The sequence below is a fragment of the Neltuma alba genome, unplaced genomic scaffold (assembly GCF_004799145.2).
Source record: "Neltuma alba isolate B1F8T4 unplaced genomic scaffold, ASM479914v2 tig00010659_pilon, whole genome shotgun sequence".
Classification (NCBI taxonomy): domain Eukaryota; kingdom Viridiplantae; phylum Streptophyta; class Magnoliopsida; order Fabales; family Fabaceae; genus Neltuma; species Neltuma alba.
Window position 1 is genome coordinate 164,145 of NW_021635504.1, and position 64,849 is coordinate 228,993.

The 64,849-nt window shown below is 34.6% G+C and overlaps 4 protein-coding genes and 2 pseudogenes across 5 annotated transcripts; 2 read left to right on the plus strand and 4 right to left on the minus strand.

Moving 5' to 3' along the window:
* Positions 1-5,031: 5,031 nt before the first annotated feature.
* On the minus strand, positions 5,032-13,607 carry LOC114757960 (probable glycosyltransferase At5g03795; annotated as a pseudogene).
* On the plus strand, positions 6,332-10,325 carry LOC114757959 (uncharacterized). The gene is made up of 2 exons (XM_028946943.1): positions 6,332-6,345; positions 8,784-10,325. Exon 2 carries the CDS (start codon positions 9,028-9,030, stop codon positions 10,279-10,281), a length of 1,254 nt encoding a protein of 417 aa, XP_028802776.1. The 5' UTR covers positions 6,332-6,345; positions 8,784-9,027; the 3' UTR covers positions 10,282-10,325.
* Positions 13,608-14,706: 1,099 nt separating the features above from the next.
* LOC114757977 (uncharacterized tRNA/rRNA methyltransferase slr1673) lies at positions 14,707-19,062 on the minus strand. Its single transcript, XM_028946959.1, has 4 exons — positions 18,688-19,062; positions 16,912-17,209; positions 16,323-16,373; positions 14,707-15,435 (listed from the first exon to the last, which is right to left on the minus strand). Exons 1-4 carry the CDS (start codon positions 19,002-19,004, stop codon positions 15,043-15,045), a joined length of 1,059 nt encoding a protein of 352 aa, XP_028802792.1. The 5' UTR covers positions 19,005-19,062; the 3' UTR covers positions 14,707-15,042.
* Positions 19,063-28,458: 9,396 nt separating this feature from the next.
* LOC114757972 (kinesin-like protein KIN-14R) lies at positions 28,459-34,942 on the plus strand. 2 transcript variants are annotated; one of them, XM_028946953.1, is made up of 19 exons: positions 28,459-28,607; positions 29,194-29,495; positions 29,606-29,777; positions 29,981-30,051; positions 30,133-30,316; positions 30,601-30,710; positions 30,810-30,909; positions 31,030-31,116; positions 31,216-31,392; positions 31,532-31,805; positions 31,962-32,123; positions 32,286-32,501; positions 32,588-32,625; positions 32,757-32,920; positions 33,021-33,272; positions 33,574-33,639; positions 33,790-33,864; positions 33,957-34,022; positions 34,335-34,942. In XM_028946953.1, the coding sequence occupies exons 1-19, from the start codon at positions 28,475-28,477 to the stop codon at positions 34,791-34,793; spliced, it is 3,108 nt and encodes a 1,035-aa protein (XP_028802786.1). In that variant the 5' UTR covers positions 28,459-28,474; the 3' UTR covers positions 34,794-34,942. The 2 variants fall into 2 exon arrangements, with proteins under 2 accessions (XP_028802786.1, XP_028802787.1); XM_028946954.1 differs by having other exon boundaries at positions 29,197-29,495.
* Positions 34,943-47,449: 12,507 nt separating this feature from the next.
* LOC114757969 (dof zinc finger protein DOF5.7-like) lies at positions 47,450-48,572 on the minus strand. Its single transcript, XM_028946951.1, has one exon. The coding sequence runs from the start codon at positions 48,570-48,572 to the stop codon at positions 47,679-47,681; it is 894 nt and encodes a 297-aa protein (XP_028802784.1). The 3' UTR covers positions 47,450-47,678.
* A 7,965-nt stretch (positions 48,573-56,537) lies between these two features.
* Positions 56,538-57,978, minus strand: LOC114757970 (probable mannitol dehydrogenase; annotated as a pseudogene).
* Positions 57,979-64,849: the final 6,871 nt, after the last annotated feature.

Sequence of the window (64,849 nt, forward strand, 5' to 3'; positions counted from 1 at the left end):
ATACCCCCCCTTCATCTTTTTAAATGCAGCCCCATCTTTCTTGCTAGGGGCTAGCTACTCGAGCTCCAATACTAACGAAAACCCTCCCAATTAGGTGACTTATCACCAAAACTATAGCCAACCTGCTAGTAGCTGGTTGTCGGAGCCCCAACATCAGAAATTGTGATTTGTTTAGGCAATGCTAGTTTATGAAGTGTAGCAAATAGCTAATAAAATGTTATAAATAACTTCAACCATTTAATTATAAAATTCGCTGAAATGTACTGTCATAAACTATTTACAATACTTAATTAATAAATGACAACATGTTTTTTCAAATTTCCCAGTTGGATGTTTCAAGATATTTGCAATACTTTATCACTTAGTTAGCTATTTACTACAGTAAATGAGCCAATTTTTCCTTCAGGAATTTAAGTTACTGCCGTTGAAGCTCTGACAACTAGTTATCGGTAAGGTCCTTGATGTTGGAGCTCCAACTGCCAGCAACGGTGATGAGGTAGCATTAAGAAAAAGTGAGGCATCTTTAACTAAAATTGTTTGGCACGGAGAAAAATTAGAAGAACTCAACCCTTCTAGAGGCTTGCCACGAGGAGATCCTATTTCTTTCTATCTTTTTGTGCTAGGCACGAAAAAACTCACACACTTAGGGTTTGTTTGGGTATCCCAAAACCGTGGTTTCAGAAGCATTGTTCCGCAAAACGAGATAATCTCCTCCACATATTTACTTCGTAATCCGTAAAAGCACTTCTGAAACCATGGTTTGGTTTCTATCCAAACACACCCTTAGTACTAGACTCCTAGATAGAGTGTTGGAGAAAAAATGGAGAAGGATGAAAGCAAGTCAAAGTGGCCCTATAATTTCTCATATGATATTCGCGAATGATCTGGTTTTATTTGCTGAAACTAACCTCGATCAAATTGATTTGATTCTCCATTGTTTACAGGATCTTGGTGAAGTTTCAGGACGTCAATTGTAAGCCATGACAAGTCTAGCATGTACTTCTCCCCAAATGTAGATGTGCCATTAAGAAGAGCAATCTATCGCAATAGCAACTTTAAAATATATAGCAGAGGATATTGGAAAGTATCTTGGCGCCGAAATCTCCTTCCGAAGGAGTAGAAAAGAAAATATAAATACATCACAGCAAGAGTTAAGAAGAGACTTAATGGATGGAAGGCGTCGAGCCTCTCGCTCGCCAAATGCATGACCTTAGTAAAGTTTCCCTTTTTCCTATGCAACATGATAGACTACCCCAAGAAATCATAGACGAAATAGAGAAGGAGCAAAGAAGTTTCATTTGGGGAGAGCAAAATGGACAGAGGAAATGGCATGCGCTATCTTGGAAACAGATGTGCAAGTCTAAAGAGGAGATTGGAGTTGGTATTAAGTCGCTAGAACTGATGAATGATAACTTTCTCTTAAAACTCCTTTGGAGGTACCCATCGCAACCTAACGAACTTTGGGCGCAGGTGCTATGTGGAAAATATGGACGACAATGTGAACTGATGACAGAGGATTTACTACATGTGATGCGTGATTGCACTCTTACTAGACTGATATCGAAGAATCTCGTACCCCCGAGAAAAGAAGATTCTTCTACCACGCAGAATGGCAATGGTGGCTTGAATCCAACCTCAGGGGATTCGATCGAACAAAGGAATACATGCTGCATTAAGTCGAGATTCAAGAAGGCGAAGGACCACCTGGAACACACCCCCGGCCGAAGTCCAGCAACCACTACTGCGGGGATTGGTGTTTTGCGGAAAATTCTAGTTAAAAAGACAATGTCTGTTTTTATTCTTTTTAAATAAAATGACAATTTTATTTAAAGTAATAAAAAATTTACACAGCTATGTAGAAGGCCCTCCAATTTAAGCCGGAAGGCCCATGAGGGGAACATAAACATAATTATTACAAAGTGCAGACACTTAAAACAACAACAGGAATCAGTTTAAACAGAGTAGATTATATTTAAAACTATTGGAAAAAGTTAGAATTATAAAATTAATCAAACTTTGCCATACAGGTTTTTATTTTTCCTGTGCAGTTATGGAAGTGTATCAGGGGTCTGCATACATATTCCTCCAAAGATAAAGCACTTCTAATGATGGAGGTAATCTTTGTCCAATTTGTAATAACGAAGCTGGTCTGAAACCATAGAACACCTGATTTTGCACTACTAACTAGTGTTATCATGATAGACACGAGCCAAGTACTACTTGAGGCTTGTATCACTACGACAGAAGAATATCTGACTGTCTTTCTCAGATATGCACGGCTGAATCCTACAACTTCGTCTTGATAGGTTTTTATAGAATATTTTAGGAAAAACAACATCTATTCGTTACGAATAACTAATTTAACTAATTTTTTTAATTTACTCAAATTAGTCAGTAACATAATGCAGCAAAAAGAGAGGCTCGCCACTGGCCGACTTACAGTTTCCTGCCCACGACGAGTGAACAACAGGGATATTTTTGGCAATGATTTTTTTGGACCATAAGATTTTTTTTGGACCATAAGATTGTTTAACATATTAAGATTAAAGGTTTAAGCTGGTGCTTGACTCATGGTTTATTTTATAGCTTTTTTTTAATACACTCCGATTTTATAATTTCTCGGGTTAAAATTTAAGCGACTAAGTAAAGAAAATTATAATATTTATATGGATGTTTACCAGTTCAACTTCCTGTGCTGTGGGTAATCTATTTGTTTTCTAAAACATAATTCCACCAGTGTGAAACAATGCTTTGGAAAACAATTAATTAATTATTATTATTAGACAAAAAATTAAAGTCACGTCCGATTACCGTTTGTTGTAGTTGCATTTCCTGATCAAAGGAGGTGCACTGTATAAATCACAATTATTCTTTTTCTCTTCCACATATCTGACTGAGAATTATCAGACCAAGAAAAGAAACTTATTCACCAGTTGAATTTTCTGTTGGGTCAGCCAAGAATTTCCCATTATATTTTTGAACTTCGAAGAGCATTTACTTATAACCTGTATATATAATCGAGTTCATTATTTTGTGGGATTTTCAATTATTAACGCTTTGAACACAACACCATAAACGGGTTTTTACAAGTATATAAAGCAGCCACCAAACGCGAAATTAAGTTGCTGTGCAATTCGATTACGTGAAGAGAGAATTATAATAAGTAATTGTTTCAGTCAAGATTGATTTTTGCAGGTTTTATTACATGAAGAATTCTTGGGGTCAAGGGTCAGCCAAAGCCGAAGCCTTCGATAATTATGTTTTGAAGAATATTTATCACAGCGAGTCAAATACCAAAAAAAAAAAAAAAAAAAAAAAATCATAACCGGGACACACGAAAAAAAAAAATCGAAGCCTACCACTGTTTCAGTATCTTACTAATAGATGTTACTTGGTCTTTAGTATAAAAGCTAATTTGACCTTTAATTTAATTCTAAATATAAGATCTTAATATATTTTGCCTTTCGTATTTATATATTTTTTTCAAAGTAGTCCACGTAGTAGTTGCACATGTTACAGGTTTCATCAAATGGTATTTTTAGCTAATACACATGATTAGTCAGGATATTTTAGGAAAGACAACACCAATTTAAAAATTTTTAATCTCTCTAACTCAATCAATTAAGTCTTATATTGAGGATCAAAAAGAGTATAAATCTTATAATAGAAAGAATATAATTATTACTGTTTTAACATATGATTTTAAGCTTAAATTTGTGTGAGCACAAAATGTATTTCAGAGAGTTATTTCGAGCTGAACGTTCTTCGAATTACTATTAGTGTTGTTACCAAAAGAATCCACAACTTGTTATCTCCTTCACAGTAAGTCCATATTTTTTTTAATTGCTACATGGTATCAAATATATCATCAAGTCATGTCAATTCTGAGATTCATGATGTATATTTTTTTTAACATTCATATAATTTGAACTTACATGAGTCCTTTTTCATCCAACTCAATTATAATTGGTTATTCTATAATTTTCTCATTATTATACATCTAATCAATCATGCCATGGCAACAAATTTACAGTATGTGGGTCTATCATTTTTATTTGAAAACATCAAAGCAAGAGAATCGTTTGCAATTCAAATGTAATTGTGTGTACATAGCGCGCCTAAGTGTAGGCAATCATGCATCGAGTTAGTGCCCATATTTTTACTATAATGATATTGGTGAAACTTAGTAAATAAAATATATTTTATTCGTCCAAAAATTCTGATTTTAAATATTGCGTTAATACTATTTTTAATTCATGAAATTTGAAATTTAATCCCACATCGTTAAAAATATTCATGATTAATGTCAATATTCTAATAGTCCGGTGAGAGGCAAAATTGTTATGATTTCAAACTTTAGAAGCAATCCAAAAACTTTTGAGTACCCAAACGCTCATAAATAAAAAAATTTTAAACAAATTTACATTTTAACTTTTTTTTGTGTGTGTGGATAGATCCCTCTCTTTCTGTAACTCCTATCGAAGCTGAAAAAGACGACATACGTTTTATTACATAAAATAAATAAATACCTCGAGGCTTTAGCTATGATTAAGAGTATTGAAATTCAAACTTTGTTTACTTGTTCGACTTCGTGCTCCACAGCTACCCCCAACGGATCCATTTACTTTTAGGGCTTGTTTGGATTGACTTATAAGTAGCTTTTCAAACGTGATTTACGGAATACGAGGTAAGTATGTGAGGAGAGTTTTGTCTCGACTTACGTGAACTTGCTTAAAAGCCCGTTTTGAACGGAGCTCCAAACAAGCCCTAATCGTTAAGCTCCCCATCAAAATCTAACCTTTGGTCCCCAGACAAGGTATTATTAGATTCAATTTCAAATGGTCATCATTCTAGGGAAATTAAGGCAAGGGATCTTCTTAACATTATTTTCAGATACAGTAAACGTGGTCAACTCAATACAGAATTAATTGTCTTCTTTGGTCACAATACAGAATTAATTAGTTGAACTATAACCACCGTTAATAATTCCACAGACACAGACTAACAACAGAAACTCTTGAAAGGAAAACGTTTTCACAACAAAACTGACTTTTACAGCAGACTCGAAGAGGAAAATAAAGAAAAATATACATAAATTATAGGCCTGAAAGGGGAGCAATCCTAAAATAGTAAGAACAAATGAATCAAAATCTCCCCACTGGTAAAACGTTAAGCAACATACAGTTTTATGTACAACGTTTCCGAGTGTTAAAACTGTTAAGTATACAGAATGAATGAATTTACGGTATCAATATTTGATAGTATGGTGGCGCAACCAAAGGTCATACATTACCATATGGAATGCGTCATAGCTTATGGGAGGCGTGTTCCACTGGAAATGTCTCTGGACCTGAAAGCAAACGTCACCCAGCTCCGTTAATTCCATACATGAAAGAAAATGATTCGATAGGCAACAAAAATCATAGTATTAACTATCAATGTTAAAGATAAAGGGTTTCAGGCGCATTCTCTTGATTTCCACTCTCGTTCTGAATTATATTAATTTAAGCAAGAATAAGGATATGCAGCGAAATAGAAATCTCGAGACTTGAATTTCTTCCTTTGGCGAAAAAAGACCATGATTAATATATAAGTTCTCAATACAGTGGTATGTAAATTCTCACCTTTACGACATTCTTATGAAGTGCAACAAAATCTTCATAGGATATGTTTTTCAGGATTTGCTTAAGATGATAAACATCACTCTCCTTGAGTACGACGGAGAATTTACTCCAATCAAGAATATCATTAAAAGGCAGGTCGTAGTAATTTGACAATATCACTGCAAAAATCAATTCAACATGAGATCAATTACAAGGTATCCTCAGACATCAAATCACATTATAAAAGGCAAAGGCAATACTTGTGCGTGCGTGCGTGTGTATATTCTCTTCAACCTTCTAAGTCATGTCAATCATGCTAACACAGCTGCTTCAGCAGTCATCACAAAAAAGGGCTGAAGTGTATATCTAACATGTTTTGGCACTAATTATATGATTAGACATAAACGATAGAACTAGAATTCAGCATTGTCATCATGCACATAGCAGGGTAAGAAAATGCAAGCTTCCTGGCAATAACTAAGGTGATTGAAGCTGAGAAGTTGAGTGGAAGGCCCTAGAACTGAGCCCTAGACGATTCAGTGGTGCACCTCAATCCCCCCAATCTTCCACAGAACAGCTAGTAACGTCATCCAATTATGAGATCTTCTTTTTCATATTAAATAATGTATAGATTATTTAGTTCTGAAATGACTAGTTTTCAGATGCTCTCTCGTTTCACACGTCAACATATGATTCCTGTCCTGGGAGCTAGTAAATACACTTCAGTCTAGATATAAATAGGGTTTGCTAATGTTTCTTAGCATACAACATATCATTTCAATATGTGTATTTAAATATAAGTGCAAGCAGTTCACAATACCTAACAGCAATTTTTGATGCAACATATCATTTCAATATGTGTATTTAAATATAAGGGCAACCGGTCCACAATATCTAACAGCAATTTTTGATAAGAAGAAGGATGCAAGGTAAGCCTTCCCCGTCTCATCCATAAATATCAGTGATCAGTTTATACTAATTCGCACTGTCAGAAAGTCGTATGGTTTTAGTACTTCATATGCAACTGTAAGATAAAATAAACACAATCAGAAGGGAAAAGGCCTACCAGGAATGCATCCATAATGAATAGAGTCAGTTATCCGAGCACTATTGACCTGTGAACCTCCAGGGCAAATGCAAAACTTGTTCTTGTAAAATCTTTTCTGGTATACCAGAGGCCCAACAGCCCTGCTAATCCTATTGTTTGAAATATCAAGCTCTGTGTCATTTTCCCATACACGTGCAAGGATAACTCTAATTTTGGAGTTTCGGTGACCAGCCCAGAAGCCAAGATTTGTCCTGCAATATTCACAAATATAAAAATAAAATTTGAAATAGAATTATGCATTTGGAAGAATTATCCGCCATCCTAAAGAACAATAGGATTAGCATCCTGCCTAAAAATTATAGGTCACTTTACATGTATCGAGAAATTAGAAAATTGATGACTGATTCTCTCCTGCTTTGAAAATCTCATTTCATGCCACTGACTAAAATGTGCTGAAGATAGAAGCACAGGCAGAGAAGCGTCATGATCAAGAAAAGCTGAAAGGCAGATCCTTCACAATATTAGGACCAAGAATCAAATTTTAGGATTTTAAATGTACGAAAACAAAAATCCTCTGACCATTCAAGAATTTAAATTGAGATTAGATAGAGTAGATAAAAGTGGCTGTTGCCAAGAGGTAATCAGCTTTCGATAACCTGAGAACAAGCTCTTCAGGAGTCATTTCACCTAGCTTTGTCAATATATTAGCTACTTGATCAACAGCAGGTGGCATAATTCACCTGAATAATCCCATTAACCACCTTCTTCCAGATAAATTAAAGTCCTAACTCAATGTGTTTAGTTTTAGTGTCTATGACCAGGTTAGCAGCTAAATCAACTGTCTTGGACTTATCACAACAATTGCATGGTACTCAAACTACTGAAATGTCCAACTCTTTGAGAAGAGAATAAATGGGCCAAGCTGAGTTGCATAAAGTATATGAGGTGTGTGTGAGTGAGAAAGTAGGCTACGGGTGGGGATTATATATAAAGAGGTAACGGGTTCAAGAAATAAGTCAGTGAATGTGCGGGAGAGCCTAGCACTCTCAAAATGCTAGGAACCAGTGTGCTTGTGTATTTCCTGTCATTTTCTCTTATTTTCTATGTAGATATATGGTTAGACTTACACTCTGCTAGATTTTTGTAAATCTTAATATGATTTGGAGGTTTGAGTTCCATCAGTTTAATGTTAGCGTAGTGCAATCCATGGGAGTTTCTAATGAGAAGCCTAAAAGAAGAATTGCAGAGTGAAGACTGAGATGAAGCTGGAAAAGGGCCACGTAGCTAAGACAAACAATAAAAGCAATGAAAAAAGCTATATAAAAAAGAAAGAGGAAGAAATGGCTAAAGTAGAGGCACAAATTGAGGAAGAAAATGTTGGAAACGATATGAAAGCGAAAGAGGAGATAAAAGGTGAAACAAGAAAACAGTGAGGCCAATATCAGATGAGATCTCAACAGACATAACGACAGAAGAGGATGCTGAGGAAGAGCTGCAGCATCCGGAGATTGAAGACCCAGAAGAGAAATTCAAAAAAGTTAACGTAACCAGAATTAGTATTCCTGCCATTTGAGAGGGCCAACTGAAGGAGATGACAAAGTTGGGAACCACTGAATTTCTAGAACCTATGAAGTTATTTCAGATTGATAGTTGAGGAAAGTCAGCATCCCTCACAGTTACATTGCCAAGCAAATTCCCAGACTCATTTAACATTTAATAATGAACAAGTCAAGAAAAGGGATTTGATGGGCAGCTGTGATAAGAGAATTAGGGTAAAACAGAAAACACAAACACTGGTTCCTAGCAATTCCAGAGCACTAGGCTCTCCTACAAATTCACTCATCGATTTCTTGAGTCTTCCTTCTGACCCACTATTATAGATGAATGCTGATAGAGTCCAATATCAGGGGCAGTTTACAAATTAGTTATTTTCAGTTATTTGTAATCTTCAATTTTAGGTGGTTATATTCAGTTATCCTTTGAGACTATTACAGTGGGATTATTTAAATATTAGTTATTGTCAGTTATTGATAATCCTTATCCTAGAATGTAGGAGGTTATTAGGAAGTTACTAGTCAGTTATTCTCAGTTATGTTTTCAGCCTATTTAAATCTATTGTACGATGACATTAGGTGTGAATGAAGTATATTATTCAGGAATTATTCAGGAATTTCCATCTTCTTCTCTCCTAGGATTTCAGATACTGATTCTAGGCTCTCTCTCTCTCTCTCTCTCTCTATAACACACATCTCTCTCCTACCTTCTCATCTCTTCTTTCCCCTCTCTTCCCTTCTATCTCCCCATTCTTATTCTCTCTTTTGCAGAATCTAACATTTTGGTATCAGAGCCCAAACTTTCTGGACCTGTTGGGATATTATGGTGAACACACGCCAATCAAACACTAACAATGTGCCTCTCCTGCCAAATCCTAACCCCTCTCACAGTGTATCTACACCCACCAATTCTTCTGATCTTCCCTCTACAGAACTGCTTTCCCAACAACTATCAGCCATTATGGCCAAATTAAATAATTTAGATACAGAAATGACTACTTTGAAGCAACAGAAGTCATTTCAAGCACCTAAAGGAAACCAAAGCCATAGTGGGAAACAGATTCATGAAGTTGATGATGAAGAACATGACAACCTTTGGTGGAAAAAGAATCCTTCTAAACGCCCACACTCTAAAGTAGAATTTCCTAAGTTTGAAGGAGGTGATCCTAGAGGCTGGGTTATGAAGGCAGAAAAATATTTCAGGTATTATCAAACACCTGAAGACCTTAAAGTTGATGTGGCAGCCATGAACTTAGAAGGTGATGCACTAGATGTTTTTACATGGGTTTCTTCTGGAAGATCTATCAATTATTGGGATGACTTGATTCAAATTTTTCAAGAGCACTTTGGCCCTGCTGAATTTCAGAATCCTGATGTGTACCTTTGTAGCATCAAACAATTGGGTTCCGTGCAAGAATATAGGCAGGAATTTGTTAGAAGGTCTTCAAGAGTGCATGGATGGCCTAAGCATTGCTTATTAGGTGTTTTCATCAATGGTTTAAAGGAAGAACTGCAGTCAGATGTTAAAATTCAGAAACCCCGAACTGTTTACAAGGCTGCAAGCTTGGCTCTTGAATTTGAAGCCAAGTTACAAAATCAGAATGTGAGTCGTTATGGACAGCGATCTGGAGTTACATGTGGCAGTGAGAGCAGTGTCAATTTCAAGGAAGATAAAGACGCCAACATTCCCAGGCTGTGTTCAAACTCTGCTCTTGTGAACGCACCAGTTGTTATGTCAAGTTTCAACACCCAAAAGCAACTATTACCAACTACTACTGGAACTTCCCAAAGAATGACCCACAACGCAACAATTTCAGACCATGATAGGAAGTTTTTTAGAGACAAAAGGCTGTGTTTTAAGTGTGGAGATAAATTTGTCCCTGGGCATAAGTGCCAACCTGCTTCTCTCAAACTCATGGAGATTACCGAGGAAGTGGAAGACCCTCATCTAAGAGCCCCAGATTCGAACCCATCATTAAAAGCTACCCAATTTCCCACATTTTGCCTTGAGGACAAGGCGTATTTCCTAGGGGAGAGTAATGATAGAGTCCAATATCAGGGGCAGTTTACAAATTAGTTATTTTCAGTTATTTGTAATCTTCAATTTTAGGTGGTTATATTCAGTTATCCTTTGAGACTATTACAGTGGGATTATTTAAATATTAGTTATTGTCAGTTATTGATAATCCTTATCCTAGAATGTAGGAGGTTATTAGGAAGTTACTAGTCAGTTATTCTCAGTTATGTTTTCAGCCTATTTAAATCTATTGTACGATGACATTAGGTGTGAATGAAGTATATTATTCAGGAATTATTCAGGAATTTCCATCTTCTTCTCTCCTAGGATTTCAGATACTGATTCTAGGCTCTCTCTCTCTCTCTCTCTCTCTCTCTCTCTATAACACACATCTCTCTCCTACCTTCTCATCTCTTCTTTCCCCTCTCTTCCCTTCTATCTCCCCATTCTTATTCTCTCTTTTGCAGAATCTAACAAATGCTGTACGAAAGAAGGAAGAAGAGAGAAATAGCAGGAGAGAAGAGATATTCAAGAGAAACAGAGGAAGAGTTTAGAAACAGAGAGAGAGATAGAGAGTGATGCAACCTGTCATTAAGGGTCATCAACTTTACAATTGTCTTGTGTCTAGTATTTATAGGTTCATATAACTCATGGTCTCTAACGACTTAGCATACTTATGTGATGCACTACCCCTTGTATACTCCATACATCTAGCCTACTCCCTCTCTCGCATACACTTCATATACTTTGTGACTTAGCTTGGCCCAATTCACAGGCCCATTATATAGGCATTGATTTCTAGACTAAGTTCAGCGAATCTAGACTAAACTAGTGCACCAACTATCATACAACTATTGGCTTGGGCTTAACCCAATACCTCTCATTTCACTTATACATTACATCAACATGTGTTCAAAAAAGAAATGAGTAGATATTGTTAAACCAGATTGAAAGAAAAATGAGTTACTGACATACAACTGTGGATTTAGAAACTTGACAAACATGGTCCGGAAACCAAGTTGAAGTCATGGGCATCTATAAGTTGTGTAAATAATTACGTCATGCCATCCTCAAAGAATAACAAGAATGAGAACAAGATTAACAAATGATAGCAGGAGCAAAAGTCATCTGTACAAGAAAGTAATGATGCCCTAAATTGAATATATGTTCTCAAATTAGGAACTAACATCAGTGAGAATGAAAGTATATACACTAAAAATTTTACCTATTTTCTATATCATTGCCTCCAGCTGGAAGAGCAAACGGCTGCAGTACTTGAGGAAGAGCAACATCTTTGTGTGGAATAAATCCAACATCATAGCTAGGGGAGCATACAGCTCGTATGGAATTCTTTACAAGGAGTGGAAGTCCTTCTGTTGCCCTTACACCAACATCATGACAGGTGACAAAAAAGTGATCTGCACCCAAGGTTCTGTTCCAATAAGGATATTTGGCTATTAAGTCCTCCACGTAATTTTGCACAATTATGGTCATGTTCTCATAAGATGTGCCCTGCATGATACACAAGAACAAACCCCATGAACAAGGAGGCAATTCTCCATCCAGACTTGAAGTACATTGTATGTATTTTTTGTTATGCACTTTCGCATTTCCTTACTTAGCAAAGAAACCATAGCCGTTTGTTAAGAATGTATATGAACAATTCATCAACTTCCCATCATATGACATAATAATTAAGAAAACAAAGCCCAGGAAGGATGCATGAAATAAAGTATGCAATTGCAAGGAAGTATACCCAGGAAATGAGACAATATCCATAAAGGACTAAGGGCCCAAGAAAAAATTTAAATATGATTAGCACAAACCACATCTAAGTTATATAATAAGAGATTGTATGCACACAGGGAAAAGATTTATAGCAAGTACTAAAAGAATTAGTAATTTTTTTGATATTCTATGACAATTTAATCATGGATTTTTAAGAACATAGCTAGTATCCTTCAAGGGAAGTAAGAAAAGAAAAGGAATATCTTTTTTTTTTTTTGGGGGGGGGGGGATTGTAATTGAATGCATGATGGATTCACATATTTCACACACCTCCCCATCTTTATGCCAAACCACTCACATCTCAAACTACATGATTTTCTTCTTAATACAGACTTGTTTGGTATTCCTAAATAAGAATCACTAATAAGGAACATCAGAAAGTAAAGTCTACTGTTTCATTAGATGGGGTCCTGCCTGTCCCTTTTTTTTTTCTGTTTTTTTTTGGGCGTCAAAAGCTATATAGTCATAGTCATATCTATAAAAATTCATATCCAAGTTATAGTCGCATCTAAAATACATTTGTCATTATCAACCCTTTTCTGCATTACATCCAACTGAATGCTACTATCTTCTCGCATCTCAACAGAAAAACTCGACGGCAGACATTTTCTAGCCTAAAAACTGAAGGCTTGGAGCATGGAGTAAAACAAAGAACAATCATGCAAATGCAAATGAATTGGTTAGTATCAACCATTTTCGCAGTTAACCTCACTGAAGGCTCACTACTTCCATATCAGATCTCTAAGGCAAAAGCCAAAGGTAGACATTTCCTAAACTCCAAAGCGCATGCCTAGAGCATATCTCACCTGGGATGCAGCAAAGAATCACAATTTTGCAATTGCAGTGCTAAAAGTTCTAATATACAAGCAGAAGAACTCCATATATACACAGAACCACCATAGCCAGAATCATGAAATCTCATAACAGACAACTCATACCTTGCCTCGCATCTTGTGGCATGAGATCGGAATGAAAAAGAGATGGCCTGATCTGGATCATCAGTACGGAATCGACTCTCTCTTATATTCTGAAAAAAGTATCCTTCGCTCGAATACTTGCCAGTAAGCTTCCTGGGCGTCTGGTAAAACGTGTTGGGATCCCCGTCGGGATATATATACACCTTGAATTTCTTCTCCATTTCCGCGTAATTCAACTTGAACACATGCGGCGAGTGATATATGTCAGAAAATTCCTCGTCCTTCTCCTCCTCCGGAACCGCATTTTTCACTTCAGCATCGATCAGTTTAGCGACGGAAACCTCCGAAATAGAACAAAAGGAAAAGAAAGAATATCAAGAAACAACTTTGACATCGAAGAATAAAACAGAAAGGGGCAAAGCGAGGGAAAGGATACCTGAGGTGCGGGAGCGGAGTATTTGATGGCGAGATAGGTAAAAGAGAGTAATGTTAAAATTGCGAGGAAAAGGAGTGAGCCGCGGATAGAAAAGAGACTCGAAGGTGAGGATTGCTGTTGAGTTTGCTTGCCGAACGTCATCAACATGGGATGTGGATAAAGAATATCGCTGAGATTGTGGTGGTGAAGCGAAGCTGCTGTATCTCAGATGGAGTGAGAAAGTAGAAAAGAACAGATGGGTACCGGTAGCCTCTTTAATTGTTCCGATCTCACTTCTGACATTGCCGCGTTCGCGTAACTTTATTTTAAGCATTCTGTTAGTGTTTTGATTTCCTATTTTGTTGTCGGTTGTTTTTGCGAGTCATCTACAGTCTCTAGCTCTCTTCTTCCTTTCCCTCTTCGAGCTCTCCAAAATGCTAACATTATTATTAGTCATTAAAAAAATATTATTTCCTTTCCTAATTATAAGACTTTATTTATACTAATTCTGATTATAAAATTTTATTTGTATTCTACAGACAAGATTTTATAATTAGAACCAAAGATATTATAGATATTTTTCCTTGATGAATTAATTGAGTCCAGTATGGCTTATAAATGAAGACTTTTGATTTTTTACCACACCAGCGGAAAAGCAAGTGTTAGACCTTTATAATAAACAATTTTAACTTCAAGAGTAGTAGCTATGAGATTTGTCTATTGACAAAATAATACTCCTCCAATTCTATATATAAACTTCAAATAATCAAATTATATTTAACAAACCAACAGCTAAAATTAGTTAAAAATAATAAATAAGTTAACGATATTTTTTTCTCTCAAATTTACCCTTATTTATTTATTAAGAGGCTAAATGAAAGAAGTAATAAATGAAAAATAATAAAAAAGAATATATAGTAGTAATATTAATAAAAGAGGGTGAGTACTAAACATGATCAATTAAGGACAAAAAAAAAATTCAGACAAACTCAAAAATAAAATTTATATTTTGAATCACAATTCTCTCCAAAAGTAAAGCTTACATGGAGTATGACTATTGATTAAAAGAAAGTACATAATTTTTGCCATAAAACAACTTTATAGCGAACTGAAGAGTTAAGGTGAAGAGGTACACATGAAATATTTCCCCATGCGTATTTGGCATTAAAGAATTTACTCAGGTACAGAAGTACCCATGGATCTTCTAAAACAGCAAAACTTTCATCTTCATGTGCTCTAGTTTAGAAGATTCATATATGCTTCTACACCTAGGTAAATGCGCATTAGGATACATTTCACGGATGCTTTTGCACCTTACGCCAAAACTAATTCCCATCAACTCATGTGGCACTTGAAAAAAGAGAGTAATGGGATCTAAAATCCCCTCTTGAAATACAAGGAGGAAAAATAAACAAAATTGAGACCCATTGCGTCAGAAATATTATCCACCATTTCATCTCAATCTCTTTTCAACTTCAAGTTGCTATGCCTGCCCAGATCTTGATAAGACTCAAATCCAAACTACACATATGAACTTCTGTTTAGTGAAAAAAATGGTCAAGCGGCAAGATGGATTTAACTTTGCTGTAAAAAATTTCCTCTATAGGATCAGAGCAAGAATGAAAATGGACCTTTACATGCTATCGCAAGACGAAATCAAATCATGAACCAAAAAGTGACACACTATAATATGGAACATGATCATCTACACTTTGGCTGCAGCATATACATGAAAATCCCACCAGCAACTGAAACATTGAGAGACTCAAATTCTCCGGCCATTGGAATGCTGACAAGCTCACATGCTTCCATGGACTTCTCTGAAAGCCCACTTCCTTCACTACCCAAAACCAAGCACAGAGGCTTATCCGATACAGAATCGCAGAAGCCTGGAGACATCCGACTAACCGGTTTGGCTACCCCTTCATCCTCTGGATGGCCACCTAACAACTTCATTCGGAATTGCCCTATAAGAGACTCCAGATGAATCCAACTGCCAGAAACTATGGGTAGCTGAAAGGCAGCACCTCGGCTAGCTTTAAGAGCTTTATCATTGAATGGATCACAGCAACCAGGAAGAAGAAAAACGCCGTCCTGTTGAACAATAGCCATGCAAGTCAAGTCCTCTAAGACGTATTAAAAATTATGTAAACTCTGTTGGGTCCAGATGATGCAAGAAAACAATTTTGTTTGACGTATGTTATGAAACAGGAGTTCTTCTAATATATTGTACGTGCACAAGAGAAAGAAGTCTCACGGTGAACTAAAATGAGAATTGGGTGGCACTAGAATTCCTTAGACTGTTAATGCCAAATCACCGATTTTATGATAAAGAAAAATGAGAGTAACATTCTATAACTTGATGCAGAATAGAAAAATTGTCTTATTGTTTATTAGAAGTTTCAAATATTCGAGTCAGTTACAACACTGGTTTCTATGCAATAAGTTTGTCAATTGACTAAATAAGTCGTGGAGAAGTAATTTGGCCAGTGAAGTTAAAGGTAGTCAAAAATTCAAACTAGCAAAAATGGAATATTTTTATGGTCCTTTGGGGAAATAAATGAAAAATTTTATCTTCTGAATTTTCCTGGTTTGCTTCCAAGGAGGCGAATTTTTGTTAATCTTAACCCACTCTGCTTCTATTACATTTTCCTTTTTCCTTCCACACAAAACCATTAAATTTCAGGGCTGCAGGCATCACATGTTTTTTGTAAAATGTAAGCATGGAAGCAAGTCAATAAAAAATTAAAGCCAGCAGATTCTTCACTAACAAAAAGAAATGATGCAACTTAATCAAGTCTATCAAAAACAAGTTCCTATACACTTTAGCTGGCAATCATAAGAATCAGAGACCATTCAAGATGACAGGGTCAAAACAATAAGCATTAAAAAATTACAATTACAAGTTTAATTAAATAAAAAAAAAGGACCTGGGTGGATGGAAGAGGAGAATGATTTGAGGTTTACAATGCAGTCCTTACCCAGCCAAAGGCCACAGCTGATCTGAGTAATGTACCAAGGTTACCAGGATCCTGCAGGGAACAACTCTCTTAGTCATGCACATTTCTTAAAGTTGCAACATCGTTATACTATAGTGGTTGCAAATAAAAAGGTAACAGATGAAACAGCCCAAAATTAGTCCAGCTCAAGCCCCTTCTGGCAACTAGAGTAAATCATATTTTATTCAACTTCTTCATCACCTCATCCGAACTATAACAAGGATAACATAACTACCCCTTTTGCCAAGGAAATTTCAACTACGGAAATAGGAACTTTCATTTCAGCTCTTCAGCAAAACTACGCAAGAATATGCACTAGACTACAAATTGAATGGTATAGAATAACTCGGTATTCTAAGTTGGTCTCATGCAGCTTCCTTAATACTGACTCTAAAAGGCACCTCCACTAACCGCCAACCCAAAAAGTAGCTTTCTAGAAGAAGCACTTATAATAACCAAAAGAAGGGGTGACAACACTAACAGAAGCATAATGAGCTGCATGCTCCCAAAATCAGAAAGAACCAAACACACCATGATCCAATGGTTAAATTAAGCAGGGCATAATTGTCACCTGAATCCTTTCAAGGACTAAAATCCGATGAGGAGATGGAAACCACCTCCGACAATCTGCTGTGTCTTGATTGTCATCTAAACTGAAGAAACTGGTAGGGATATTCATCAGGGCCATGGCATCAAGACTATCAGTTGACTGCAGCCGTGCAAGTTTTTTCATCACTGTAGAACTCACACGCACAACTGAAGTAGGGGATTTATCTAGCCCTGCTGGAATCTCAGTTTTATCAGGCAGAATCAAACAATCCATCTTAATATTGTTATCTTGCGATGACTCTTGAAACCTGTATATTTCTCTGCAAATGACAATTTTATCTTCATCAACAGCCTTCTCATAGATTCAATCCCTGAAATATTTTTATCCATAACATCATATGTGATGGACAGATTTTTGCAATGTGACAGACATTTGTGCTAGGGTAGCCAAACAAATAATGTCAGGATATTGTTTGGTTATATTTGACAAATTAAATTTTCCTCCCAACTTAAGGGTTGCATTGAGTTTGTACACTAGTCACTGTCACTCTTAGCAACGGATATAGATAGATATTTTCTTTGTCTCCGATGACTTTTTGAAGTGCAATTTCCTATATGCTGTTATCATGCCTTCCCTTTGAGAAAGTCAAACGGGCCGACAAATCACAAAGTGGAAGTACATGTTTGAAATGTTATAGAATTGTATTTAAGGCATCCATATTATTGTCTACATAAAAATCAATGAAGGCTCAAGTCTGAAATAAACATCTTCTTGATTTACAGCTATTTAAGATACTTATGACACCAGGTTTGTAACTTTGCTGCCAAAGTTCTGTAATTCCAGCAACCCGTATCTCGGAAAAAAGTGTTTTGACTCTACCATGAGAAGGATTTAGTGATAACAGGGGGGGAAAACTTGAATTGAGAACCAATGCAAGAAGTTCTTTCCAAGAGCCTAATATATATACACACTCTGTGCAAAAGAACAAAGCTGAAAACAACTCTTACACAAGGAAATAATGTTCAATTGAAAGTCCAAGCAGCCTATGAGAATAATTAAATACCACAATGCTTCATACTCATTGAAGATTAGGACTAAGAGTATACTCCATTCAATCCTAAATATAAGTCATACCTCATCGAAACTAAGAAAAGTCAGCTGTCTTATTAAAATAGTCTTAAAATTGAAGTAGATTGTCATATCTAAGTCTAATTAACATTTAACACCGTCTATTTAGAAAAGCATGTATAAATAACCTACATCGGAAATCCACAAGAAGGGTGTTTTTCTAGAAAGGAACATTAAATACCCATGAACTCATGCAAGGTACCTATGTATAGGACCAATAATTTCTCCTATAAAGGATCGGTATAAACTACTTAAGCTAACAAGACAATGCAATTCATTACATAGTATGCTCCAAAAGTCAGACACGCTAGGTTCATAACGGATACCCATTGCCCGGGAGGGCGGGGGGAAGAAATCTGAGGCCGGAAACTTGAAGGTTATGAATCTCAAAATAGAATTTCTAAGGATGAGGAAAAATAATTACTGTCTTGTCAGCGGAAAAAGTTTCAAAAGCGCTAAACATAAGGTTTCCGACAGATTACACCGTCACCAGAAAGTCCAGTAAAATTTAACGGCCCAGTAAAAGAATCGACTTCTAGCATAGAAGTCTTGGCAAGTATCCAATTTTCAACAATAAGAAGCAAAGAAACAACGAGCAAACAGGATAACAGCAGGTTGGCCGACGCGAGTAAGCACTTGGAAATAGACTGCATAAGCAAAACGACAAACCTGATAGGTGTAGAACCCACGACAAGAACCGAACCATGATAACGACGATAAGAAGAGTCGTTGCGGAGCTTGAGACAGTGCTTCACAAAAGGGTTTTTAGCACTGGTAATAAATTTCGATTTTGCATCAGAAATTGCGTGAAGAATGTCATCTTCAGAACCAAAATTGTCATTATAAGCGACGTCGTTGTAATCGGAACTTCCTTCTTTGCGCGTCTGCGGTGGAGCAACTGAAAAGCTCGAGTGAAAAGATGGTTTTCTGAACGCTTGAGGTTGAGGGCAGAAAATGGAAGCCCCCTGAAGATAACTGCATTGCATCTTCGCCCTTCCCTTCCCTACGCTATGATTATGGAACGGCCTGCGGCAAGGCCTCAGTCAGAAGGCTTGCTGTCTCAACTTCAGACAATTAAAGTGACATTTTCCTTTATTTAACAAAAATGTATGGAAACATCTGGTGACTTCTGCTTATGTAGTGTGAGAGAACGTTATTGGCTACTAATACTTACGAGTACAGAAACGAATAGTTATAATTAAAGAAACCACAGGGATACATCTGGAAAAAACCACACCAAGCTCATTAAATTGTATATAGAATACACATCTCGATGCAAGCAGGTTGAATGCGAGTGCGCTTAAATTTAGCCAACATATTATAAGACTTAAATTTAGTACTCGTTTTCTCCGGTAAAAAAAAAAAAAATTTAGTACTCGTTTCGTTTAAAATTATAGGACACTTTTAGCCAACATATTCTTCGACAAATCCGTCAATGTCATTAGAAATATAAATTATTTTTATATTTACCGGTGAAAAGAAATAGACTGAATCGATTGGTTCAACAGAAAAACTTGTAAACTGGCTAGTAGTCCAATTTAGTTTAATAATTGAACTGGTTACAAATTGAACTGGCAGCAAACTGGTCAAACTAAGGGGTAAACTGGTGAAACCGGTAATAAACTGGTTTGAATAATTACATTGTTATTGATATTATTTTTTCTCATTTAGCCCATAATATCTTAGTCATTATGACTTTGATTAAATTTCAATGATGATTTTGGTATCAATAATTATTAATTTTAGTTATTAAGGAATGACAAAGATCAAAATTTTTAATATTGTTATACTTTGTTATTGTTATAATTAAACTATTGTTGTATTTTCTTATATTTTGTTATTAGTGATTATTATTGTTCTTGTATTTTGTTATTTTTAATTAAATTATATTATTTTAATATAACTGGTTTGATTTTTGTTGGGTTTCGGTTTGACCCATTGACCCTTGAACCACTACATTAACCGGTTTAATGTATAGTCTGGTTTTTTGTTCCTTAATATTTACCCTAGAAAATATGAGAAAAATGAATGAGTATTTCCAAAAATATCTTATTAGTTATATTTTGAAAACACAAAAATGCTTGGTATTTTTAAAATCAAATGCAACCCACTTGTGAAAAGCGAGGAGGCATTTGGTAGCGCAAATAGCATGCCCAGATGATTAATCTTGTTAGATTCCAGGAATGTGAAAGCTAATTTCTATTGACGTTAAAAGAAAGAAAGAAAACAAATTTTCGCTCATGTGCAAAAAAAAAAAAAAAAAAAAAGATTGAACAGTGTCTTGGACAAGCAGCAAAAATTCCGCCGCTATGCTGTTTCACTTTGATGCTTTTGTTCGGAACAGTTTTAATTAAACTTATTATATCTGGATTATTTATGTCTCATTTGAATGATTTATATTTGATTTTTTTTATTCAAAATGATTATTTTAATATATATAGAATCTAAAATGAAGATAATTTCTTAACTATTATTTTTTCAAAAAATAGTTTTTCTATTTAAAAATAATTAATTAAATATTTTAAATCTAAATCATTCAAATCTGATATAAATGATTCAGATCTGATGAGTCTAGGATACTCATCAAGATCATGGACACTGAAACTCGTTCCCCTTTCATGACGTTCTTGGATGCTTCGCTCAGAACAAGGGAAAAAATTGACCGAAGAAAGCCAATGCACATGATTACAGGGGGGTTTGGTTAGTTCTAGAAGTGCTTTTCAAAAGCACTTTTTTGCAAATCGAGACAAACTCTTCTATATATTTACTTCGTATACCGTAAAAACACTTCTGAAACTATAGTTTTGTTCTTACCCAAACACTTTTTATATTTAGAAGAGGGATGAGAAAAAGGAAGGAAGGAAGGAGAGGAATATTGAGCTATGTATGATAATTTATATCCCCCGAGATGTTGGTAAAGTCACAGCCGGGGATTGGCTAGAAAATTCATCTATAAGAAAATTCTTTCAGTTCTATGGGATGTTGACGATGTAGGTAACATGACTCCTATCAGAAGTGGATGAGATATTTTCCCTCCTTTGAGATGTTGCAGACGAACCTTCATTCCAGTGTGGTGTTTTAGAGAAGTACAACCTCTCTTTTGTCTGGGGCGTGGCGGCTGACACTCCATGGCTTGTCATGTCCTGATCTTCCATTCCATATCTCTCTTAGACGATGAAGGAAGAACCAGGGACATGGCTGGTCTTCCAAGACCCTTATCAGTTGTTGGAGAAGCAGATGACACGGTTGTGATCTCAGTAGTAGCCATCTGGAATGGAAATTTGCACTCCTTGTGCTGGTGAATCACACTCAGATTCTACAGTCATCATCTGTGGCGCTATTTCTCCAGGTTAGTGTCTATCAGCTGGAGGCACTCTCGCGCGTGCACACATTATGGTGAGTTTCATTAAATCAAGCACTGCTCTGGCCCTCTTTCTATCACAATATGAGAGGGAGATCAGGAGAGTTAAGAACAAAAATAAACTTGCTTAGTTGCTCATATAGAAATTTCTACATCAAATGGCATGCTGCATACTAGACCAGCCTCAGCCTCGTTCTGGAACTTCCTAGCAGCTACACCAGATGTGGTAAATATGGTAGCTTGGCTACCATACCTGTAGAATCAAAGGCTGAAGTCTTTTGAATAGAAACATGTAGGTTCAGGTATATCCCAAAATAATGAACATAAGAAAACATGTAAGAAACAAACTGGTACCACAGTATGTCTTCCATTAGGTAGTAACCTTGCACCATTTTCAACACTGCTCTGAACTAAGTTACATATCTGATCCTTTGCCTGTGTCAAAAATATATCCAAAACTCAAAATTAGCACAAAATAAACACAAGTTATTTCCCAGTGCATGCGCAATTGAGATACAATATCCAATAAAGAAGCATAATTAATGACATGAAAACACAACAGACAATTTGATGGAAAACTTAAGTGTATGTTTAGTTTCATGTTCTGAAGTATTAAATGAAGTAAAGCTAAACACTCTTTTATACTAGGCCTAAAAATAGATTTATTTTTGTTTATTTTATGTTTATCTTCCAAGTTAGATTTTCTCCATTGCAAGCTAAGGCAAGATAATATCACCACCAAAAAAAAAAGTAAGACAAGACACCTAAGGTTATCTGGGTTACTTTCAAAGCTCAGATTTAGATTACTATTATCTCCTAAGATTAGTTCATCTTTTAAAATATTGTGTCTGCAACTTTATAAATAGCCCTAGGGTTTCCCACATATTAGACTTATGGGAATAATATTAACTATTTTGCCGTACTCTCTCAAAGTTCTTCCTTTACTCCCTCCTCTCTCTCAGTCTCTCCCTCCCCTTTTCCATCCCCCTTCATTGTTATACCTCACAACTTCAGCACTTTCCGGAAACACAGATAATATCAGCACCTCCTTGCTAATAACTGGACCAAGATCAGCACGAGGCTCTGTTCCTGCATTCACTTTAAATCCTTTGACACGCTGCACAAGTTCTTCTACCCTAGAAATACATCAAATGAGCACAACAATTCAGTTATACAGGGCCCCATTGCTTTTTAATACCTAAGTTCATTAAATCGAACAGCTAATCAACAAGAAAGTTTCTATTTTGCAAGTGCAAGCATATTATAAACATAATGTACAAACTGGAAGACATAACAGAAAGTGAAAGGATGCGCAGGTGTGCCAAAGAAAAGAGGGATGCAGATGGAAAAGGCATGTAAATAAATAAAGCCAAGCAAAAGAGAATACCATGGCAATGATCCCTCAATAAAAATAGAAGTGCTTAAAGTCATGCACGTCTCTCCCCCCGCACCAAAGGAAGAATCAGTGAGAGCACCTAGAGTAGCATCCATGCTAGCATTTGGCATCACAGCTGCATGATTTTTGCTTCCTGGACTGGACTAAATAATGCAGAGAGTATCCAATTAGGTAGACGCTATTTTTGGATTCAATTTCCATCACTGGAACCATAAACTGCATTTTGCATTTTACCAGAACCAAAATTAAGAGGACATAGGAGACAGTTATTCACCTGGACACGTTTCCCTCTAGAAGCAGGCCTCGCATATATGGGCATTCCAGCCTTAAAATGAAGTAAACCATTGAAGATTAAGACAACATAAAAGTAACACATCAGAGCGACAGCAAATAATTCTACTAAATACAGTGAAAACAACAGGAAAAGGCGAGTGTGAACAAGGGTAAGATATCGGTGCAAACATACTCTCTCCCTTTTAGTGAAAGAAAGGAGGGGCAATTGTAAATTAGATATAAAATGGAAAAAATTTACCGCTTGGATATAACTTTGAATTCAACCCTTTCCCAATAATGGGATATAAAATGGAAAAAATCTTGTCCCCTCAAGATGTAATTTTCTCCAATTGAGGGGGCCACGTGGCTCTGCCCTGCACAATGGGCTGCACTGCCTATAATTTTATGAACATGGCATGCATGCTAAAGAAAAGTAACTTGTAGACAATACTCCAAGAAAAATAAAGCAAAAAGTGTAGATGATGGCTAAAGCCAGAACTGTTAAGGAGTAAAACAGCTGACGTTGGTTACTTTCCCAGTGCTCCCCAAATTTGCAGTATTATAACAATTTCCTTTTACTTGTTTGGTAATGTGATCTATGTTTCATACATAGGGAAATTGAATCAGAAGTGATATATGGTCACATTAAATTATGTAATGGTAAAGCAGAACTAGCAATGCTCAGACAGTCATCTGCACATTAACTTTCACTTCACACAACTTGAGACACCTTCTAGATTCTCACCTCCTGCTCAAGTGAAAAACTTGCCTTGCACTGACAAGTAGCTCCAAGTTAGGGTTTTCTCAAACAAAACATACTAGATCATCTAAGAGCTAGGTCAGGCAACAGGCTAAGACTCCAAAAGCCTTAAAAACAAAACATGGAGTGCAGAAGAGGAATATCAGTGGGGAGGTTGCCCTCTGCCCTTCCTTATACCAACAGAAAACAACACTAAGATGTGAGTTGAACAATCTAGAAGTTGAATCAAATTCCCTCCTGTTGGCCCCATGAGTCAAATAAAGAAGAATCTAATGTAGATCTCTACAATAATAACCAATGCAAACGGCCATAAATATAAAATTAAATCTCCAGAGCATAAACAACAGAAAATCGAACAATACCTGAACAGTAGTAAAAGCAAGCCTGTAAGCTGGCAAGCATTTTATAACAGAAAATTCCTCATGGATTTTTCTTAGAAAATTTGAATTGATTAAAGAAAAGAATGCTAATATGGAGATGTAAAAAATTATTATGTTTCCCTTCTCATTCAAAGATTAAGCATATATAGCATGGTGACAAAGCCTAACACACAATAAGCTAGAACCATAATCTTGATAAAGATAGAGACAAGAGAGGTTTTGACTCTTGAGTAGTGAACCATACATGGGACCCGCTTCCATTGCCAGTGCTGCAAGTATGATTGAAGCCCTGACAAATTGATGGCAAACATAAAAACCACCGTTCAGGGGAAGAGGAAGAAAATAAATGGAAAGTGTTATAATTCCAGCTTAGAAGAGAAGAAAATCAGAGTGATCAAAGGATGATAAAATAATTCATTCCCTAAACAGATTTTACTTCTTCTAATAAGAGTTATGAAAAGGAAAGACTGGCTGGATTATTTCGAGTTCATCATTTAGTACCAGAAAATTCAAAAAACTAGTGCTTCATGTGTTTTAGTGTTGCAGGAATAGCTTATGACAATAACGTTCGAAACAAAAATTTTACTTCTCAATTTCTTCATTCCAGCCACTAATGCCACTAATGACATTCATATTCTTCTTCTTCTTTTTTCCTTTTTTTTTTTCCCATTTAAAAGAGACAGAATTATTTTCCTCACTTCTTTGTAGGTTTTGATAGATGGGTTTTTTTTTTTGTTTTTTTTTTTTTGGTATTGTCTTCAAGAGTGAACAGAAAGTTTATGTGTTCTCCACATCCATCAAAGAAAAAATGTTAGAAAACATTTATATGGATAAATATGGCAGAAAAAAAGTAACTATTTGAAAAGATCAAGATGGATAATTAAAACAAAACTTCATGATATAGATTTCTTGTTAAATGGTATGCCTAAAAGAGTTTGCTAAAACATATGGATAGACAGATCCAGACCTATTTAATCCGATGATCCTACTCCACGCGTGGAGATATTACATCCACCTCGTCTCAAATATTATTGAAGACCCGAAGTTGGAAGATAAGATTAACATAGGAGATTAAAGAAAGGGAGGTACTCGTTCCAAATGGACTCCAGCTCAATGAGGTTTGGGTTGATCGATCTGTCAATTGTAATGGATGGGCAACTTATAGAGGCATCACTCGTGACAAACTGGGAAATTGGTGAACTTGGGCAACTTGTAATCTTGGCCAAATTATCATTATCTGCAATTTACTTGAAATCCAATTATCCAGATCCCAAACACCTCCAGCTTATAATCCGATTCTCCATATGCTTTAGGTCCTGTTTGGCATGAAGCATTGAAAGAAAGGGAACCGGAGATTGAGATTGGGATTGGAAAAGTCTAGTCAAAAAATACTAGTCCTATTTATAGAGCAAAGAGAGAAGACATCCTTTTGGTCCTATTTATAAGATATTGAGAGAAAATTTTTACATGGATGTACAATTTTACACTTGATTTGTTGTTATGTTGACTTTGTTTATATGAGATATAGTATATATTAAATAGGGATAAAATTAAAAAATTATTAAATTTTAAATGAGAGTTAATAAAATTTAAAATTTTTCTTATTTTGTGTAAAACATGTTGGAAGTGACTTATAAATAGAATCAAAAGAGTTTTTGGTATAAACAATTATTTGTTACTTGAGATTCGTCAAACCTATATAAATAGAATTAGGGAATGCTATAAGCGAGTGACATTAGGAATTTAATCTTGGGATTGAGAATTTTTTAGACCAAAATACCCTCTCTTCTATCCAAATAACAAAAGCCTTTTTAAGAACAAGGATATTATAGTTTTTTATAATTAAAATAATTTTAAAATAAAATTAATGCAATCATTTTCTTCAAATATTATTCTATACCAGACATAACTTTAAATCTCAATTCTACTCCTAATCTCATTCCCGTTCCCAATCCAATAAAAGTGAGACCCACGCGCTAAACATGGCATTAGATTCACCTAAGCACAATAACAGAAATTCTCTAGATTTTGAAGAAGGACTTTTTCTTTATTGGAAAAACTATCCTAGGTTCATCCATTGCTTATTAAGCTAATCATGACTATTTTGACACTAATGTCCATAATACTCTACTTCGAAGTGCAGAGACACAACTTTATTTTGTGTTTCACAATCTTATTGTGTGGTCTTTGTATTGAAAAACTCATTCATATCACTAGTGGTGTTGATGTTATTATCCATTTATATTTGCATCTTATAAAAAATTGTTACTTTTTTAGCTTCCATAAATGATGTTAGGGGATTGCATGAAAATTTTTATTGATATAGATAATGTTGGCTTCTTTTTTTTTTGTATGCATAACTATCATCTTATTAGTGGAAATTCTATTCAAGACATTGTCGGATATTAAATGTAAATACTTCTCCTAGTGAGATTTCAAATCTTGATTCACCACCTTTTGAGGGAGTACCCCTTTCCACTGGACTCATTTTCTATTAGTCTTGACCATTATTTACATCAACGGATCAAGTGAAATAGGCGTGATAAAGATTAAAGGGCCTCAATTATCTACAACAAAACAATATAATTAGAATTATACTGAGATTTTACATATGTATATTGAAGATTAATTTATCAAGGTAAAAACATGGACCGGACTGGCTGGTTCAACTAAAAAACCGATAAACCAGTCTTCAACCTTATTAAGATTGCTTGTTGAGCTAGAGATGAAATCAACCGGTGACAAACTGGTTTAATTGATAAAAACCTATGTTAAACTTGATAACCGTTGGTGAGGGTGGGTTGTCCGGTTTAAAATTTTTGCCTCCTAAAAATGCACAAAATAGGAAAGGAGAAGAAGGTTTGCGGAGAAAAGAAAAAGAAGGGAGAGCAAGAGGAAAAATAGAGAGAGAAATGCCAAACAAACCTTATTATGAGAGAGAACTCCTAAATATGGTAAAAAATGAAAAATGAAGTGAAGAAGCATTTTAGTGTGGAAACCAAAAACCATGGAAGAAAGATAAGGAGATGATTCAAGGCTTTATCATGGGACTAATTTGTTATTGAAGCTCTGTGAGGAAAACTAAGAGAGACAGGAGAATGGAAAGATTGAAATATACTTGATTTTTTAAAATGTGTTTAGCATCTTGAAGTTTTTTTTTTGTGCATATAGTATTATAAAGTATTTTTTTTAAGTGTATCTAACATTCAAAAATATTTTTTGGATGGATCTAGCACAAATGCAAAAAAAAAAATCACATACCTGAAAAATACTTCAGAATGTTAGATACACCACAAAATATTTTAGGGAGCTAAATGCACCCAAAAAATATTTTGGAGTTCTAGATGTATCTTAACTCATTTTTCTGAAGTATCCTTTTAAGTCATAACTACCATTATATGGAAACCCCTTAATACGGGCAATCAATAAGAATACTTTAGAAAATGAAATACAAATTTAAAAGACAAAATGAATTGAGATATTATATTTAGGAACAAATTTAATATTTAACTAACTCTTATATTAATATATCCAAGACAAAATTACAAAGTTCTTCACCAAAAAAAAAAAATACAAAGTTAAGATCGGCAGGTGACATGATAAACTAACTTTTTCATCTAAAACTTTCAAGCGCTTTTTCTCCTTCTTTTAATTTCATATTGTTTTTCTTACAGGCTCCATAAATAATTATCTTAAAAGATTATTACTAAAATTTTTACACAAACTCAACTAATAATAATACTACAAATAATTAAATATTTTCACCTTCCTTATAAGATGACGTGCTTTTTGAAAATTTAGAATTACAATTTTCAACTGAAAGGGAAGATAAATAAATTTTGCATTTATTTTTCATTAACAAAACATTTAAATACACATGTATCTAATATAGATCTCATGCGTTGTATAAGTTTTGGAAAATAAGTTGATATGTGGTTAATTCATTATTAATTAGTCATTTCATACAACTACAAGAATTCAAAGACAAAATTGCTCAGCTTTGGCTTCAAAGAAGAATTTTTTTCCTTTTCGAATTAAATTAGGGAGCTCATTTGCAAAAAGAAATAAATTAGGGAGGTGACAAGATAAGGAAAAATAGGTTAAACGGTCGGTTGATTTTAACGGTCGGGAGATTCAAATTTTGAACTATCTCCCCTCCCACCATAGGAATGCCTCAGAAAGTGTCGAAGCTTTTTTTATCTTACGAACTCGAACTCCTGAATTCCTTCCTGAGAGAAATAGCATTCTCTTACTGCATCTCATAGTTTGCCAAAATTCTTTTTTACATGGAGGCGATGGTTTGCCAAAATTCATTTCAGCAAGACCTGAAAACCCTAATGTCAGATTCTTTCGATTCGATGGTTTGCGACCCCACTTCAAGATTAATTCCTACTGGGTTTAGGGGATCTGAAAGCTCAGGTGACAATCTTCGAAATGAATATATATCACTTTATTGTTCTTGTTATTACGGATTTATCTTTGTTGAGCTGAGGCATCATGGCCGACAATGAAATATAAATTACGAGTTCGCTAGGAAGAACCCTAATGAAACTGTAAATGTTTCTTGTCTTTCTTGTTTTCTTTTTTCACAAGCACACTGAACACGTAAGGGGTTTGATTTCACTGAGTAGAAACTGATTCGCGTTTGGAGACTTAGAAGAAATGCAATTGAGTTCAGGCCGTGCTTTTTCTGATATCTGACTGTTTGAATAGTTCTGAAAACGTGCGATTCTGGGAACTGGATGTCTAACTAGCTATTCTATATATCAGTGATCAATTTTTCATTAACTATGACGTAGCGAGGCATTAATTGAAAATTAAGGACCACAGTTATTTAAGCTTTGGTTGCAAAGCAAAAAAGGCTATTGCCGACCAACATTTTCATTTTTCCGCTGGTCTTGCTGAAAAACAAAAGCCTAGAGGCATGAAGAACTTCTAAGACTGTAAGACTTCTACACTTCTCTGGAGGATCAAGTATTTACTTTATTATTACGGCTTTTTGAAGGAGAGGAATATGTGCTGTTCGTAAATGCCGGGGAGGAGGCTGTAAATGAAGCAGATGGTGGTTTGACTATCATGGCCGACTCCTTCTTTGAAGGTGGGAATGTTTTACGTACCGATGAGCAAATAACGGAGGCTGGAGATTGTCCGTTTATCTATCAAACAGCACGGTTAGGAAATTTTTGCTATAGATTTGATAAGATTCCTCGTGGAGACTACATTGTGGATCTTCATTTTGCGGAGATCATTAACACAAATGGGCCTAAAGGTATAAGGGTGTTCAACGTATATATCCAAGAAGAAAAGGCAAGTCTGTCCAACTTTCTTTCTCTTCCCCTATGTATTTTACTTTAAAACACTTGTAAAACTAAAATTTATGCTATATCTTGAACTTTTTTCCTTTAAAACCATGTCAGGTTCTGTCTGAATTAGATATCTTTGCGGTTGTTGGAGCCAACAAACCACTACGGTTGATTGATTCAAAAGTATCTGTGAAGGATGATGGTGTAATTCTCATAAGATTTGAAAGTATCAATGGAAGCCCAGTGGTTAGTGGGATCTGCATCAGGAGAGCAACAAAGGAATCAGGTATTTTCTGCAATATTTGATTTGCATCTATAGTGTATGTTTTTTCACATCTGTACTTAACAAGATGCTAAGATTCCATGTATACATAGATATGTGTGTGTAACTGTGTCTATATATATATATATATATACTTAGCGAGTCATTGTCTACTTTTTGCTTCACAAATTTTACTTATGATGCTCTACTTTGTGATATTCAAATAGTTCCCCAAGGGACATGTGATTACATTAAATGTAACTACTGTGCCGGACAGATTGAAATTCCTTCATCACAGGTTAGAGGCAACCTAGCTGATTGTGGCAGTTTGAAGCTTCAAAACATTTTTCTTATCTCGCTTTTCATTGGAATGTTTCAGCTGAAATCTATGCAAACAAAATCTACTGCGAAATACGAAAAGAAGGTTGAAGAGCTTACCATGCAGTGTCAGTTAAAGGCAAAAGAATGCCATGAGGCATGGATGTCATTAACTGCAACAAATGAGCAATTGGAGACTGTCCGGATGGAACTTGACAATGTGACATTTAAGACGCTCTCTCTTGGTATGTTTTAGTAAGGACCTTTCTACCGAGAGAAAACGCAGTTGGAATGTACCAAAGTTAAAGGCGAAACACTTAATTTGAATTATTGAGATTTCTTTATGTGGGAATTTAAAGATCTTATTGTGCCATTTTTAAGCATTGCTTGAAGTTTTAGCTAATTTAATGAAGTCTGGCGCATGTATATATTGATATTGGCACAAATACTCGATTTTAATTGATATTTTTCAATCCTAGGTCACAACATTACTAAGTAGCTAAGTGCTTATTGTCAATTTTCTTCTCAGATCAAACTGTGGAGAAACAAGCTGAAAAGTTAAGGAACATTTCTAGCAGTTATGACCATGATAAGAAGAAATGGACGGAAGCAATCAGATGTTTACAAGAAAAAATAAAGGTGATGATGCAGAGGAATGATGTTAAAAACATAGCAGTTCTATTATTATTATTCTCATACGTAGATCTTAGAAGCATCTGCACCTGATTTGTTTTGCAGTTGATGAAGAGTGAACATGCTCAACTTTCCCGTGAAGCACATGAATGCGTCGATTCAATCCCTGAGCTAAATAAAATGGTTTTTGCAGTTCAGGAATTGGGTATGCTTGAGTTATAAAATTTAATATCCATTCTAATTAATGAAGATTTGGGTTGCAATTCACGTTTCGGGTTTTCATTTGTCTAATTCATATGAAGGGACTAACACAATCTTTCTGCAGTTAAGCAGTGTGAAGATTTTAAAGTGAAATACAATGAAGAGATGGCACAAAGGAAAAAGCTATTCAATGAAGTTCAGGAGGCTAAAGGTATGTTCTGTGCTCCTGCCTCCTAATTATTTATTCTTGGTTGACTGTGTTCAAATTATTTGATGGGAATTATAACAAAAATTTTGTTCCGCATAATAGGGAACATTAGAGTTTTCTGTCGTTGTCGTCCAATGAATAAGGATGAAACCTTAGCTGGGGGTACATCAGTTGTGGATTTTGATGCAGCAAAGGATGGTTGCCTTGGAATTTTGACAGGTGGCTCCACCAAAAAAACCTTTAGATTTGACCGAGTTTATTCTCCAAAAGATGATCAAGGTATACAAATATAGTTAAGAAAACCAGTTTTCTTCTTCTTTTCAAGGCACCCCACCTATAGTTTCATCTTTTTGCTGTAATTTATAAGGCTCATATCATCCGCAGGATTCTAACTAAGGACATTTGCTTTCTTCGACAGTTGATGTTTTCTCTGATGCTTCAGCAATGGTAATCTCTGTGCTAGATGGCTACAACGTTTGCATATTTGCATACGGCCAAACAGGAACAGGAAAGACTTTTACTATGGAGGGAACAGAACAGAACAGAGGAGTAAATTACAGGACTCTTGCACACTTGTTTGAAATTGTCAAGGAAAGGAGTGAAACATTTGCATATGAAATTACTGTTAGCGTGCTTGAGGTTTATAATGAACAAATCAGAGATCTACTGGCTTCAGGACTATCATCAAAAAAGTATGGCTTCTATTTCTTTTATTTGATTTCAATATTAGTCTCCGAAAGCTTTTTCAAGCATGGTAGACTATGTAGGGAGGTAAAGCTTTTTCAAGCACTTGATTTTAATCAGAAATCTGATGCAGTTGGGATCTTTTCTTTTGAATTTGTAATTAGGCTGGAGGTAAAACAAGCCTCTGAAGGTTCTCATCATGTTCCCGGCGTTATAGAAGCCAAGGCTAATAACATTGAGGACGCCTGGACTATACTGCAAACTGGAAGTAATGCGAGAGCCGTTGGAAGCAATAACGTGAATGAGCACAGCAGTCGATCTCACTGGTACTAATATCTTGCATACAACACCCCCCCCCAAAAAAAAAAAAAAACAAAAAACAAAAGAAAGACACTAGAAAAGGCATATCAGCTTATCCGTGTGTGCCTATGTATGCGAATTTTTCTTTCTTTTATACGATGTTTGATGTTTTTATGTTTCTTCCTCAGCATGCTTTGTATAACAGTAAAGACAAAAAATTTGATCAATGGTGAGTGTACCAAGAGCAAGCTTTGGCTTGTGGATTTGGCAGGCAGCGAGAGACTTGCAAAAACTGACGTGCAAGGCATGCGACTTAAGGAAGCACAAAATATCAATAAATCTCTTTCAGCTCTTGGGGACGTGATATCCGCTTTAGCAAGCAAAAGTAGTCATATTCCATACCGGTACACCTTGCATCCTCATTCATTTCACCCTTTGCTTTCTATAATATGTAAGGCGTAATGGTGCAGTCCATTTCTGGGAATTTCAGGAATTCTAAATTGACACATTTACTTCAAGACTCCCTAGGTATGTTAATCAGTTCTCCTTTGCCCTTCTCTTGCGTTTTTAGGAGTAGGGCTCTAGCTTCTGTTGGCTTTTCCCTTTTTTACTCTTGGTGGAATTTTAACTTCGGTAGTATTTGTTGCAACATATTGCAGGAGGCGATTCCAAAGCCTTGATGTTTGTACAAATCAGTCCTTCGAACCAGGATTTAAGTGAGACTTTGAGCTCACTAAATTTTGCAACTCGAGTGAGGGGAGTTGAAATGGGTCCTGTCAAGAAGCAAATTGATACAAGTGAGCTTCAAAAGGTGAAAGCAATGGTAGGTTTCCGGATCTAGCTGGAACTTTTACGTCCAAGTTATACATTTTCCCATGTATTATAGAATATTAATGCTTACTTCCTCTGCCGAATTGATGTAGCTTGAAAAGGCACGAAATGAGTGCAGAACTAAAGATGAATCCATACGGAAACTAGAAGAAAATCTGCAAAACTTGGAAAGTAAGGCCAAAGGCAAGGATAATGTTCACAGGAACCTACAGGAAACTATTAAAGAGCTTGAAGGCCAAATTGATTCCAAGATAGCCGTGCAAAAACAGTCAGAGAGACAAGTTCTTGAATTGTCAAACAAATTGAAGGGAAAGGATGAAACATGCAATGCTCTCCAACATCAGGTTGCTTTTTGCATATGAGACTGATACATCTTTTATTTTTATGCACCTAAGAGCATTATCACTTTTTATTTATATAACTGATCGCTGATTGTTCACTGTGGTTTTGGTATTGGACAACTTACCACCGGGGAAACCCGAATGACCCACAGAAGATATGCTAAAAATGATAGAGTCTGTTAGAATGTGCTAATAACTTTGTTTTCGTTTTGTTTGGGGGGGGGGGGGGAATATGCTAATAACAGCCATTCATTAACTTGTCACTCGTCAGTGCCGGCTAAGCGTAAATTTATCTCTGCTATAGGTCAAAGAGCTGGAAAAGAAGCTGAAAGATAAATTGCAGTCTGAGACAGCAAGCTTCCAACAGAAGGTCCGTCTGTTACCTTGGGGAAGCTCTCTTTCATCCCATTCTTAACTCTTGAAGAAACTTCCTCTGTTTGACTGACCCAATTATAATCATATTCATAATTTTGTGGGGGAAAAAATGAGAGAGATTAAATATACTATATTGCTCAAGCAGGTTTGGGATTTAGATAACAAACTGAGAGAGCAGGCGCGGGAGTCTGAGTATCAATCTGCCATTTTAAAAGACAAGGTAGACAATGACTGGGATTTGTTGTATATATATATTTGTTCTGTTTTCGTTAGTGGATGATTAAAGACCCCTCCGCATGTGGGCTCATTCAGGTTAAGGAGCTTGAGAGGAAACTGAAAGAGCAGGAACAGAATTCAGAGAACTTGATTCATCAAAAGGTACCTCTGAAGAAGAAAATTAACGTCTGTTCTACATACATTTAATTTAACAACATGCTGTTTGATATCAGCTTAATATAGGAAATATAGATTAAGAGGTAGCTGTTTTTTTCTTAATATAGGAAATATAGATTAAGAGGTAGCTGTTTTTTTCTTTTTTGGGTGAAAAGAGGTAGCTGTTTGATATTCGTAAATTGTTACATATATATATATTTAGAGAGAGAAAAAGAGATTCTTGGTTGGGGGAGAGTCAAAAAGAAGTTTAGGAGACTATTTACATCTAATGCATGGGATGTGACAATGCGATGGCAGGTAAAGGAGGTTGAGGACAGGTACAAAGAGAGAGAGCTGAAGTGGCAACAAACTCATAATTCTGTTGATGGGGTGAAGGCCACTCCTGTCGAAGGTAAATATAAAAGCTGCACAGGAGAGGACTATCCAAGCGAGAATGAGCCTCGCATTCTAAGGAGTTCAAACTCAATAAACCACTCGACAAATCAAGGTTCTGCTGCTTCGTTGAGAGGGAACGACTCCATTAATCAGATGAGAAGTAAAAGAGAATTCAGAAGCATTGAAACAGAGAACAATTTCGTTGACAGGAAAGTCATGAGGAAATCTGATCCTCCCAAATTAGGAAGATTAGGGAGGACAACTAGGCCTGTAATGGCTGCTTCTCAAGCCCCATTGACCCACAAGAGAGTCAGCAGAGACAGGGATCAGGTTCAGGGGATTAAAGAGAGGGACAACAAGAAGAAAATTTGGTCAAGATAGCCTAAACATGGTTAAAAGGAGCATACTTGCTCCCAGTGTTGTAGCTATATGTGAAGATCTAATTGTATGACCCAATGCATGCGAGGTGCAATTGTATTTCTATGTTAACGCAATTATTTGTGCGTTTATGTGTATTAGCAGTTATAACACCCATATCTGTTTCTAATGTTTTAGTGGAGATTTGAGCTGATATCTCCAATTAATTTGAAGGGAAAATTGTTTAATCAAATAAAGAAACATTACATAAAAGAAGTACTCCATGCGTAAGATTTCGATGACTCTTGCAAGTTGCAACTGATAAGTCAATGTTATGGATCCTCTAAAGTTTGAAGATTCATAAATTTCTGTAACGTGTATTGTTCAAGTGTTTTAAAAATGCTTTTTCGGTATACTAAATATGTAAAAAATTAAAAAATATTTCTTAAAAATACTTTTTTAATAAATCAAACACTCCCTGTATCTCATTATAACGAAGTAAAGGGTGAAGAAAAAGACAAAGGAAAAACTAAGAAGCGGACATTGAAAAGCACGTGCAATTAAAAGGATGAAGAAATGAAATGATTGTGTGTGGTGGGGGTCCATGATTGATGCATTGTCCGAAGCAGATGAAGAAGACAAAAATCGGGTTCACTCGTGCTTCCTTCTTTTTTAATTTTTAAAATTAACAATTTCACTTCATGTATTTTTTGATTCTAAAAGGCAAAAAAATATAAGGAAAAATGACACAAAAACAATATTTAAATTTTGAAAACCCTAAATAATCACTTGAATAAGAAAAATTCCTATTTAGTCACACGTAGAGATTTTAAAATTTAATGAAATGACTAGATTGCCTTAAATGTATTGTTAACTATTGCAGAAGTTGCAATACTACCTTACTTATTCACTGTAAAAGTTTTGTCAATGATCATTATCTTTACTAACAACTCTCGTATAGCAACTAACAAATTTATTATCTCTACTAACAACTTTAGTATTGTCTTTAACAAAAAGAATTCAACAAAATGCCAAAATGGCCATTTTTATAACTTCAATTACACTGTTAACAATTTCAGTATAACTATTAACAACTCTCTTATGGCCAACCTCATTTTAGAGTTTGTTACAATTTGGAGAGATAGGTTGTATAATCATGAATAGAAAATTTTACAACTCTCGTATAGCGGTTAACAAGTTCATTTTCTCTACTAACAATTTCAGTATAACCTTTAACAACACAAATTCAAGGAAATGTAAAAATAGCCATTTTTACAATTTCAATGATACTGTTAACAACTTCGGTATAATTATTAACAACTCTCGTATGGCCATTAGTACCTCAACTCAGAGTTTGTTACAATTTGAAGAGATATATTGTACAATCATAAATGAAGAATTTTACAACTCTCGTATAGTGGTTAACAAGTTCATTATCTCTGTTAATAACTTTAGTATCGCCTTTAGCAACAGGAATTCGAGGAAATACCAAAATGGCTATTTTTACAATTTCAATGACACTGTTAACAACTTCAGTATAATTATTAACAACTCTTATATAACCATTAACCACCTCATCTCAGAGCTTGTTAGAACTTAGAGAGATAGGTTTTATAATCATGAATGAAAAATTTTTCAATTCTCATATAGTGGCCAACAAGTTCATTATCTCTATTAACAATTTCAATATTACCTTTAACAACAGGAATTCAAGAAAATGAAAAAATGGTCATTTTTACAACTTCAGTGATGCTGTTAACAACTCTTCTATAGCCATTAACTACCTCATCTCAGAGCATATTAAAACTTGGAGAGATATGTTGTATAATCATGGATAAGAAATTTTACAACTCTCATATAGCAGTTAACAAATTCATTATCTCTGTTTAACAACTTCAATATCGCCTTTAACAACAAAAATTTGAGAAAATGTAAAAATGACTATTTTTACAACTTTATTAACGCTGTTCACAATTTCAGTATAACTATTAACAACTCACATGAGGTAAATAATCATTATTGGCCATTTTTTCAACTCATTTTATAGGAAGATGATACTATAAAGACACGAACATGAAACATAAACATTAAGTGCACTCTTGTCTTGCAAGTTCTATAATAATTAACAATACTGTTAAACCGAATAACAACTTTAGTTAACCTCATTACAAAATTTGAAAAATTTTCAATTTGAAACTTGCCCCTGAAAAAGTTGTGGTTAATGTTATCACTCAAATTATTAATAACGTTATTGAACTTGCTAACCTGATCATTACAGAAGTTAAAAAATTCCTAATTTTAAACTTACCTGGACAAGTTGTGATTAATGTCATTACTCTAACTGTTAATGATGTTATTGCACTTGTCAATTTTGTTACAAAAATTAAAACTTCTCAGTCTGAAAGACTTGTGGTTAATGTTGTTATTCAAGTTGTTAATAACATTACCGCACTTGTTATTTTCATTATAAAAGTTGAAAAAAAAAACTTATGAGATTAAAAAAGTTGTCAGATATTATTGTATCAGCACAAAACACACATTCAATTAACATACATGTAAGGCCATTCAGCTATAAATCCAAAAGCATTCCAACCACACACTCCAAAACATGAATCAGGCACAACTATATATATACACAACCATTACGCTCTTCAAAATTTGTGTGTCAACAAAGAACTATATGTAATCACCTCGTTTTGCATTGCACCTTCTCCAATTATCATTAACGACACTTGTAAAGCAAATAACAAGTTTACTAACGCCATTTCCCAAAAACAGCATCTCATTCATAGTATTTGCATGAATAGCAAGTCCAACCAGTAGCGGCTCATTGATCTCGTGAGCTCCCTTCCCACCAATCCTTCTATGATAGTGCCAACAAAAGAACAATATGTAATCACCTTTTTTTTTGTTTTGTAATCACACAAAAAAAATCACAACTTCTTGCAACTTTCAGAATCGTCATATAGCAGCAACAATTCACCTCTTTCAACTACATAGACCTTATTCTTCGTCAATTGATGATTTCCCTCCTCCTAAACTGAATCAATTTCACTACAACACTCATAGACAAGACCACAGAAAAGAAATCTTAGAAAACCTTACCTCCCTATGAACACATATACCTTCCGCAATAGCTCCTTTCCTCGATGACTCGATGATTTGGAGCATGATAGTTTCACAACCTCCCTCTTCTCTTTCTTCCTATTCAACCATACTTGAAACCTGTGACTCTTTCTTTCCTTTCTTTGAAAATTTACTTAGGGCAATCTAGTTATTTTATTAAATTTCAAAATCCCTGTTTAGTCATGTGTAACTAAATGAGAATTTTCCTTATTCAAGTAACTATTTAGGGTTTTCAAAATTTAAGTATTATTTTTGTGTCATTTTCTCAATAAAGAAGTTGAAAAATATGATATTCCAAATCAGGCATCTCAAAGTTGAAAATGATAGAAAAAGAAGTGATGTCTGATTTAGTATTTTACAAATATAATTAAATGACTAAAAATGTCCTTATATCAAAAAGTTTGTTAACAAGTTCTGAACTGACAATGACAAGTGTTAAATAACAAATGACAAGAATTTACAGTTGAGAAACTAGTTGGAGTATTTGAATACTTCAAACTTACTCTTACCGAGAAGTTATAAACACACAAACATGTCTTGATAAATTGCACTCAAGTTGAACCTTTTTCCCAGTAAGTTGTACACTGATTTTCTTTTTTATGTTTAAAATTTCTTCATTATTGCCTTCTCTAACAAATAACACTATAGGGAATTTAGAAGATATGTCAAGCGGCAGCTACGGGGTCGTTGACAAACATCCGTTGAGGTTTACAAGAGAGTCCACAGAGAATTTTTGAGTTGGTTTACACGTCGAATATATGTAATGACAACACTCCTCACATAGCTAAACTCAAAAGTCTTGCATATGGTCTGTTTGATGATGTCAGGAGGTTTACTACATATAATGTCAATGGGTTCAAGTTCTGTATAGTAGCGCATGATCAGTTTGCTCACACAAAACTCCAGAGTTTTTGGCACGTTTGGACCAAGGAGTTATGCTAGTACCAGTGACAGTGACATATGATTTGGAGGCATTCCTTATTATGAAAAGCTAATTGATATTGTTGAGTTAAATTATCCAGGACTTTTCATTGTCATTCTATTCAAGTGTTGCTGAGCAAATACGACAACTTCACGTGGACTCACTACTAACGAATTGGGTATCACATCTGTTAATTTCCCTAGGCTTATTCATACGGGAGAATATGAAGATCATGAGCCATACATTCTTGTCTTTAAGGCACACCAGGTTTATTATATCGAGGACGAGAGACATAAAGATTGGAGTATGGTGATCCACCTCAAGCTGTGAGATCTTTATGACATGGGTAATGAACTAATGATGATGACGACATCATTTATGACAATGAACCCTTCCAACCAACGAATTTTGAAAATTTCTTCTCTGAAGGAGATGACAATTTACCAATTGTTAGGTTTTTTTTTACATATAATTTTGGTTCATTTTTGTTACATTAATTAACATTTTTGTTTTTACTTAAATTTATGTGTGTTATAATTATTTCTTATTATTTGACTTTATATATCTCCTTGCAGGCAAAGTGATGAAGACTAAATTTTCAACAGTTCATTCCAAATCATTTTTTTCAAAATTAGTAATTTTTTTTACAAAATTTTATTATTTGTTGAGTTTTTTAACCACTACAAAACTCAAAAAACCGCTACAAAATCTAAACGATATAATATCAACTAAACTATTACAAAATGAACTAAACTGCTACAAATGTCACTGGCCATCTATAAATACACCCACTCTCCCTCTCATTTTTCATACCTCCTCTACCTCTCCTCTCCTTTCTTTCATAAAAAAACCTCCATTTCTCTCCTATGATATTCCTCCTCCCATTTTCAAATTGTAAGTTTTTTTATTGTTTATTTACTTTTATTTTCTCATATTATTTAATTTTAATTTACTAATATTTTTTTCATGTAGAAATTATTTATTTTTATTTTCTACTCTTTCTAATTTATTTCTTATATTTATAAATAACATTTCATAAATTTTTTTAATTTTTACTATTATAAAATTATAAATCTTCTAATAATATTTATTTTAATACTTAAAATATTACTAAAATTTCCTTATATAAGACAAATTTAAATAAAACTTAATTACAAATTTGATAACACATTTCATTTCAAAATTATATTTGCAAATCATATTTAATTTATTATATTTTATTTCAAAATTTGATTAATTTTTTAAAAATTCAACGTAACATTTTGTAGCGGTTATAAAAACCGCTACAAAAAAAAATAAAATAAAATAACATTTTTACATTTGCAGTGGTTCTTAACTGCTGCAAAATCGTCCCAGTGGCGCCATTTTTTGAAAATTTTACCATTTGCAATAGTTATATAACCACTACAAATCTTGCCACCAAATTTAATTTTCGGTTTCCGCCATACTAATTTTTTGCCCACAACACTTAGTAGCAGTTTTATTAACCACTACAAATCTCAAATTTGTAGTGGTTTTATGACCGCTACAAAATGTCTAGAAATGATCTCATTGATCGCGTTATTAGTGGCGGTTTTATAAATGTTACAAAATACTGTTGTGGTTGGTTATCGTGTGCCGCGGTTCTCCTTAACCACTACAAATCCATTTGCTTTGGTGGTTTTTGTAGCGGTTGTCAGAACCGCTACAACTGTCACTTGTAACGGTTAAAACCGCTACAAATCACGCATTTTAACTGCTACAAAGTACATTCTTTTTTGTAGTGGAAATATATTGGCAATAACTAGCTATTTATTAACAGTTGTGAATTGGCAATGATAAGTATTGAACAACCAATAAGATTTTTTTTTCAAATATGATATAAAAGTATTTTAGTTGTTTAATTATATTTGCAAAATACCAAATCAGGTACTACTTCCTTCTCTTTCATTTTTAACTCTTAAGTACATGAATTGGGAAATAATAATTTCAAGGCTCTTTTTCTGAAATTTTTTCAAAATTTAATTAAAAACATTTTTTTCTTAAAAAATAAAAATTAAATTTAAATTGTACTTGCCACCAAATAGTCAATCCATTCCTTTCTTATACTCTCATTAGCCAGGATTGAATAATTCATCGTGGTCAAGCATGGTCTTGACTGAAATTTCTATTTAAAAAGCGGAGAATGCTTAATTGCTTATGCTTTATTTGGATATAGAAAGAGAAATCTTTATTTAAAAAAAGAAATGGAAAGAGAAAATAGAGAAAATAGAAGAGTTAAAAAAAATAAATCAATGCTGTCTTATATCTAAGTAAAATAAAATAAAGAAAAGAAAGATGATTAAAAGTAATACCCACAAAAAAGATAATAGTTCTAATCCTTAATATAAGAGATAGTTAATTTGTGAATATTAAAAAAAATTAGTGAACTTAATTATTTATAATAAATGTTTATTTTTTTTAAAACACTATTATTAATCATAACACCATTATTAATCATGTGTTTTAGAACTGTCCTTTGATAAAACCACTTAGAATATACAATCACCATAAATATTAATAAAAAATAGATAAATATTTAAAAAATATATAAAGACTTTATATTTAGAACTAAATTAAATATTTAGTCTGCTCTTATATTAAAAATATAAAATGGGTATGTTATTAGCCTCTAAGCCTCTTTTCTCCTGCATCTCATACGGGAAATCATGGAAAGTGGAAATAAACTGTGAGACACATTCCTTTTTCTTTCAGTTTCAATTTTTCATTTTAAGTTTTTTTTTTTTGGCTACCGAAACAAAAACTCTGGAAAGCATAATATTCTCCAAAATGTTTAAAAATTTTTTAATTCTATTTATAAGTGACATCATTAAAAAGAAATAAAATTAAAAATTTGATAAATTTTAATACAGAATTTAAATTTTTTTATTATAATTAAACATATTAAGAACAGCTCATAAATAGAACAGGAGAAACAAATCAGATTTTGCAAAAAAAAAAAAAATACAAATTGATCGAATATGAGTGTGTTTTTATTGATTCTTCAGACTCAACGAATCAAAAACCTTTCTTGTCTACCCATCATCCGTGGTTCAGTGGAGAGGGGGTCGGACTGAGTGCCTGGTTGTCCGCTTTGGCACGGGTTCAATTCCTGGGAGTGGCACTTTGTTGTGCCTCCATCGCGACGCTTGGGGAGGCATATCCGCAGCCTTGTGAAGCGGGGTTTCCCTGGGGCTAACGCCCTATAGCCAGGGGAGTGGAGGCATGTGTACTCTCCTACCTGGTCCATGGCCCGTGAAGCGGGGTTAGTTTCCCTGCCCTTGATTGGGTTGAACCCAACCCCTTCCTAAAATTTCTTTCCACTCAGAAAAAAAAAAAAAAACCTTTCCCGTCTCAATTACCAAATATCATAAAATATCAATCAAATAATAATCATAATAAATGAGGTGATGATTCAAATACTGTTCATAGATATGGGATCATAAATGCATTACTGGGGACAGAATAGTACGGCGGGGGAAGTACTATTATCCTGTGAGAGCATAATATATTATTCATGCTGCTATTGTTGGCCAAGAAAAAAAAAAAAAATGCCGCGTCTGGATACAGTGAGGGGATTAAACCCGCGCCCTGAACATGTTTCGACACGTGGCAAAAGAAATATCCCCTGATTTTTTTGCTGACAAACTTTCACATTTTTTTGACAAGTTGTATTTCAAGTTGTCATTCCAGACAGTTGCTCTGTGATTTGATTTGGATTGATAATAATAATTTGAACAATTATTTATAAGTTTTAAATTTAAAAAGAATAATAATTTATGAGTATTTTATCTTTTGGGCAAAAAAAAAAGAGTATTTTATAAATTTTAATTTCAGCTTGTATTATTATTTAATATATTTTTTAATTTTATTATACTTTTTTCATATATTTTTTTTATCTTTTTTTCTATTATTGTCTTTCTTGCTTGCACGCTTTACAAAATGAGGGCATATTTTTTTTAAAAGAAAAGGTTATATTTTTTTATATATTAATTACTTTTAACTAGTATATTTTATATATATTAATTACTTTTAACTAATTTTTTATTATAAATAAATAAGTTATTTAAAACTTATAATAAAAATTGAAAGGAGTAAGTTATAGTTCAGATTTTGATAAGTTTAGTTTTTTTTTCCACAAAAAAATTCATAAGCGATAATTATATTGGAATTTGGATAAGTATTTGATTTTGAGACTCTAGTAACAAGTTGTACATAATTTGGATTTTTAAATTTTTTGGTTCAAATTTTGACCATTTTTTTAAACATTGAGAAGTTTTCAATATCTGACATATCAGAGCTCTGATAACAAGTGGTTGTTTATGATAGTCAGTCCAAGTGAATTTACCATCAACCTCATATCTTCTTCTTTGTGATCACCAGCTTTCTTCCCAAACTCATTCAAATGCCAACATTAATTCCTCCACTTGAAATTTAATGCTTGTATGATTACCCATTTAATATCTACACATGAAGGTGAAGATAAATTAAAAAGCCGCATATGAAAAATATATCAAAGCTAAAGTGTTTTAATTTGATGAAGCAGAACAAAAATATGAATATTCGGTGCCAGCTGATACTAGTGCCGTCGAATAGAATATACTTGTGCTTCAAAGATCAAAATTCGATATTAAAAATTGGAACACTTTTGGCTGAAAATCAATAAGAGATATTGCACATAATAATAATGCCTGTTGAAGCGTTGTTCCCCACTCTCAAGTGAAATTGCTAGCCATTGATTAATTGGACGCTGGAGATGTCGTCACGTATATCAAAGCAGGGATTGAAGCATCGCAGTGAATCCGGATCCTATGCAGGCGTGGTGGGGCCAGAAGTTTGGGGAGTAAGGTTAGGAGGAAATGATGAGAAGTACATATAATAATACAATTAGAGGTTCAAGTTAGATATGTCATGATCTTCTTGCTTTCTCAGTTGTATTATTGACCGTTTGACAAGCCGCCCATGTTCACCCAAAAAACGCAAACATCCCCCCCGGAAAAGAGGCAATAATTTTATCTCGCCGACTCTGCCACGTTCATCACGCATCTTCATGTTCTTCCCCTCTCTCCGCCCTCCTAGATCTCTCTGCAAAACGCACACATGCTTATAGCTCATGAGGAAACTCAGAGATTATACATGTCCGTGGAGTTTTTTATATTTATTATATCAAGTTCTCGAATCATGATTATGTGTATTATTTTAAAACAGTAGTATTTACTTTTACTTATAAATATAAATGAAACAAAATAGAATATATAATCATGTGTGGTTAAAGAATTTAACATAATAAATATAAAAATTTACATAAATTTATTTTCATTATACTATTAGCACACCACACTTATACTCATGATATATAAAAACTCTTGGGTTAATACAAATTTTGGTCCTTTAAATTTGGGCCTAATTTTGTATTGGTTCCTAAAATGTCAGACGTGTGGTATTGGTCCTTGAAATTATATCCGTTTTAGATCGTTGGTCCCTAATATCTTGGTATCGTTAAATTCTACTGACATGACATTAATACCGTTAACTGAAGAGGTAGACATATAGGCTGGCTTATATGTGGCATATGACTTGAACATGAAATTTAAAAAAAAAAAAAACAAAGAAAAAGACAATCAGATGCAAATCGCGCACACACGCACGGACGTTTCAACAACAAAGATACGAACAGGGTTCGTGCGTACAAGCCATTTCGTTTGTCTAGTTGTCTCCCTCTGGATTTTTTTTTAAATCTTCAGAGAGGTTCCGAGCGATGATGGATGCATCTTCCTAGATGCATTGGTTGTGAGTTCCTGTGATGTAGATAGTTTGATCCCAAATGCACCCCCTCAATAAGCTACCTAGCAGTGGCCACTCCACGCTGTCGTCGCCTTAGTCACTACTCTGGTCTCCCAGGCTATGTCGTGGTCAGTCTAAGACCTGATGGTTCTCTCCCATTCAGCCGGCTGATAGGACCCGCTGCCCAGCGACTCTCTTGGATCTTTCTTCCTTCCTACATTGGCGCTAGGGCGTCTTCCTTTTTGCTCTTATTTACATCTCCGGCATGCTTCTCTATATGGGCACTGCCTCGTTCAATGTCGTTTCGGTCATCAAGCACCGCCCTATGCCTGAGTCTGTGTATTGGTGCCCAGAGCTGTATGAAAAGCTGCACCTTGATATGGATGCCGATAATTCCTCTGTTGATGCGGTTGGTCTTGTGGCAGATTTGCTTGGTTGCACTTCTCTTTTCAAATGGCTTTGAATTCTCACTTGGAAGTAGTACTTGTTTTAATACTTCAATTTTTGAATTTTGATCACTTTCTGTAGTCCAATTTGGGTTTCTTTTGTTTGTTTCCTTTACTTTGGTTTCTATTGAATTTTGAACATTCACGGGGCTTTCTTGTGATTCTATCGATCTACTGATTCGGATCTCATTACATGTATTGCATCTCCTTTCCCCTTTTTTTTCCCCTTCCAACGTCCACGTGTGTGTCGCAGCATCTATCGTGTGTGTGCATTTTGCATCTGATTGTCCTTTTTTTTTTTTTTCAATTTCATGTCCAGGTCATATGTCACATATAAGTCAGCCTATATGTCTACCTCATTAGTTAACGATTTTAATGCCATGTCAGCAAAATTTAATAGTACCAAGATACCAGGGACCAATGATATGAAATTGACATAATTTCAGGAACCAATACCATACGTTTGAAATTTCAGGGACCAATACTAAATTGGACCCAAATTTGAGGGACCAAAATTTGCATTAACCCAAAACTTTTTTATAAGTGAGAGGCTGTGACCTCTAATGGCATGAAAATTCCTCTTTAACTGAGAGGTTATGGGCTGTGGGTTAATGTTTGCCTCTTGTGTTGCTCTCACTCGTATCTTCAAGCCATTGCCATGTGTTTAAGTTCCTGTAATTTTTTTTTTGGGGGGGGGGGGGGAACTCACGCACACGCACGCACAAATCACACATCCTGACTCATGAGGAAACTTGTAGATTCTACATTACTTGCGTAAATGTCAATAACCTTGTGACTTAGTGATGAGGAAGTTTCTTGTGAATAGGAGGTTATGAGATCGATCTCACTTATAACTTCATACAACTAGTACTTACCATCAAATTTGATCTTACTTATAGCCTCAAGTGTTACTGTTTGACCCTCTAATTGGGAGGGGGGAAAAAGACATTGCGTAAATTATCGTAAAGCTTTTCTGGGGATGAACTACAGCTGGAAGGCAAAGCAATTAATGTTTTTTGAGCTGTTGCTGTGAGAAATGATGAGATTGATGTACGTCAAGTGTGATTTTTACATGATTGGCAAGAGTTTTTAATTTGCAGGCACAAACACATCATAACATACATGTTTTGGTTAGAGAATTATTATGGAAGGTAAAGAAGAGGGAGCTTAATGGTAGAAACAGTGAGGAATCATAATAATAAAGATGACAAAGACAACGACGGAAAAGCGATATCCACTCCCTTGCTTTCCCTATACAGAGAACAGAATTGCAAAGAGAGTGATTCTCATCTCAATGGGATTATTTAACTAGCAGAGATCGATTAATATAGAGGGCTCAATCTCCAACTTTATTAAGAAGCTAACAGTAACACTTGACATTTTTTTGGTGCAAGCTCCAAAAAACGAACCCTAAGCTTTCCTTGCTTTATTGGTTACTATTTCTTTAATCTCTCTCTCTTTCTTTCTCCCCACATTCACACTTTGACAGTCTTTCATTCAATTCACTTTCAGAAAACCGCTTTTTCAGACACCACCCAAATCGCATCACGATGCTCCTTATCATTACGAATAACCCCAACTAATACAAACATACACACAAGTGAGAGCGAGTGAGAGAGAGAGAGAGGGAGAGATCCTTGCTAATGCAGGGCAAACGCTGGGTCAGGCACTATGAGTTTTGTAAATTATTGCTGCAAAGATCAACAGCTGGGGAGCTTTTGGATCTCAGTTCTTATAAATACATATGGAGGGTAACTGGATGATATTATTATGTGCCATAGACTTCTGTCCTTTTGGATATCAATTGACTACGTAAAACAAAAACAGTGTTATGCTGCTAAAGTACCCCATTGATTACAAATGACGCAGCAATCCAAAAATCCTTCACAGATCCCAAAGGACATTTAACAGAAGGGTAAATTCATCACCTAACCCACGAGGAATAAACAAGATATGCATCCCTAGTTATCAATTATCAATATATGAAAAAGTTAAAAAAACACAATCAAATAAAGTAAGTTAGCCCATAAAATTTTCACAAAAGCGTATACATGATGATTCTTGCGGGATCATTTCCTAATTTGTGACAAGTTATATTTTATTGCTCTGAATCTTGAAGCAGAATCCAACGGCTGGAGATCTTAGAATCTTTCCCCTAAAATTATATCTTAGCAAACATACAGAATCCGCAGAAAGCAAGCCATTGCTTTTCCCTTTCATGTACTAATGGATTATTATAACCACAAAGGTGAAAGTAGCTGGATTCAACTGAGCAGAAGTATACTAGTTAATGGAGCGGAAAGCTTAGCCATCAATACAAAGAAATGAGATTTAGACTGTTGAATAATCCCTAGTGAAATCGATGAGCATGTGCACGAGATTCATGAAAGAAAAAAGGTTTAAGAATTTTCTGTTATATATATGTTACACATATACCTCTTAATAATCAATTCAAAGCCAACATATATAGAATAACACAGCATACATAGACTATCATCACTACCATATACCTAGAACGGGTTTAGAATTGAGATTTGTGATAATTATCGAACGATTCGGTGGGGAAAAAAAGAAAAGAAAAAGGTGTACTCAGTTCTTCTTCTACCTCATAATCTAGGGCAAAGCACTGTATTGCTGCTGCACATCACCCCAACCTTGAAGACTCCAGTTATTGCTTCCATTATCATTCCCATTACCTCCACCTCCGCTGCTTGTAGTTGGTGTTGGAGTCACTGAAGCATACGAGCTCCCGAAGAACCACTCTGTGGGTGTATCTCTTCTCGAACTTCCGACCACGGGAGAGATCTCTTCAGGCTTCGAAATCTCAAGATTCTGAAACAAAATAGGGTTTGATGATCTCTGATGACTCTGGTTCTCGAGATTAATCGCTGAAACGGGTCGGTTATCTTTTAGACTACTTGCAGTATTATCCCCTCCAAACAGCATCGCTAGTCTCTGCTGCTGCAGTTTCCAGTGAAGGTCTTGGTTTATTGAGCTCAGAGACTCAATCGAAGAAGCAAGGCTGCTCTGAACGTTCAGTGAGCTCATACCTTGGATTACACCACCGTTAAGTGGGTAATTATATCCAATATTGAAAGAACTTGAGGTTCCTTCGAGGTTAAGAGCTGGAGGGTGATCGTTCAGCCTAGGGAAGGGTAAGAAGTTAGCGGCGGTACCACCAAGGTGAAAGTCCAGAGAAGGGGAGAAGCCACCGTCATTTGAGAGTCTTGAGGATGGCGATGATTTCAGTTTCTTGTTCTTCCGGCAACCGCCGCCAATCGGAACGTTACGCAAGGCTCCGCCTTTTGTCCAGTATCTACGACAAGTCTTGCAGAAATGCCTCGGCTGAGTCAGGCTGTAATTATTGTAGTAGCAGAATTTAGTGTTGGGAGAGTCACATCTCGGGCACTTTAGCCCTTGCTCTAACTGCCTCGCCGCCGTCGCAGAGGTGCTTTTCCGGCCGCCTGAGTCCTGGCTCTCGTCTTTCGTCGTCGCCGGAGCTGACATGGTCGGGAAGGAAAATATAGGGTGAAGAAGATAGCAAGTATTGTGAGCTGAGAAAGATTCAGTTTTTCAGTTTCCTTTTGCAGAGGCAAACATCCTTATCTGATCAATTGAATGAGTTCATGCATGGTGATGATGGAAGAGAGAAATGGGAAGGGAGGGCCTTTTGATGATGAGTGCCTGTGATCTTCATCAAAGAGGGTGATTGGAAATTAGTGTACTTTTTCAGATCTAAGGGAATAAAGATAGCAAGCTATATGTAAACAGAAGTGCACACTAGTGATATAGAGAGGCACAGATAGAGAGAGGAGGCTCAGATCTCACTAGAAAAAGGAGAAGTCGATATTATATATACGAGAGAGAGAGAGAGAGGAGGGGGAGAGGGAGGGAGAGATCACAATAAAAGTAAATGATCCAAGGCTGTTATGACAGTAGAGAGAGATTGACCACTATACTACAACTATAAGTCTCTACAAACAAATACTCTTTAAGAGACTGAAACTCCTTTACTGTGGTTGATAATGATGGGAGATATGTTGGAGTTTGGTGAGTGACGATTATAATTAAGCATCGTCATCATCATCTCCTGCAAAGTGAAAATAAATAGATATACACTAACGCAACAATTCTGGCTGGTTAAAAACAAAAAAAATTCTGGCTGACGCAATTTATAAAAGAACTTACTTTTATCAGCTCAGACAACTTTAACAAACTTTTCGTCATTCATTCAGACCTTTTCTTTTTGTCACATACAATTTAACTTAAAACATTAATGGATTTTTCCCGGAAAATATATTGCCGCATTGATTATTGAATTCATTGGAATTACTCATGACCAATAACCGCAGTTAATTAATTTCTGAAGCTCCAGAAGAAATAATATTCTCTTTTCTTGTGGGTCATATATAGTTGTTGGCTGATGATGAAAAAATTAGATTTTGATTGCATGGTAGTACATGGGCTACTGTAACATGTGTATAATTAGGAATAGAATAAAACCTATTAGGGGTATCAGAGCAAGAAATGATGCAAGGACGAGAGAAGAGAGGGGGGGTGATTTCAGAGTACAAAGGCATACTGCTGATCTGTCACGCCCAACAGTTTGTCTATTATATGATATATTATTTCTCTCTTTTTCTTTTTTGTTTTAGGCCATCATGTCATCAGTAAATTTTTTTATATTTGAAACGTCCCTTTTGAACTAAAAGCCTAAGCACCCACTTTACTTTGAACTTTGAAGACCCCAAATGAAGCCTTACACGTGTGGCATCCCCCCAAGATATCCCTCCAATCTGGTTTATTATGTTATTTGATGTGTGTGTGTGTGTATACCTCATCATTAAATAACTTTCGTTTATTGCAATGAATAGTGGTGGTGATATCTCTTTATTGGTCCACCGCTACATTACAGTATGGCCCATACCACTACGTCCCCTTTGCTTCGTCGACCCTTAATTGAAGTAAAAGTTTTAGAGAAGAGTACAAGTCCTTCTAAAGTTTATGCCTCAGCTAAAATGGAAGGTCAGATCTTTTAAACATTTCAAGTTTAAACTCGTATATAGAAGCAGGTTATGACATTCTTAATTAATTGCGCAATCATACAAAAGAATAGGCCAAATCAAGCACTTTCTCCCCCGCCAAACAAACAAAAGAAAAGGAGGGAAAGAAGCCTTTTATTTTTGTTTGTTCTTCATATTCTATATATTTGAATCTGACATAAATGAACGAAGCTATGGCCAAGAGAGAGAGGGAATATGTACAGTAGAGCGGAAAAAGAAATAACTCTTGTAACTGCAAAGATGCCCTAACCATAACAGGACTTTTAACGGTCATGATCAAGCGCTGAGTTGTTTGTCTTGTTCTGGCTTTTCAGTTGATGTATATATGAAATAACCCTTATGGGAACCAGGAGATATAGAATAACGTGTGGAGAAAAAGATAGTTACTGTGAGATCACCATGCATGATCAGCTGCCCAGCTATATACACGCATCAGAAAGAAAGAGATCTGTGAACAGTACTTGAAAAGTCCGCTAAATTTCCTCCTATACCCAGAAGAGAAAAGAAGGCAAAATTCATCAGTGACAGTGGTGAAAGTTTTAATCTTTATTCATTAATTAAGAGTACTCTCATTGATCACTCGAAGATAGGTCGCTTAAAAATTAGTTATCCCAGAAAAAAGAGTGCTCTTCTTAATTTATCTAATATTTTTTTGTTTCCTAACAGACAAATATAGCTAACAAGGTATGTAGGCATGGAACCACCACCGCCAACCGTTTAACTATGAGAAGCTTAAAAGCTTATATATTGTTGGAAAGTTTTCATAAATCTTGGGTGATCGAAAGTGTGTAACATCAATATATATAATACAATACTAAGAAAAAATTGAAAACTTCCCTCCCGCAACCCATGACCGACAAGGGAAGCTTGTTAAATGATAATGAGGAAAAGTGGAAGGGCATAGGTACAAGTAATAAGGTGAAAAGAGACAGGTCCAGGCAAGAGAGGGGGAGAGAGGAAGGAACACGTGAGAGAGGAGAGGTGGCTGGATTCCCGTGAGACCAAACCATGAGAAACAACATTAACCCCAGCCTCATTCATATGCGTTACATAACCCCAAGGTTTCCTCCAACGTTACATCTCACGAGCTATCCTCTCTCTCTCTCTCTCTCTCTCATCCCGTTCCTCTAACCACTTTTATCACCTTCTACTTCTTTTTCAACTTTCCTAGTAATTTATTATATGTGCATTGTACCAGAAGGCAGTTTGTTTAATTTCTTCCTTTTTAATTGCGGTTGCAGATGTCCTCAAGTTTGTCCAATTGCGTTAAAGGATGAAAATACGGTGGCAAGTAACCGATTTTATGATCTGAACAAATTAAAAACCCAAAGGGCGGAGGCTTTATTTCTTGGAAACAGAAATGATTTATCTTCTTTGGAAACTGACGGATCCGGCGGCCTCAAGCCTCGTGGGAGCTAGGAAGGCAAAGGAAAAACAAACTCAAGCAGGTTGAAGTAAAAAGAAAGTTCTTATGAACCGAGAGGCTTGATTCTAAGAAGAGTTTATATCCATTTAAACACAAATTCTCAGGGTTAAGAATGTTTGAACGGAAAAACTGTTCTTGGAATAAGAGCTACTCTATTATTTTGGATTTCGCAGCACTTGAATTTGACCTAATAATAACAATTATAAGATATTTTCTCTAGTCTTAAACATAAAAACTAATTCAATTATATATTTTGGTTTTAAATTAAAACATTAATTCTTTTTATCTCCTATTTATAAATATATTTAAAAACTATTCTTATTGATGGTACAATTTTTAAATTTCGGATTCCAGTTTCCAATGTGGATTATTAAAAGAAGGAGTATTTTTTTAAAAAAAAGTTAATGTTATGAAATTAACTAACAAAGAAGTTAGATTAGAGAAGAGATGTAGACAAGAAAATGAGAGAATAATATTGTATTTCTTCACTTTCTTTATTTTACAATGACATGCCCTATGTATAGGCATAGTCTTACACACAAATTATACTTGTACTTAAATAACATAGTGGACTATAAATCACATAAATATGAGTGGAAGGTGAATTACAAGATTAAAAGCATAGTAAAAGAGTAATTGAGGAATAATGTATAATAGACGTAGTGGGAGTTGATGAAGTTGAGAGGAAGAGGAGATGGATATCTACTCTTGGTAATTTCATAACAGTTAACGCATTTAAACACTTAATGAAAAATAATCAACTTAACTGTTTTTTTTAAATTTATATGAATTAATTAACTGCAGCACTCACATCTAGAAACAAATGAAGTATTTTAGATAAGAAGACGAAAGGATACCGGGAATGGAGCTTCACAATACTCAAATATAATTTGGTAGTACTAGATATTGTATAAAAAAGAAAGAAAATATTTTTTAAGTTTATTTTTTATCTTACAAATATCTAAAATCTATTATATCAAATAATCTACATCCAAACAAGTTCCAAATGAGCAGTAGCTATCTCAATGTGGTTTGTACCAATCCAGTATTGAGGCCTTAACTTGGGATCTCAATTGAAAAATATTTAGTCCCTTTTATTTGATTCAACTGCCGTTATTGGCAGTATTTCTCAAGGTCTTTAGATAGCTTATGGTGTTGATCATTAATTTTAGGTCATTAGCAAAAAAGCTAATTAATTTAACACTTATTGTTCGGTACCTCAAATATGAGTGTTTTTAATACAAAAACACTTGTACTTAAAAAAAGAGAGAGAAGAAAGTTAATTAATGTTTCAACTTTCAAATTCTCAAGCTCAAGTTTATCCGAAGGACAAATTACTTGATATATAACGTGTGTGATTGATTATAAGAGGGTGTCCAGGTAGAAATAAAATCATGGTTTTAAAAATATTTTTACGATATGCGAAGTAAATATATGAAAGAGTTTACCTCTAAAAAGCACTTTTAGCATAACCCAAACACCTCCTAAATTTGAAGGGGGCATATCACACAATTTATATACATCTAGCTGTTCGTGATTAGAAATTAAGAGAAGTATATAAACCAAAACAAGGAATTCAAAATTTTATATGATGAAAAACTTTGAATTACATATTTATTCTATTCCATTTGGCTCTAGTTTGGATATACTAGACATAGCATAAATACGAATCTAAAGTAAGATGACCCGCATGTGAAAGAATAAATTCACTTGACACAGTGATTCGTGCTACAGTTTTTTTCCTTTCGTTTTCCTTTTCCTTTCTATCTGCTGATGTTGATTTTGAATCGTATTGATATATTGAATTGAAAGGAAAAAGAAAGAGAGAGAGGAAAGAGTACATATGCCTCGCAGCTGAATTGACATGTTATGGTTTAGGCAGAAGGAAAAAGAGAGCATGCAATGAGGCATATGTATAAGGCAACAGTGGAAGCAAACCAAACGCAGAGAGAGAAGGAGGAGGACAGAAAGCCCCACTTCCATTCAATTTTTCTCTTTATCACAGTGACGAAAGTACACAAGTATAAACAAGCAGAAAGGAGAGTAGTGTATAAGTATCTTGTCATGTTCATCAAAATCCACCTCTTGGATATTTGTATTCTACACCGGTTATTTACGGTAATCGAAATTTAGAAACCAGAGTGTTAAAAGACAAAATCCAAAGCAATATATATGAGCATACAGTTTCCTAGGCGATGTCCAACAATTAAGGTGCGTCAAATGAACAATCGCTTTCACGTGAGATTGACTGATGCAAAGGCAAAGAGAAAGAGAAAAAAAGAAAAAGCAAAAAAAAAAAAAAGAAAAAAAAAAAGAAAGCAGAATATAGAATCATCAGAAAAGATCTAGATACAGTGAGAGAGAGGGTGTGGGAGACGCTTCACTACTGTTAGTTGAGGAATGTACAAGTGAGAGTGGTACAGTACAGAGAAAGAGAAGAGAAATCAGAGTGGATGGCGATGGATTGGGGGAGGGAGGGAGGGAAGAAGAAGAAGAAGAGCATTGAATGAGAATGGATCAGAATGGGTTGGGCAAAAGAGTACGGATTGATCGATGAGCGTGCTTTCTGAAGTTCTGTCCCCTAGTGCTAGTCTTTCTCTTTCTCTTGCTTAATGCTTTGTCTCTCTCTTTCTCTAAATTATTAACAATCCCGCGGCTACGTATGGCCACCCTCTCCTCCCGTCTCTTCACTCTATTATTATTGTCATCAGAAATCCATCACTTTTCTGCCTTTTGTTCTTTGATTTTCTGATTCTTGGGTTCTGTCAAAAGCTGACTTTTTCTTCTTTTATGTTTCCTCCCATATCAGAGTCATATAATTTGGAATTGTTTTTTTAAAATTCTATTTTGGTCCTTTTTTATTCATTCAGAAAAGATCAATGTCAAAATTTATAACAATTAGGGGGAAATGGCATTTAAAGATCACGATAATAAATCAATTACATTCATGCAAATTATTTATTGAAGTTACAGAGGAGGACCGTTGTTTCAAAAAAGGTGAGAAATAGGTTTGAAAGGGGTGGGAACACTTAACTAATAGTATACAGAATATTAGATTGAGATAAAATCATAATTTTAAAAATAATTTTATAATATATGAAAAAAAATTATTTCAACCTAAGTGAAAACACTAAAAATGTTTCTTGAAAGAAACCAAACAGCCCTTCATATATTTGCAAGCTATACACACACACACGGGGCCACAAAATGATATATATACGGCCGATGTAAATTTATGACAGATAAGTAACGCAGAATTGCTTAGTTTTAAATATTACGATATCGTAATATCGATGTTTAGAATCATAGTACCTCTGTAATAAATCAACTTGGTGAAGGTTTAAATTTACAACTTATCAATCACGTGATTTGTTCAAAATTTTATACTACCTCGTGTTCTTAATATAAGAGTTTATTTGGCTTTTATTTTGAATCTAAATATAAGACTTCAATCCATTTTGTCTTTTATATTTATCTATTTTTTTTAAGATAGTCTTTATAATAATAGTAGTTCTAACAAATATTTGATTAATAAGGATGTTTTAGGAAAGACAACACATATTTATTACAAATAACTAACTTAACTAATTTTCTTAATCTACTCAAATTAGTCAACTAGTTCTTATATTAATGATTAGAGGTAGTATTTTATATAAGAGCTAATATAATCTTTAGTTCCTTAAATTTTCTCTTATTTTAATTTTAGTTTCTCAAATTTCAAATCATATTTTTTGGTCCCTTAATTTTCTTTTTATTTAAAACATTGATTTGTATAATTCAATTAAATCCTTGACATTTTTCCTATTGAAGGACTGAAACCTATGATTTGAAAATCAAATGATCAAAAATTATATTAACCTGTTTATATAAATATAAAAATACTTAATATAAAAAATATTAAAAAATTAGTTCAATATTTTATTACTCATCATAAACAATGAATTTGATTTTCCAACTCGGTAACGCACATCATTTATAGCCCAATGTATTAGGCGGAACTCGTAAAGAAAAACTTGTGACGGGCCAAAATCGGCCTCATGGATACGGGCTGGAATATTTTAGCTTCAGCCCAAATTTATGGCCCGTGGACAAGAGGGTGATGGGTCTTGAGTTTAGTTTTCTCCTTTTGGACTCTTGCATCTTTATCGGCCCAAAATGGAAGCCTCCCCACTCTTGCCAATGCCAATGGGGGTCTGAGTAATAGGCGCCCCATGACATAACAACCAGTTCATGGTAAACCCCTGTTCAAATTCTTATTGTGAGATTTGTCTATATTTAGTACTCAATAATGCGTCAAACAGAATTACTTCTAATAAGAGAATACATGTACTTATAAAAAAAAATCAGTTCATAAGCGTGGATTAGGTTTAGCAAAAAGGACTAGTTTTTCACAACGTGATAAACTAAGATTTGAATCTCTGCAGAAAGAGGTGTTCACATTTAATACCTAATAGTGTCTCGGATATGATTCCTCCTGTGCTTAAAAAAAAATCAGTTCATGGAAGGTGCAAGGAGTTCATGGTTCCAAAAAAAAAAGTGAAAAGATTCATACTCCTAAAAATCATGTCTAGCAGAATTCATTTTGAAATATAGCCTGTTATGTAGGGCCTACTTTAATTTTTTTTCCCTGAAAACACACAATATTTTTCTTTGTTTTTTGTCACAAGAATTATAAATGTAAACGCGTATATAAACATTACAACGAACGAATCTTTATCCAAATTAGTGTCCCCCGGAATATATGAAGTAAAACGAAAAAATTAATCTTAATCCTTTAAATTTTAATCCATTTGTTTAAGATTAAGTTTCAATTTTTAAATAGGTTAAAACTCAATCCTTAACCTTTTTTCGTTTAGTAAATTAATCCTAATCATCCGTAACTCACCTTGAGTCATCCGATGTAGGTTGCAGACGCTGTTAAAAATTGGTGATGTGGCTTCCGAGTAAGCTAGAAAATTACAAAAAGAGAAAAAAGAGCATGATTTAATTAATATAAGGTGCACCCAGCAATACAAGTTTCCCATTAGACTTCACCAGACCAATCAAAGGCCCCAGAGGATGCTGTGCAGAAACTGTGTCAATGATCCCATCCGAAGTCCCCATTGCAGCTTACACACATACATACAAGTGAACATAGAAATCTGATTTTTTTGTGACTACGTTTTGTCCAATATTTCAATACTCCCTCCGATGCCTAGTATATAGTAACTAGTTGTTGGGTTGAATTTAGTCCAAAACATAAGTTCATAATCTATTTTATCTCCTGTATTTATTATTTTTTTTCAAACTAGTTCACCTATATATAATCTAATGTTACAGTATATTTTAGAAAATCATGTGTCATATTTAGTTATAATTGACTAATTTATATAACTTATTTAATGTATCAAAATTAGTTTAGTAGTTTTTATATTAAGTTTGAGAGAGGTATCGTACCTGCATCTGATCTTGCTGGCGGCTGACAACAAAGGAGTCAGCTCCAAGATGTTCAGTGGCTTCCTTCTTTTTGTTAATAGATGTACTAACGACAGTTACCTTAGCCCCAAAGGCTTTGGCGAACTTGACAGCCACATGGCCAAGGCCACCAAGACCAACCACACCCACATGAAGGCCTGGCTTGTCCAGACCAAAGTTCCTCAAGGGGCTATACACTGTGATCCCAGCACAAAACAGAGGAGCCGCAACATCAAGAGGCAAAGCATCTGGGATACGAACCACAAAGTGCTCGCCTGCGACCATAAAATCTGAGTACCCTCCATATGTCATAGTGCCATAAATCCACATACTTTGAACCAGAAGTTAACACTTGCTTTGAGCATTGGTTCTCAAGGTCGTCGGAGCAGCTTTGACATGAACGGCAGGACCCAACCATGAATCCCACACCAACCTTATCTCCAACTTTGAATCTGTCTACCTTGCTTCCCACCTTTGTCACTACTCCTGTAATCTCTTGCCTGAATTAATCCCCCATATATAGTAGTTTAGAATGAAATCAACCTTGACATTCATATATACCACACAATCAGTTATAAATTTCATGAGAGAGAATGAAAATATAGACACGTACCTACCCAGGTGCAAGGGGATAGACGGAAATGCCCCAGTTGTTCTTAAGCAAGGGAGGTCGGTGTGGCACACTCCACAATACATCACTTTGAAGGTCACATCTTTCTCTCCGGTTTCTCTGCAGAAATGAAACGGTTGATCTCAGCGACAAAAATGATGGAACCGACAAAAAACGGTCATTATAATGAAACACGCAAGGATGATGTGTGGGTGTGTCCGTCTCTATATGTGTGTGAGTGTGTGGGTGTGTGTGTGTACACCTTCGAGAGAAGTTGAAAGGAGAGAGAAGCCTAGATGCGTCCCTTGCTGCCCATCCGAAGGCCTTCCTTGGATGCTCAAACCCTGGTTGTAGTACCATTTGAGTCTCTGCTATTTATGCATATATCAGTCAGGCTCGCAAGTTAAAGACAAGAAGGTATACAAAAAGGAAGTGCACACGAATGAGGTACGAGGAATGAGGGAGCTGCTATTTATAAGTGACAAGTGGTTGGCTGTTTTGACGTGCTCCATGACGCACACGACTTGAGACTTCCACTTATTGGAGTGTCGGCCTTGCTTTTTCTTCTGAGGTTTTTTTTTTTTATTGTTGTTTGAATTTTTCCTGTGAAGAAAATGTGCCACCAGTCATCCGTTTCTTGGCAAACCACAAAGATCCAAGTGGAATGATAATTTAAAATAAAATTTGATTACACCATGCGATTTTTTTGGGGTCGGATTAGATTATCCAAAGAAGTCATTATCACCACTGAGTGTGAAACGTTGTTATTTTAAAGAAACTCTACATGTTACAATGATGTTATCTTCATGCAAAATTATTTTAAACAATTATTGGGTAATAAAGCCATGTTGTTTCATGATAGATAATATATGGTTCTGACTTCTTAATTGAAGATTTATATTGCTTTAAAAATTACCAATAATTTATAAATGCCTCTTAACATAACTCCGTTCAGACACAACATAAAAAATAAGTGCCTTTGTTTCCAAGTGTATTAGAGCAAAAGTCAAATTATCATCACTCTGTAAAATTCGTTGTTGTCATGATTGGAGTTTTGGGAGTACAAATTATAATACGGTTTTCACTGTATTGTGAAAAAAATTTGCTATCAACCCAATTTGCATATGGAAATTGAAATAAGTGGAGGCAAACTAAACATAAAAAGAAGGAAAATTTTCACTTAAGGTTTACTGTAGCCAATTAATTTCAAAAAGCCCTTTTATAATTATGAAATATCACTACAGAACTAAAAAAGGAAAATGAAATTAATTTGGATATAAAAAAGACGCTGTTGCCCCTCAAAAATTATTCTCCTAGGATTTGAAAAAAGTGTGAAAATTATTAGGTCGCTCTCTCACTCTAGCAACTGCCAACCTCTTCCCTATCTCACTCTCTGAAACTTCCCCTGCAAGTGTTTAATGAGAGCCTTACTCGTCGTTGCTACTAAAAGCCTTCACAGTCACTGCTATTCTAGTAAGGAGAGCCTTCACTGTTGTTATTGTTCTAGTAAAGAGAGCCTTCACCATCGCCCTACCAGTCTTGAATGAGAGGCTTCGCCTTCACCATGATGTCTCTCTTTGTGGATGTGATTTCTTTCACTGTCTTTAAATTCAAAAATTTCTCTATACATCACTGTAAAATCCTTCTCAATTTGTTGTATTGTAGATTTTATGGGTGTGGTTTGGGTTGTCATGGAGTTCTAAACCATTGAGAAATTTTTTTTATTACTTTGAGTAGTTGAGCAAAAATTATTCAGCGGTTTGAGTTCAAATTCACAGCATTAAGTGTTGAGAGTGAGTTACTTCTTTTGTGCATTTTCAATTCCTATCATGAATGTAGAGCTTGTGACAAAAGGGTAGTTGTTAATTAATTATATAATTTTGAAGCTTGTTTCATCTGTCATCCAGTTTTTTGCTTGCCAAACTGATCATTATTCATTCATAGCATAAGCATTCTTGTGTAGGCTTAGTTTATCTATACTCACAAATCAGTGTCCGCTCTTCATACTGCGAGTTTATTTACTTGTTTTTTAGTTATGGATTGTAAACAATTTTTTAATGTCACGAAGATCCATATGCGTGGTAAGTTGAGGTTGCAAAAGAAAAGAAATTTCCTTGTTTTGATTTGTTGGAATTTGATGGGTGGAATAACTTACTGCTTTTTCTTTTCCAAATATGTAAAACTTTTGGAATATTGCTGGTATTAGAAATCAATATCTTCAATATAAGATTTTAATTATATGTTTGGTTTGAGTTGTTCTGGAAGTGTAGTACTCATTGCTGTTTTTTTATAGCAAGAAAAATTTTATGAACTCAATTGTACATGCTATTATTGCATTAAAGCTTTGTTAGCCAAGTGAAGATGGAGAATTACAAGAAGAATTAGCATATTTATCAATTGGTTGTGGCAATTTGATGTTTAGTGGTATAACATTATGCTGTGTTAATTTTGTAGTGATGATTGTGAGATTCGTGTCATCACATATTTAAGAGAGTGGTCCCATGTGGAAGAGAAGGATGGAATTGAGTTTACCATGCTTTATTATATAATAGTAAGAGTTGAATTATAAGTCTATGAGTACAATGCAATATTTTCAGCTTTCATTGTTGCACCTACGTGAATGTAATGATGGTGGTGGTACTCATTGTTGTGGCATAGAAATAACACATTGCACTAAGGTCAGGCTTTTTATGGTGGTTTGTTACTCAAAGAAGAAGTACAAAGTCAATTGTTGTTGTGGAACTACTTGAACGGATAAAGATACAAGCAAAAAGAAAGCAAGGACAAGCCAATTGTTATATTTCAATTGCAGATCACATGTCAATTAATTCTCTTATTCTCATTTTCGTCACCAATTTGTGTGGGAGCTATTATTCACCAGTGGAATTCCCAAATTTGTGATAACGATACATAAATTCAGAAGAGGAACACATCTATTTGCAAGTGAGTTAATTTAATTAGAAAAAAGTTCATGATAATTTACAAGTATGGGAGGAATTATTTACACATGGAATTTACAAATTTGCAACAATGGTATATAAATTAACAACAGAATGCGTTGTAAGTGAGTTAATTTAATTAGAAAAATTCTTGATAATTTACAAGTATAGGAGGAATTATTCACAACTGACACTTGCGAATTTGCAACAAGAATACAAAATTAACAACATAAATATATCCATTTGCAAGTGAGTTAATTTAATTGAAAAAGTTCTTGATAGTTTACAAGTATGGGAGGAATTATTCACCATTGGAACTTGTGAAGTTGCAATAAGGATACATAAATTAACAATAGAAATACATTCATTTGCAAGTAAGTTAGTTTAATTGAAAAAATAATTATTTGGGAGGGACTATTCATAATTGGAATTTGCATATTTGTCATGAGGATATGTACATTAACAACATAAACACGCTAATTTGCAAGTGGCCTAATTTAATTAAAAAATTTGAACAAGAGAACATGTCCATTTGCAAGTGGACTAATGTGTTTATACATTTACATACTTGCCATCTAATTTTTTATAGTACTTGGGACAACTTATCATCATGTATCATCATGAAATTTTTCACCTCTATTCATGGCACCATACAAAATGGATTCCAACCCACCAAAAAAAACTAAATAAGTTGTAGTAACTACTTTCCTAACCATTTCAAAAATATATTTGGCATTCATATATATATATATAGAGCAACTGTATATAAAACCAATAAAGACTATGTTCAACAATAAAGTCATGCAGTGTTTGAATTTCTACAAATGTTTCTAGTATGACCAGCTTCACCATATCTTGAACAATGATACTCTTTTTGTTGTTGGAATTGAGATTTAATCATCTGAGTTCTAGCCTTCCAAGACAGTAAGTAGTCAATAGTGGTTGTAGAAAGATAGGGGATGTGTATTTATCATATCAAAGGGAATTTGGCATAGGAATATCACGTGTCTCAATTGGAATCATGAGTTTGCCAAAAAAATTTTCTTGAGTTAAGAATAAAAAGCCATCCTCTGCATATGTAGCCATAACAGTTCCAACCTAAATGAAGTTAGTTGTTCCTATGGTAAAGCAATAAGTATCATGGTTAGTTTGCTCATTTAGAACATTAAAAACTCAAAATAAAGCATAACTTCAGTTGTTATACCAGTAAATATAAAATTGCTACAATCAACTTGTAAATGCATTAATATTTTTTGTAAATTGTCTAAATTTGATTGTTACACAACAAACATGAATTTACTATCGTTACTTTGTAAATGCACTAATTATTGTTGTAAAATTGCCTAACTTCACTGGTTATACTAGTAAACATGAAATTGCTACAATCAACTTGTAAATATAATTCATTCTTGGAGTGAATTTCTCTAGCTTCACTTGTCACACGAGCAAGTGCACTTGCTAATTTCCTTTACTTTCAATTATTAATACCAAAGACATGCACTAGCTAGCAAGACTCATAAAAACCAGAAATTACAAAACATACAGAAAGCACAAAAAGACATTGAGAATAGCATAGTAGTGACTATTGTTACTAACAAATGTCAATGACCAACTGAAAAGAGTGAACAAAATCAAATTAAAAAAATAAAGCTCCAAACTTAAACCTCAACTCTTTTAACATGTGCATAGTCCAATTAAATAAAAGTACCCATGGGTTCTTTGAAATCAGTCCAATAGAAACCCTATTGATGAAACGAGAGACGAGATTTTTAGCAAGAGCGTGAAAAAAATGCAAATAGAAAAAGTGTATCTAAACATAGAGTAGCAAAAATATTGTTGGGAGAGGAGATTTATGTCGAAAGAACACGAACAAGTATAGAGAATATGAGATAATGTTAACAAATAAGACTACACTAGTCATCAGAAATGAGAGAATGCGAACTGAGAACACTGAGAGAACAGAGCACAAAGAATGCGAACCAATTTTTATGTGGAAGAGAAAATTTGCTTTCTATTATGAGAGTAAAACCCTATCACAGTGTTTTCTTTTTTCCTTCTTCAAACATTAAGGGTAACCTGAACATTTACTTCTCAATATAATTTCTTTTTTTTTTGGCTAAAAGACTGTAGTGAAACTTTAAAATTTTTGGTGGAGAGTGGAAATTATGTGATGATAGAGAAGTCCTTTAATAAAATTTCCCATAAAAAAAAGTGTTATCCACACTTTAAAGACGTCGTCCACAATTTTGCATATGGAGATTGAAATGCACGTGGGCGGCCGGAATTATTTTGATGTACTTAGGATCGATCAATTATTGTAAATAATTCCACCCAGGTCATGCTGTCATAGGCCGAGTGAAGTAACCCTCTACTTTCAACAACCATCACACTCTAAATTCTTCTGTTGATAAGTACAGATATATATATATCGCCAAAATTTTAATAAAACACAGTACTTTGGAATTACAAGTTCTTATATAAAAAATGACTTGGCTTTGAAATTACTCCTCTAGTCCTATTTATAGGATATAAAGAGAATATTTTTTTTTATTCTATTTATAGGACACTGAGAGAAATTTTTTTTTACGGATATACAATTTTAACCTTCATTTATTATTATGTTGACTTTGTTTATATGATGTATAATATATTAAATAGAGATAAGGTTGGAAAGTTGTTGAATTTTAAATGAGAGTTATAAAATTTAAGGTTTTCTTTGGTCTATATGAAACATGATGAAAGTGACTTATAAACATGATATTTGGTGGGTTTTTTTTTTTTTCCGTAGGATTTGTAGCACTTCTCTCATTACATAATGCCACGTGGAGCCACACTCAGAGGATCTCTCGTTCCAGAACTTTAACCATATCCGCACCACTCATCATGTACCACTTCTTCACGCAGACTACCTTCGGGCGCACAACTATGGAGCATTTCTTTGATTTAATTTTTTTAAATTAATTTTCTTCTTTAAAATAATTTAATAAATATATTTGTGAACTAAATATATCCTTCTAATTTTACTAAGTACTGGAAATATGGAAAATAAATACTTGAAAATATCAAATATGCGTATTGAAAAAAAACTCACGCACGAAAATTTTAATTCAACTAGGTATCATGATTCTTTTATGAAATTTTAAATTTTTAACTATAATTAATATTTTTGAGGATTCTTAAATCTCTGTAAGCAGCAACTTCAATTTTTTCCCTCTTAACCAAATGAAAGGAGGCAGACTATGGATCTTATATGTTATTTATAATTGAAAAACTACCATTTTCATTTTTGTTAGTTGTTTGTCTTTTTTTTTTTTGACCTGATAGTTGTTTTGCCTTTGGCTTGATACAGTTTGGGGTTTTTGGTTTTTGTGACAGCAGTTTGGAAAATCTTGCAACACTGTCTATTGCCTTTTGAAAAGGATGGAAACGACGCCCGCTTAGTGGCAGCAGAGGGCCGCAGAATGAAGAATAGAATTTTCTCCCCTGCTTAGCCCCCGCTGCTCGTCCTTTGCCTTTAAACTTTGCCGTTTGGAGAGAAAAAGGACCATAGGAGAAAACAAGTGCGCAGACGCGATTGGAAATTTCCAGAACATGGCTAACAGTTTTGGAATAAAAATCTAACAATATTAAGGTTTAACAAAATATAGCAATTTAACTTTTTATTAGTTTATTACATTTCATCCAATCCCACCACACTCCACTAACAATATTTGAGATTCTAAATTTTAAAATCACAATAATTTAAGAACTAATTAGAGGGAAAATTTTTATATCCAGTATTTTTAACTAAATTTATAATTTTAAAATAAGGAGGTGGATGTTAAACGTTTTTAATTTGGGTTTTATTTTTATTTTAAATTTGTATGTTATAATATTTTTAATAGCTAGATTATGAAAGTTGTGCTTCCAAATAACTTATGAAGTGAGTTTTATAAAATTTTTAGTTATAATAAGAGAATTGAATTAAAAATGTCAGAGAATTCAAAGTTCAAGGGAGAGAAGCCGAACCCCAAAAAAAAGAACTGATTCACATAGACACATGCAAGCCCTCCATTGAATTAGTATATATTTCTCCTCATTTTGCAGTATAAACTAAACTACCAAATGAGTCTTACATTTTAAACCAAAAGAGTATAAGAAGCCCAAAAATGTTGAGAAAAAACTCAAATGATATAGTAGCTGGCAGGATACTAATTAATTAAACCAGTTGTTACAGAGACTTTCAGGGTAAATTTATTAACCATGGGGTCTGCTTAGAATAGTTTATAAATAACTTTTTAATCGTAATTTAT

Excerpts from the sequence above, each read along its gene's own strand:
- LOC114757969 (XM_028946951.1), bottom strand. The coding sequence starts at position 48,572 with ATGTCAGCTCCGGCGACGACGAAAGACGAGAGCCAGGACTCAGGCGGC.
- LOC114757959 (XM_028946943.1), top strand. The coding sequence starts at position 9,028 with ATGGTGAACACACGCCAATCAAACACTAACAATGTGCCTCTCCTGCCA.
- LOC114757972 (XM_028946953.1), top strand. The coding sequence starts at position 28,475 with ATGGAGGCGATGGTTTGCCAAAATTCATTTCAGCAAGACCTGAAAACC. Across the intron at positions 30,711-30,809 it reads GTTTACAAGAAAAAATAAAG|TTGATGAAGAGTGAACATGC; the intron begins GTGATGATGCAG and ends TTTGTTTTGCAG. Across the intron at positions 32,124-32,285 it reads CACAGCAGTCGATCTCACTG|CATGCTTTGTATAACAGTAA; the intron begins GTACTAATATCT and ends TTTCTTCCTCAG.
- LOC114757977 (XM_028946959.1), bottom strand. The coding sequence starts at position 19,004 with ATGCAATGCAGTTATCTTCAGGGGGCTTCCATTTTCTGCCCTCAACCT. Across the intron at positions 17,210-18,687 it reads GTGGGTTCTACACCTATCAG|AGAAATATACAGGTTTCAAG; the intron begins GTTTGTCGTTTT and ends TGTCATTTGCAG. Across the intron at positions 16,374-16,911 it reads TAGTCCTTGAAAGGATTCAG|GATCCTGGTAACCTTGGTAC; the intron begins GTGACAATTATG and ends TGTTCCCTGCAG.